The sequence below is a fragment of the Zootoca vivipara genome, chromosome 1, assembly GCF_963506605.1.
Source record: "Zootoca vivipara chromosome 1, rZooViv1.1, whole genome shotgun sequence".
Classification (NCBI taxonomy): Eukaryota; Metazoa; Chordata; class Lepidosauria; order Squamata; family Lacertidae; genus Zootoca; species Zootoca vivipara.
This window is the reverse complement of record NC_083276.1, coordinates 53,910,573-53,982,661: the sequence shown is the minus strand read 5'-3', so window position 1 is coordinate 53,982,661 and position 72,089 is coordinate 53,910,573.

Genomic DNA, 72,089 nt, shown 5'->3' with positions numbered 1-72,089 from the left:
CTGTTGGGTGCCCTTGGGCTAGTCACACTTCTCTGAAGTCTCTCAGCCTCACTCACCTCACAGAGTGTTTGTTGTGGGGGAGGAAGGGAAAGTAGAATGTTATCCGCTTTGAGACTCCTTCGGGTAGTGATAAAGCGGGATATCAAATCCAAACTCTTCTTCTTCTTCTTATAAAGTGACCTGAAACAAATGAACGAACAAAAATGCACATCAATGACAAATGTTGAAGATGCAATCAAGTTTCAGGCTAAATCACATAATTACAGGATGCCCAAAACTTTCCAAATCCATTTTGCCTCAGTAGACATAATAACATAAGGAAAAAAGTTACATCACCAAATTGGATCAAGTGGTAAATTTGTACATAATCCAATCTCGTATTCTAAATACATACCGGAAGCTGCTTCAGAAGATGATAGATGGACACTTCACTGAGATAAATCTATAATTACACAAAGAACTATTGGCTTTTAAGAGCTCAGGCATTGTTCTTCTTAAGAAAGCTAAATAACATGCTACAGACATATAGGAAGATTGTATTAAAAAGTTAAAAAGACACATTTATCAGTAGAAGACAAAAATCCAGAGGAGAAGCAGGAGGAGTCTTGTTGTGCAAGTGAATGTTCCTGTGTTGGCTTCTTCTAATGGGACTGGATAGTTGAATCCCACTCTTTGTGATTCCGATCATTGTAGATGTACATCAACAATAATACATTCCCAGATGTGCAATCAACTGTGAGTTTGGACCCACCATAGGACATCTTCTTTGAGAACTCTTGTATATCTAATATCATGTCTGATGGATTCAGCAATTGATCTGAATCTAAAATCTCTGATGTGGGAACTTGAATCTTGTGAGAGTATGGACTAGATTGTATTAATTTCTATGATAAGTATATCATAAGAATTCAATTACACAAAGTAAGGCTTTGCCTTCTGGAACCTTACTATCCATTCTTATTATTATTTTATTTCTTTAGGGTTGGGAATTTAAAATGAATTCAGTAATTGAATTGAAGAAGAAAGGTACTTTTAGCATGAATACTGAAATATTTACCACTTTGGTAATTTATTTACTTCGCTTGGAAATTCTGCTCTCCTCTTGAGAATTATATTGGGATTTTATGCACATTTTGATTCGTTTACTTTACTTTTTGCACATTACTGATGTAGCAGCCACTTGAAAAGCCAAATACTGAAGTGGAATGGAAGAAACAGAATCCTGTGACATCTTAAAGTCTGATTCATTTGGCTTTCTTACACAAGTACATAATTCATAACTTGCATGAACATTTGGTGAAGGACCTTGATGATTGCATGTATATTATACCCTGCAGATACAAAGATGGGTGTCGATTGATTGTGTTTAGAAGATCAGTTTTACTAGTTAAAAGGTAAAGGGCGCCCCCGCACCCCCACCCCTACCCCACACACAATGGGAAAAGAGCAATGCAGTACCCTAACGAATCAAGGCTACATTCACACCATAAGTTTAAAGTATTATTATACCATTTTAAACAATACCATTTTAAACAATCACAGACTCCCCAAAGAATTCAGGGAGCTGTAGTTTGTTAAGAATGTTGAGAGCTGATAGGAAACCCTTATCCTCATCACAGAACCACAATTTCCAGAGACTGGCAACACTTCTCCAGGATTTCAGGCAAAGTTTTCTCCCAGGTTTTTTTGTTTTTTGAGGTGGGACCTTCTGTATGCATAGCAGATGCTCCACCACTGAGTTCTGTCCTCTTCTCCTATTTTTAGGAGAGAAGTTTCTACAGTCGTACCTTGGATCTCAAATGCCTTGGCTCCCGAACAAATTGGCTCTTGAACAATCAAAACCTGGAAGTGAGTGTTCTGGTTTTCGAATGATTTTCAGAAGCTGAATGTCTGGTGCGGCTTCCGCAGCTTCCAGTTGGCTGCAGGAGCTTCCTGTAGCCAATCAGAAGCCGTACTTTAGTTTCCAAACGTTTTGGAAGTCGAATGGACTTCCAGAACGGATTCCGTTTGGCTTCCAAGGTACGACTGTATAGGCTACCAAGTGAAGCTTCACTTCTAAGGCAAATAACAGCTTCTAAGTGTGTCACCTTCCCTCCCACATCCCCTCAACCTGAGCTTGAAATAACCCTAACCCTTCATACTGTATCTGTTATTTAAAAGAAGAGAAGTAGACTTGTTGAATGCAATTGTCCATTTAATGTCACATCTAGTTTGGCCCTGCAAAGGAAGACAAAGAATCACCCTGTAGAGTGGAGGAGAGTCTTATGTCTCTCAGATGTGATGCCTGCCAGGAAGTCACACTTTTTATCCTAATGGTTCAAAATAGGCCACTTTAACTACTGAAGAAATCCATTTCCCATGCTCCCGAGTATCACTGGCTTCATTTCCAGAATGAAAGTTTGCAGATAGAAAATATTCAATAGGGTTCATCCAGCTCCAGTCCATTTCCTACCACCCTCTGCTGTATATTATCTAAAAAGACTTAGCTGCCTTCCTTTGAAGCCCTGAAAGGGTCTGTCCCTTAGATTTCTACATGAGTCGGGTGGGGGGAACCTATTACTGTTCCTGCCCCAAAGAGAAGGCAGCACTTAGGGGAAGAGAGTTGGTTTCTTACCTTCATGTGCTGCAGGGTTTGTTAATAAAATATCCCATTTTTAATACCATGGCACCTTTTTTTTTTAAAAAAAGCATTAAATTCACACAATAGGTTTTCTTTAGCTCTGCCACCCAAGTATGGTTCATTATGTTTAACATCTGTTTTATGCACACTGTTGTTGTTTTTCTCATTGCAAGTAAATCAATAAATCAAACCTTGGATAGGGTACTTGGAGCCTTAAGACTGGAAAAAATGAGAAGATGAAAGAAACAGAAAATGAGAGCCCCCTTTAATGTGATATTAAAAACTTACACATAGAATGAATGCTGCTGGGATAAGGATTATCTGCTGCCCTGTTACTGTACAAAAAAATCCTTCTGACTCCCCAGCTACCTCTGCAATATATAGCCCTCCTCCCAACTCTGCACACACTCACCTCAGCCAGAATAATGGCAGGGCACTTTAGCAAGGGAGACAGCAAAATAGCTCAAACTGGCACAGCAATGAGATGACTCAATTTCTGCACTTTTATGCCATGCCTTCAAGATGGAGCTCGGTCTAATCTAACAAGGCAAATAATCTTACTTTCCGTTCAAATGCTTTTGATTGCACAAATCACCCAGCAAATATATGGATGTTTGAGAGATGTGCTTTGCTTAGCTCTCTGCAGAGAAGAAGAAGAAGAAGAAGAAGAAGAAGAAGAAGAAGAAGAAGAAGAAGAAGAAGAAGAAGAAGAAGAAGAAGAAGAAGTAGAAGAAGAAGAAGAAGAAGAAACATTGGGATCTGTGTCTGTGCCAGTGGTGGAGGAAGGGGTGTGGGGGTGGGGTGTGGACCGCCCTGGGTGTCATCACTGGGGTGTGTGTGACAAAATGACAAAAATATGAGTTTTTTAAAAAATGGGCTCACGAAACTTTTTAGTAATGAAACACGGCTGGCACTGGGCGCCACACCAAGGGGGTCGGCACTTACCACAGGACCTGCAGCATGCCCAAGCCATGCCTCTCTTCTGGGAGTGACGTGGTGGCAGCGTGGTAGTTGCATTTGCCCTCCACCTCTCCCCCATCCTCCCTACAGCTGAGGGAGAGGCTCCATGCAGTGTGCCCCACCCCCATGCCTGGCTCACCCCGCCCCCAGCTGCAGGATGTGCGCACCGCACCGGGCACCCGAATGGCTAGCTACGCCGCTGGTCTGTGCATATACATTTGTGCTGGTGAAAGCACAATTTTAGGGTTGTTTGCACATTTACACCAAACAGAGGTGCAAGCTGTTTCTACAGTTGCCTAAGTGTTTGTGTGTAAGAGTGAACACTTTTTCTCAAGTGCTCATTCAGATTATATAGGTTAAGCCACCACCTTTTGAAATTAAGATATACAGTCGTACCTTGGATCCTGAACGCCTTAGCAGTCGAACATTTTGGCTTCCAAACGCCGCAAACCCAGAAGTGAGTGTTCCAGTTTGTGAACGTTATTTGGAACCCGAACGTACAACACAGCTTCCGATTGGCCACAGGAACTTCCTGCAGCCAATCGGAAGCTGTGTCTTGGTTTCCAAATGTTTTGGAAGTTGAACAGACTTCTGGAATGGATTCCATTTGACTTCCAAAGTATCACTGTACTGGACTTGGATTCTGGATTTATGTTTACCCTTATTTAAGTTTGAAACTTTTAAACAGGTTATCCTGTGGTGTAGCCAGTGTGGTGTAGTGGTTAAGAGCGGTAGACTCGTAATCTGGGGAACCGGGTTCACGTCTCTGCTCCTCCACATGCAGCTGCTGGGTGACCTTGGGCTAGTCACACTTCTCTGAAGTCTCTCAGCCCCACTCACCTCACAGAGTGTTTGTTGTGGGGGAGGAAGGAAAAGGAGAATGTTAGCCGCTTTGAGACTCCTTCGGGTAGTGATAAAGCGGGATATCAAATCCAAACTCCTCCTCCTCCTCCTCCTCCTCCTCTTCTTCTTCTTCTTCTCTTCTTCTTCTTCTTCTTCTTCTTCTTCTTCTTCTTCTTCTTCTTCTTCTTCTTCTTCTTCTTCTTCTTCTCCTCCTCCTCCTCCTCCTCCTCCTCCTCCTCCTCCTCCTCCAGGAAGTTAGTATAATCTCATAAAAGGTTATACATGGAATGAAAAGCAATTCCATCTTGTTCTAGAAAGAATCTAAATTAAACATTCTAATATTCAGGGGAAATCCCTGACTGGCATTAGAAAGCTGATGTTGTTCCATATTTGCTGGCAAAAGTGACCTTCCAAAATTCACTAAATTTTTAGCTGTCCTGAAACACAAGTACTCCATATTCTTTATAGATTGTCCTCTGGACTCAGTGTTTATATCAGGCAAACTCTGTTTGACAACTTTACTTTCCCCACACATGCCCTCCCATAAACCCCTTTTTATGACAGCCTGTGTCAGAAATATTTTGTGTCAAAATGAAATTCACTCCATTTATAAAGTATCCTTTAGCACTGGCCTCTGTTTGTTGCAGTTAACCTTGCACCTCTGAGTACCAAATTCTGCTCAAGGCTGACTCTTCACTTTGCCCAGCTGATCCAAACTGAGGAAAATTAGAATGAGCATTGCTTCCTTTCTCTCTTGGTTTATCTAGTTTACAAGCAGCATATTTATATATGAAATACAAGAGAGCAACAAACAAAGCTTGGAATAAGTACTCTGCTCTTTTAAAAGTTAAATCAATATTAGTAATGCATAAAATTATTCACCAAACTGTAAGTTTGTAGTGTAGCCTAATATGAAAAAGGAAAGGGGTCCTCTACCTTTTTATCCAATAATTAAAGATGCAGGAATCTGTTCTTCTATTGCATCTGTTCACTCTTAAATGTACATACATATCTCTTTCTCTCACACACGTGTATTTCTTTTCATCACTAAACTTCAATTACACGTTCACTTACCTAGAAGTTTGTACTTATCATTTCTGCATTTAGCTGTGATTCCTGCATTACACTGGGTTGGTCAATATGACTGTCTGGGTACCATCCAACTCTACAATTTTATGATTCTACTAGTGGTATGCATCGACTGCAAGATTTGGATCCTTATTCAGTGCTTTGAAAAACAACCTTTCTTGATCCAAGGTGCCTTGTAGATTGTCTGATTCGATTTAAAGGAATCAGCTTTTATCTGCATGCCTTTTGTTGTGGGTATCAATTGAATGGCATGGTCCTAGTAGGGATTCATGCAGAGCAGCAAGCTAAGTGGTTTGATTTGAGGACTGAGTAGGCTTGAGCTTTGGGAACTTCCACCTTGTGGACCCTTATTTTTCCCCACCCCAAATCCTCCATATTTGCCTGCCTGAGCTGCTGTTGCATCTTGTCAGGGTAGGGATTGAGCCTGAAAATGAAAAGAGGACTTCTCACTTTTGCTGTCTCTGCCTTGTGCACCTCTTGAACGTCTTCCCTGACCCCCTCTTCCAAACCACAACTGCTTCAGGTCATAACTGTTCCTAACGGCAACAGTGAAGGTGAATTTGAGTTTGGTGGAGGGAGAATTCAAATTGTCAATGCTGCTGTCAACACTTCTACCATGGGGGTCACCGTGTGGTGGTGGTGGTGGTGGGAATGACTGCACACAAGATTTGACTTATATATGTATCTGTCATGAACTGGCTAGGTACAGAGGAATGGTAGGAGACAACAGCCAGGGGACCCTTGGGAACCCCTAGGGAAAGAAGACTCAGAGCCAGGGGATTGGTGGTGGGATGACAACGAGTGGTCAGAGGGAGAAGACTGAGGGGAGGTAGTGTCGAAAGCTAGAGGGGCAACAGGGTTTAGTGAGCAGGAAGAGTCTGTGGCAGAGTGCAGCTCAGAGTCTGCGGCTGAAGCAGAGTGGGGTCAAGAGGCGGCTGAAGAATCCAGGGAGTCTTCCCCTCCTGCTGCAACTAACTCACTCACCCCCCCCCCCCCCCAGTCTCTGAGAATGCACAGAGAAATGAAAAGAGCAGAAAAGAGATCAGTTTGTGCAGACACACTTTGAGGAAAAACCCGGGAGAGTAGAAGCTTTAAAGGGGGGTGGGAAGATGGAGACCTTCAGTCCTTGCAAATGTGTCTTCGTGGCAAGACCTCCTAGGAAGAGTTGCTGAAACTCCAGGCATGAGCTGTGGTTTGTTTCCTTGAATAAGAAATTGGGTGATTTATTGTTTTCGTTGTTGTTGTTGCTGACCTAGCTGCAACTTTCGGGAACAGCCTGATTTGTTTTGCAGCTGTTCTGGTTTTTCCTGTTCAGCGTGTTAACTGGGAATCAAATTTGATGTGTTAAAAACAACATTCAGTCCTTCCTCCATTCACTATAATGAGGAATCTAAAAAAAGCTATGACTCCCTCCCTTTTTCACAGAAGTGCATGACATTTTAAAGCAATCCCCTCCAAATTGGGTTGTAAGCATATCCATGTATCTCAGCTTCACATATCCCCCTAAACATTCATGGACAGAAGATATCCCCCTTTCTCGAGATACCTGCTTGGTTCATATCACAGTATTTGTACTTTCACAGTATAACATAAGAATGGTCTATAGATATATCCGTTTGTATGCTGGGCACAAACATCCAAGAATCTAATGATAGTCTTGCACGCCACTGTCAACTCCAAATATAAAATGGGCATTTATATTAATTTTTCTGGCAATAAAATTTTAAATGTAGGCGTTTCGACTAAGGTGACTCAGGATTTTTAGTATGGGAAATGGTCCTTGGTGAAGGCATCCCCATGAGATATTTAAAGAATAAATACCTAGGATTTAAATTTGTGGGTGGCTTCATTATCTATAATGAGATCCAAACAGCATCAGTAGCTTGTGCTTCATGTCTATCTTGAATTTATAACCAGAGCCCATAATGAATGCACATTATTGCAAATAGTTGCTGAGCTTTGAAAATGTATATAAATAATGCATATGTTTGCTCTTCATTAAAGCTCAAACAGGTAGACACATTGAAATCAATGGCTTAAGCAACTTAAACTAATTGTTTTTGATGTGTCTATTGTCAGTTGGAATTAGTTGGATATTGCCTATTTTATTTTGCTTAATATTGTGGTTTTATGATGGCATTGGTTTTAATTGTTGTAAGTCACTTTCAGAGATGTGTGTGGAAGGGGTGGAAATTCTCATCTAAATCAGTAAGACCCAATATTTTTAGAGATTTTTTTTTTAAAAAAAAATGTTGATAATGGGCAGAGAGTAGGCAGGAGTTTTGATAAGTTAAAGGGGAACCAAGCTGTTTTAGGGAGCAATACATATCCCACTGAATGGCAAATCTCCCATATATTTTAATGTCTGTATACTGCCCCCATTAACTTTAGTACTGCCTTCGTACTCAACTCTTAACCTTAGTACTCTACTAATGGTTGCCTTCATTAACCTTAGCCCTCAACTCAATTGTAATCTTTGGCTTGAGTAATCAGAAAAGTGAAAGTAGACATATCTCCTCTGGCACCTAAAATGCCCACACAATTTGTTAACCGAGACAACAGGAGTAATGGTATTAAAAATGATATTTGAATGGTTTGGATGTTTCTTTTCTTTTTACTTTTTAAAATATGAGCTAACTGCCTTGGGTAATAGTCATATATCTGGCAAAGAAAAGGAGACAAGTATTTGATGCTGAAATTCATTCAGCCTTCTGGATCTTGCTTAGCAGCCTATCTATTACAAGAACGGAGGAAGGAAAATGTGACTACTAATGCTGTGCTGACACTTATCCTCAGGGCCAGATTTAGGTTTGATGAGGCCCTAAGCTACTGAAGGTAATGGGGCCCTTTATATGTTCAGCTGTCCTTTGTCAACAACAAATTGTTGCTGTTTTTCGTATTGAATATATGCTATACAGTGGTGCCTCGACTTACAAAGGTGATCTGTTCCGCAGCGCTCTTCGTAGGGTGAGGTTTTCAGTTGTTGAAGTGCCCATTGTGCAAATGCGCGAAGTGCGATTTTCGGGGTTGTCGACTTCGTAAGTCGAAACCTTCAGAAGTCAAGGCATTCATATGTCAAGGTACCACTGTATGGTAATTTATGAACTGGTATCTAAAGCCATTTACACATAACAAAATATGTATTTTATCAAAGTAATTGTTGAACTGAAATACAATTAATTGCACAATTGTTTTTTATCTTATATTTTGGAAATGCACATCCAGGGGTTTTTCCTTTAATTTTTTTTGGGGGGGCCAAGAAAGTGGGGCCTTAAGCTATAGCTTGTTTAGCTTATACGTAAATCCGGCACTGCCTGTCCTCCATTTTCTCAAGCGTTTTCTTCTACTAAGAAGAAGCCTTCAGTTTTTCTTCCATTTGCAGTGCACTTAAGGTGCTCCACTCAGGTGAGGTCAGTCCAGCCTAGCAGCAGGTGATTTCATTGAGTGCAAGTCTTGCTGCCTTATAGAGCTTGCTCCATGCAGTCCTATAGTCTCCTGCAGTCAAGGGGAGTGCAATGAGACCAGGGGAGCCTTCTTAGATTGAGACTGGCCAGCTGCAGACTAGATAGGGTGGGAATAATGAGTCATAGCTACCCTGTATAGTTTGGGGATCCCCAATGGGAGCCAACCTCCCTGGAGTGAGAAAACTTGCACATCTGGGAAAGGGTTCTGAGCTCTCTGTTGTGTTTTTTTGTGACCAGCCTACAGGGCATCGTGTTTGTATGTGAGCTCTGACCTGCAGGCTGGGGTGAAGTGGGGAGATACAGGCAAGGGGCCACTCAGACAAATGGGGTCCTACTTCTGTTAGTACTAGGTGGTGTTATAGAACTTTACCCGGGGTTCTCTAAGTTCAAACACACTGTGAAATATGTGTGGGGCAGAGTGTGGCTTTGAGTGCTACAGGAAAACCTAAAAAAAAAAAGGCTTGACATTTCATTTGATAAAGCTAAGCCCTGGTTGTCTCCACTGACTTTAATGGGGCAGTAAATGAAGAGTGGAAGTTTTTTAATATATGGTGTTTCACTGTGTTTTTAAGTTCTGTTGGAAGCTGCCCAGAGTGGTTGGGGCAACCCAGTCAGATGGGTGGGGTATAAGTTGTTGTTGTTGTTGTTGTTGTTGTTGTTGTTGTTGTTGTTGTTGTTTATTCAAGGATTGTTATGTGAAATATGCAGATGACACAACTTTGATGGCAGAAAGTGAGGAGGAATTAAAGAACCTCTTAATGAGGGTGAAAGAGGAGAGCGCAAAATATGGTCTGAAGCTCAACATCAAAAAAACTAAGATCATGGCCACTGGTCCCATCACCTCCTGGCAAATAGAAGGGGAAGAAATGGAGGCAGTGAGAGATTTTACTTTCTTGGGCTCCGTGATCACTGCAGATGGTGACAGCAGTCACAAAATTAAAATACGCCTGCTTCTTTGGAGAAAAGCAATGACAAACCACAGCATCTTAAAAAGCAGAGACATCATCTTGCCGACAAAGGTCCGTATAGTTAAAGCTATGGTTTTCCCAGTAGTGATGTATGGAAGTGAGAGGTGGAGCATAAAGAAGGCTGATCGCCGAAGAATTGATGCTTTTGAATTATGGTGCTGGAGGAGACTCTTGAGAGCCCCGTGGACTGCAAGAAGATCAAACCTATCCATTCTTAAGGAAATCAGCCCTGAGTGCTCACTGGAAGGACAGATCCTGAAGCTGAGGCTCCAATACTTTGGTCACTTCATGAGAAGAGAAGACTCCCTGGAAAAGACCCTGATGTTGGGAAAGATCACATTGAGGGCACAAGGAGAAGGGGACGACAGAGGACGAGATGGTTGGACGATGTTCTCGAAGCTACCAATATGAGTTTGACCAAACTGCGAGAGGCAGTGCAAGACAGGAATGCCTGGCGTGCTCTGGTCCATGGGGTCACAAAGATTCGGACACGACTAAATGATTAAACAAACAACAAATGTATATGTTGCCTATCTGACTGGGTGGCTCCCAACAGAAATTAATCCTGTAGCCAAGTAAAAATATTTTATTTGCTAAAATAAGAGATTCAGATTTTGTATTTGCAATGGGAGTGGGGGTGGCACAAACCTGTTCAAAGAAAGAGAACCAGTTGCCAGGGTGGTGTTGTCACCTGAGCACACATATAACCTGATTTCCTAAAAGTAACAGCCTTTCATATCCAGTGCAAGATATTAACAGATGTATATCAGGGACTCTGCTGAGACTGTCTCTTTGAATATTTCCAGTATTTATCTATTGTTGACATTTTATACACATTTTTCTTGCGAAATCCATTAGCCTGCTGTGTTATCAGAAAAAAAAATTCTTTCTGTATTAAAAAAAATCACAATATTAAGATAGATATCATTGTAGTAAAGGAATAAAAAAAATGAAAAATATGACAGTGAAGGAGATTGCTGGCTGGGAACTGGCTTCTCATTGAGAGCATAAATGTTTAACTTGTTTCTGTGTTGTTGTTTTTAATGAAAAATATATTCCAATTTGTATGGAGGTTCTCCAGCAGGAGTGTTCAGCTTCCCATCCTGCTTGGAAATTAGAGAGGAATTAAAGAGTAGGTGATTGATTCTTCCATTGTTATACCTGATAACTGTTTGTGGACATTTGAAGCAAGCCCTTTCCAGCCCAAGAGCACAGGCAGCATAGCTTCCAAGAGGCCCATGATGATGTCATTGTGACAGCAGGTGATTGACAGGCGGGCAGACAAATTTGGCCTGTGAGTGGTAGGTCAGATACAGATCTGACCCACTAGGGAAATATATTTTCCCCTCCCTTCTGTGTTATATGAGTATGTACTTCCTTTTGTCTGCGCTGAGTTTTCCTTCCAAAGTTCAGCTTTCTTAGATAATGCCTGATTCTAGTATTAAAAACTCAGTGTCTCCATGCTATAGATAATTTTATACACGTCTGTCATGTCCTCTCTCTTCATTACCCATCACTGTTTTTCAGGGCTGGCTAGCAACATTAGAAAGACCCTTACTACAAGTTTGAAATTGTTTTGATTGGTATGCTATGCTTTTTTATCTTCTGTTCCCTTCTACTTTCCTCATCTCTTTCTCTAAATACAAGCTTGTTACTGAAATAGTAAATGCCCTGTTAAACTATCTATAGCAAGCACAGGATGATAATTAACATGTGTCAGTTCTGCATATTTCAATTTGTTAATTAGAACATCACTACTTGATTCAAATATAAAAAAGCTATGCACAACAATTATTTTGGTTCAGCAAGTGTTTTACTGACAGCTTGAAAATTTTCAGTAATAACACCGTTAAAAATAGGGACAGAGCATTGGAATTAAACTTCTTTGAGAGACTGTTGAGCTCTAGGTACTGTGGTTGACTATCACTGTGCTTTTAAAACAACTCTATAATTCTCATTCCCTTAAGAAATAGAACGCAGCTGGAATCTGAGACATTGGGCTAATTCACCCATTGATCATATTGGGGAGCTGCTTCCCACTGTGAAATGTGTGTGCCAATCTGAACTTATTTCCATGGTTTAACACTGTAGATCATGGCATTAATAATATGGTTGACATAACTCTAATATGACTTTGTCAACGGGGAACTCCTCACCAGAGTAGAAATCATATATCGAACAGATGGAAAGCTCTTCAATCTGAGCAGGCTGAAAGCAAAAAGTATGGTTACTGTAACTTCTGTCATAGAGCTTCAGTATGCTGATGACAACGTAGTGTGCACACGCTCAGAGGATGACCTCCAAACCATCCTAAATATCTTTGCAGAAGCTTATGAAAAGCTTGGCCTATCACTCAACATCCAAAAAACCAAAGTGCTGCACCAACAAGTACAAAATAACCCCTCTGCAGTGCCACAAATCCAACTCAGTGGTGTAACGTTGGAAAATGTTGATCACTTCTCCTACCTAGGCAGTTACCTTTCCACAAGGGCCAACACTGATGCCGAAATCCAGCATCGCCTGAGCTCTGCGAGTGTGGCTTTCTCCCGATTGAAGTGCAGAGTGTTTGAGGACTGGGACATTAGCAGGGAAACCAAAATGCTTGTTTACAAAGCTATTGTACTACCAACCTTACTATATGCTTGTGAAACATGGACCATTATAAACGCCATCTCCAACTCCTCGAAAGATTCCATCAACGGTGTCTCCGAAAAATTTTACACATCACTTGGGAAGACAGGCGAATTAATATCAGTGTACTGGAAGAAGCATAGATCACCATTGTTGAAGCAATGATTCTTCAACATCAGCTTCGTTGGACTGCTCATGTTGTGCAAATGTCTGATTATCGTCTTCCAAAGCAACTACTCTATTCCGAACTTAAAAATGGAAAGCGTAATGCTGGTGGTCAACAAAAGAGGTTTACAGACTGTCTCAAGGCAACTCTTTAAAAAATGTAGTATAAACACTGGCAACTGGGAAACACTGGCCTGTGAGTGCTCCAGTTGGAGAACAGCCTTTACCAAAGGTGTCATGGACTTTGGACGCAAGCGAGAAACGTGCCAAGAGGAAGGCACGCTTGGCAAATCCACACCGTGATCAACTCCTGCCTGGAAACCAATGGAAGGATGTTTGGATCCAGAACTGGCCTCCACAGTCACTTACGGACCCATTGTTAAAACTGTGTTTATGGAAGACAATCTTACTCGGCTACGAGTGATCGCCAAAGAAGAAGAAGAAGATGATGACAAGAGACCCTCCATGATGAACTTTGGTGACCCAGGTACAAGCCTGATTCCGGCCTCACCTCCTGAAAGGCATTCAGGCATATCCTGAGTTGCCCATGCAGTGTGGCACACCTGACCTAAAGATTAACATATGCAAATTGGGTTGCCAAATATGGAATACTCAACACCTCAATGGGACACATCCACAAAATGATTAGGTAATTTGAAGGCAGATAGCAGACAAAAAGATGGCCATATCCATTTGATTGCCTGATGGGTTTACTAGGATTACAGTCTTTCACCTTTTGTTAAGCAAGATGGGTGAGGTGAGAACGGGTGGGGTGGGGTGGGAATTCTTGGAAGAACTATGGAAATAGTAGAAATCACTCAGTTCATGGCCCACAGCCACCTATCCCAGCTACAACAAGGAACTCTCTTTCTTGGTGCTCTCAAGGAACAGCACATGCCCGTTTAGGTTTAAGGACAGGACCCAGGTGGCGCTGTGGGTTAAACCACTGAGCCTAGGGCTTGCTGATCAGAAGGTCAGCGGTTTGAATCCCTGCGACGGGGTGAGCTCCCGTTGCTTGGTCCCAGCTCCTGCCAACCTAGCAGTTCGAAAGCGCATCAAAATGCAAGTAGATAAATAGGAACCGCTATAGCGGGAAGGTAAACGGCATTTCCATGTGCTGCTCTGGTTTGCCAGAAGCGGCTTTGTCATGCTGGCCACATGACCTGGAAGCTGTACACCGGCTCCCTCAGCCAATAATGCAAGATGAGCGTGCAACCCCAGAGTCGGTCACGACTGGACCTAATGGTCAGGGGTCCCTTTACCAATAATAATAATAATAATAATAATAATAATAATAATAATAATAATAATAATATCCTGTCCATCTGGTTGGGTTTCCCCAGCCACTCTGGGCAGCTTATAGTCTTCCCTTCAATTTTTCTACTCTTAGTACAGTGGTACCTCGAGTTACAAACCCTTTGGGTTGCAAACCCTTCGGGTTACAAACTTTGCTAACCCGGAAGTAGTACCTTGGGTTGAGAAGTTTGCCCCAGGATGAGAACGGAAATCACGTGTTGACGGCCCGTCAGCAGTGGGAGGCCCCATTAGCGAAAACGCGCCTCAGGTTAAGAATGGTTTCGGGTTAAGAAATGACCTCTGGAACGAATAAAGTTCGTAACCTGAGGTACCACTGTACTGATCCTGCTGGCCAAATTGCCACACTCACATTTTTGCAGGCTTTTAAAAAATGGTTAGGAAATCTTTCACTCTTCTGATCAAGGGGCGTGCATGTGTGTGTTGTAGGAATTGCTGCCAGCTTAAACTGTAATTTTGCTGTCTGAAGCAGCATTTATGCACTGTCACATTTATTTCATGTAATAAACCAAGCTGTTTTTATTCCTCTTTGTGAGAGCTTCTCAACAGTATGTAGATGAACATACTTGACTGCTGGTTGCACACATGTGAGTCCAGATACACACTTGTAACACCAGCATCATCCAACCTTGCAGGCATCTGAAAGGTCAGAAGGGTGACTAATTCATACTCTTTTTGTACCCATTAAAGATGGGTACATGACCTACAGTCCGTGGGGTGCATCCAAAATGCTAAAAATTGCATAAGTAATACAGCACCACCATTAAACTGACAAGAGCAAATAGCACTTTCACAGAACAAATTTGGAACCTCAAGATGTTATTTTAGGCTCTGCTTTTCACCAGTGCTGGTAAGGCACATACTGATTCCTGTAACAGGGAGCAGAACCTGATATGAATATGTGCTGAGTGTAAGCATAAAATGTTTAGAATTTCAAAATGCAATGCTGGAAATCGTGGGTTTCAACTATGATAGTCATGCATAAATCAGAAGTTTCACCCTTAAATAGACTTAGTTGCACGTGAGTCATAACAAAATGGTGGGACTTAGTACTGAGTAAACGTCTATAGGTTCTGGCGTAACAATGTAAATGGAGCAAATATCAGTTAGTTTTAGGTGGATGAGTTCCTCAAACTATGTGCCCAAGGTTTGAATAAAGAGAAGCAACAACTTAGGGGGAAAAATTCTATCTGGATTTTCACTGTTTGAAATACAGCAACCCTAATGATGCTTAAAAGTCAAGGAGGGTAATAGTTGAGCTTACCCATTGAGGTTGTTTATCATGCAGGGTAACCCTGTAGAGATGCTACTAGCATGCAACAGTATCCCACAGACGATCTTGAATTTTTTTGGCCAAAGTTGTTGTCACTGTCAACATGGGTTGCCATACGTCTGGATTTTCCCAGACATTTTTGCCGATTTCCGCTCTGACACTGCCAACTGCAGTGTTCCAGATATGCCTGGGAAATTCTGGATGTATGGCAACCCTGGCAAAAAAAAGGGAGAGGTGGTCCTTTGAAAACTTGGACCCTAAACTGTTTTGAGTGTTATACATTAGTATTTGCATCTAGAATTGGGTAGTATACAGACACACCAGTGGAGTGGTTTGAGGATTGGTGTTATATGGTCTTACCACCAGGGCTGGCTTAAGACATTTTGGCACCTGAGGCAAACCACAAAATGCCCGCCTCCCTGCCAGAGAAGAAAGGGTGAGTGAGAATCTGCATCAGGAAGAAGGGGGCATTAATATCTACATTGGGAATAAGGGTGGAAGGAGACCAGCAACGCCTCCCATATGCCAAGAGACCACTTAGAGGTGGCATTGGTGGGGCCTGCCAAGGAGCAGGCTGATCTAACCTCTAAGGGGTGAGCCGCAGCCCTTGTTGACTGTAGGTAGTGCATTCCTTGGAACATGGATCTGCTGCCCCTTGGAATACAGCCACCCTGAGGTGGTCACTTCACCTTGCATGTGCCAGCCAGCACTGCTCACCACACTGCCTCACAATGCAGCTGATATATGGATTCAGAAGTAGCATACATGCTCACAATGGGTCCCAGGTTTCAGGAACTTTTGGTGGGTGGGGCCAGTGCTTTTCTTTCTGGGGGGTTTGCAGGGGTACGCATACCCCTAAACATTTTGTGAGTCTAAGTTTGGCCTCATTAAGGGGCAGTATTTCAATATGAGTAGGAAAATGAGCGTACCCCTAAACTTTTTTTGGGGGGGAGCACTGGGTGGGGCAGAACATATTGAGGGGAAGGGATGACAATACACTTGATGAATATATCCAATCAAGCACCACCTACAAAAGTCCATGGGAAACACTGAGATAGCTTTCTATTTTAGGGCTCCAAAAATCTATCATGTATGGGTGAAGGCACACAAACACACACCCGGAAAAAGTGGCCTACTTTTGCATGAATGGCCTACTGTGGTCATAGCTTTGGCCATGGCTCACCTAAATCTCATTCATTTCAGTTGACCCAGTCTGGATCCAATCCAGTATGTCCCAGAATATTTTCTGGTCATCATGACGTTTCCTCCAAACCTGGGAGCATTCACAGAATCAATAGATGGTAGCAGTTCTGAAAAGACAGTAATTGCCATGATGGATGAGGCTTCATAAGCATCCCACGGCTTCAAAAGAGCAGCGGATGATGAATACTGTTTCTATGACTATTCTTACCACTTAAACATTTTGACCTTCTTGTCTGGCTTCACTTCCCCATCACAGCTAGAAGAGGGTAAGAAGTAACATTGTATGTTAAAATGAAAAAGAAGGACAGCTAACTGGATCCCATCACCGCATGGCCCCCTGATTCATATTGTTCCTGATTGCTGCAGAACATCTACATTCTGGAGCCTGAGGAAAACATATTCAACCAACCAGTCCCACTAGTGGAAGCCCATGCAAAGACTTATGGTAGAGGAGCAGGGCTTTCCCCATTGTTTACCCCTCAAAAATGAGCTGAGAACCCCCAGAACAGGATGCAGGGGGAGAAGAGAGAAGATTATTCGATCAGGAAGGAGAAAAGCTTTTGCTGACAAAGCAATCTGCTTAGTGCCATGTTGAATTCCTTCCTCCGGGTTTAATTGATAGCTACATGTTTAGTTAGGAAGAGCTTTCCCCTTATTGATTGACAGCAATCACGTCTTCCATGCAGCATGATGCTCCATAAAATGTATTTTTCTTTTCTTTTCTGGTCCCTTTGGTTTTAACTGATCACTTTTGCTCTCTGCTTGAGGTAGACTATAATCAAAACTTTGCAAAGGGACTTTCAAGAACAGAAGTCAGGGGTATAAGACGCCTGAGCATTTCTAAATCTCTCTCTCTCCCTCCCTCTCTCCTTTCCCTCCTGTTTTTGCTTCTGCCACCCACCAGCCCCATACTTTTTCACCCTTCATATATAATATAAAAATGACAGACAAGCTTCCCAGAAAGACAACTTGTCCACTTCTGCCATCCCCTGAAATGTGTGACCACAGGGACCTGTTCACTGTAAGATAGGATGTAAACCATCCCCATTATGGTCAGTGTCATGTTCAAACTGATGGTGTGTCATTGCACAGTCCCCCTAATCATCTGCAACTTGCAGGTATCCCTTGATAGACAAGTTGAAGTAAACAGGATTCCATGAGAAAAGAATGTTTAAAATAAACTAGTGTAAGGGGCTACATAATCTTCAGATGCCTCCATTCCCCACCTCTGTGAGGTTGGATCCAAACTTAGACATGGTTAGAGCAGACCCAATGAAATCAATGGGACTTTAGTCACATATGACAAACTTAAGTCTCATTTATTTCAATGAGTTTATTCAAAGCATGAATAAGTCTGGATCCTACCCATGAGAACTGTGGTTTTAGATGCATTTATTTAAACCATCTTTAGAAAGCTGTAACAATTTGTAGCATCAATTAAGTAAATTAAAGTATTTGTCATTCATATTGGCCTCTATGCCGATGAGCCCTTTAAGAAACAAACATGCAGCTATTTGATGTAGTAATAGAAGATGCTTAGTTCAATCTGTCACACGGATCTTAGTGGCTTCCAGGATGAAACAGTGTTTGTGAGAGAATCCAAAATAGTTTTTCCTGAAACGGAGCATTTGTGTGATTTGATCCATCTGTTTTATCATTTGATCTGTGATTTTCTGCAGACAACAATATTGCCACATGCCGAGTCTTTAAAAGAACTTTAGAATCATTGCTAATAAAACTTGCCTTTGCAACAGGGTGACAGGAAATTAAAATGATGCTGCCATTTATTTAGCTGCGTATATTTGCCAAATAAGGCTTCGTTTCTTAATAGACGCTGGTTCTGATTTTATAAACAACTAAGCTGCTGTCATCAAGACTATTCTCTCATATCAAGCACTAGGTGATAGAAGAAAATCTCCCTCAAATGCTGTCAGTTTCTGGTCAACAAGCTATTCCCAAGGGCTTTTCTAAACAATGCATACAGATGTTGTATGTGAATCAGTTCTTTGATACCAGTTGATGTTCATTGTGCTGTCTAAATGGGCCTTTCATCACAAGAACATTCAATCCAGCTAATGGTAAGCAACTAAAAATTATATAGATTTTTGGAATTAAAACAAAATACTGTAATAAAAGGCTCCTTATTTAACTCACAGGCTAATAGATCTGTCTGGAGTAAATAGCATAACATATAAATAAATAAAAAATGATAATTCCTTAGCAGCAAATAAAATAAAAGACTACAGTATGTAGGCAAACACATGAAGACAATGTTTCATTAAGCAGAAGGATATATCTTTAGGGGCTTGCGTTATTCCAGTCATTCTTTCAGTAGTATGCCAATGCAAGCAGAAGTCCTTCTGTGAATGGAATAGCTTAGGAAGCTGCCTTATAATGAGTTCAGAGCATTGATCCATCTGGTATTGTATACACTGCCTGGAAGCAGCTCTGCAGGGTTTCAGGCAGGTGACATTTCCACCCCTACTTGGAGATGACAGGGATTGAACCTGCATGCAAGGCAGATCCTTTACTACTGTACTATGCTCCTTCCCCAACCCATAGTTGCTCCATGCGCTGTGTCTGAATGCAGTAACTAAGGCTGGTATCAAGGTCTCACCTTGGCACTCTCACAAACATAACTAAAAGTAGTCACTTTTTTAAAAAAAATTTCTGCCAGCATGCAACTATCACAGCAGCTTGATGTTGCTAAAAGAAAACAATGCCTTAATTATTGATTTCTTTTCCCCAAAAAAAGTATTCAGAAAAGTACAGGATTATGGTATCCTAGAGTGCTTTTCATAATGATTCTTAAACCACTTAACAAAGCATGGGGATTTTTTTATTGTATTATATCTATCTATCTGCTGGAACTATGCTGTCAGTGTAGGCAAGCAAAGCCTCTATTATGCCTGCAACAATAGTGTTCCCAGACCATTGGACATTAGAGCAGAAAATTTTGCTGCTCACTTGGCAAGGCAGACACAGGGGCCCTCCTTCCTGAGACTTTGTGGCTTTCTTTTTTCTTCCTGTGTAATATTCAAAGCTAATTGGGTATTGAAAATTCCAGCTTAGATTTCATAATAGAGCACTTCAGTGAAACCCCTAGATAAACCTATTAAGAAGAATAGGGAAACCTATGATTTTCTTCTTCTTCTGAGCCCTGGGTTTTAGCTCCTGTAGTCCAACGTATAAAGCTGCCTTCAGAGAATCTTTATGCACCTTATTCTTGTGTGCACACAATATGATCTTGGCAGGCTAATCTACTTAAAGTGTGTCAAGTTTATTCCCCCAACCACCTTCTATCCATTCTTTGTCATGGGAGTGACATCGGCAGTACCTTTTAGCACAGTTTGTGAAGTCTTTTATTAAGTTTGAAAAGGTAAGGGGGATAAAGATGCATGAAATATGAGGGTTGCCCCACCCCCTGTGAACTAGAAATCTAGTCCTGTTGAAAACTTTTCTCTTGGAAAGACATCGAGCTGGGAAGGATGCTAGTAATTTTATGAGTCTATGAGCTGATTCTGCAGACAAGCAAAATGATGATAGTGATGATTGGGGATCAGAGGGGAAAAGTTGAGGCTATCACAGGGATTCTTTGGGAGGTGCACCCATCTATGGGTGTTCTATTTGCATCTTGTCCTATTGACCACAAAAGAAAAAGTAAAAAGATAAAGGACCCCTAAACGGTTAAGTCCAATCAAATGTGACTATGGGGTCGCAGTACTCATCTTGCTTCAGGCCAAGGGAGCTGGCATTTGTCCACAGACAGCTTTCTGGGTCATGTGGCCAGCATGACTAAACCACTTCTAGTGCAACGGAACACCATGACGGAAGCCAGAGCGCACAGAAACACCATTTACCTTCCTGCCACAGCAGTACCTATTTATCTACTTGCACTGGTGGGCTTTCGAACTGCTAGGTAGGCAGGAGCCAGGACAGAGCAACAGGAGCTCACCCCGTTGTGCGGATTGGAACCAACGACTTTTTGATTGGCAAGCCCAAGAAACTCAGTGGTTTAGACCACAGAGCCACCCGCCGACCACAGGCTTGTTCGCTCTCCAATAGCAAAAGCTGCTGCTTATTTTAATCCCGTAGCAGTGGAAGGCTGCCATTGTTGGGAACGGGAAGAACAGAATGGGAAGAAGGAAGACATCCTATCAGAATTGTCTTTCATGTAGGTTGATTTAGCCACTATTCTGCACAGCCCATAGCAATGCTAACCTCAGAGTCAGGAAGTTACAGGGTCAGACAGGGAAGCTGAGTTGGACAATGGTTAGAAGCCCCCTATTCCCATGACTTATCCTTTCACTTTACCACCACAGTGAAGGGAAATATCCCCTTGACTCTTTCATTTGTCTCCAGCTGTGGCATCTCTTTTCATTTTTCAGCCTCAGAAGCAGAAGCAGCCCTCAATTATAACAGTCCTGCTGCTGAAGAAAGAGAAACAAGGCACACACACACACACACACACACTTATTGGTTTTTTCACAATTTTATACATTTTAAATTTAACCATTTCAAACATTAAGATAAAAAGTTATTTTGAACCTTCGGACCCCCTTCTCTCCCTCCATGGGTTCTATATTTAAGATTAAAGTTTTATGCATCTATCCATTGTATATCTATAGATACCACAATAAATTCCACATTACAAGTGTCAATTACATCCCTGTCAATGGGCTTTATATAATCAATGACTGCCAAAGTTCACAGAAAGAGGGACTCATTTCTAGTACACATGCAGCATAACCGTTGCCCAAAAAGTGTATGTGTGTGTGATTTGAATTATAGTGATGAAAGTTAACTTGAAATAAGCACATCTATTCACAAAGCATATTCGTCCTCAAAGGAAGGGAGGATAAATTAGTCCTTGGTGAAAGTTTATATAAGTAATTGAAAGAAAATATAGCAAGAAATGGGATACAGCAAGAAATTGAATTCTTTCATTTAATACAGAAAGTGGAAAAAACTCAGAGACACATAATGTACACACTACAATAGGTATCCAACAGTGAAAAGAAAAAAGTGTTGTACCTTATTGTTACAGAGTTTAGCAGGCAGTATTTTCCTTTCTCCCCTTGTAACGTAATGGAAAACCATGCGAGGAGCGATGTCCTATGGTTTCAAGGTTATTGTGAGAAAACTTGGATTATGCTGTTGCTTGACAAAATTGAGCAAAGACATCTGAGAATACAGAATTAAGGCTGTGGATGGTATATTTGACCTGTATACCAGACAAACAATCCACTGAGGCATTCTTTCAGTATTGTTGTATCAATTCTGTTCTTTTCAATGAGACTCACATAGGTGATATACCCCATGGATTGTTCCTTCCGTTATTATTTGCCAGCAATAAATGAAGTGGCAATTTCTTGGAACCTCTGCAGAATTAAATAGTATATACTAGAACCTAAACTCTATGCTGCATTGTAAATTACCTGTGCTCCAAAGCCTATAGGTAACAGGACTCTGGTAAGCTGCATGGGTTACTTCTGCATGGTCCTAAAGATTCTGCTTTTTATGCCAGTCCCCTCAAAAAGAAAATAAAAAAGGGGGAGATGCATAGCAGAAAAAAAGAGTGCAGATATGGAAACACAGTTAAGCAAAATGGTAGCATTAACTATAAGAAATGTACCCAAATATGAATTGTACAAATTGAAGGAATAAACAGTCCTGACTTTGTTGAAATTAATGCTACATAGGAAATCAATATGGGATAAAGGATATTAAAAAGTATTAGAGCCAACATTTTTAATTAAAGAGAGTTAGAAAATGAAACAAAACCCACAAATAATGTAAACTGCAATGTTAATTTCAAAGTGGATTGTTTAACCACTAGAGGCAGCACTAGTATTCTAACATGAAATTTGAACACAAGCACTATTATTATAAATATTCAGGATGTGTCTCAGGGGGGAAATATTAGAGGAAGGGGTCATTTGATGACACACAAATATATTCACTCTTCAGTCCTGCGTTATTCTGCTGCCAGATATTTAAAACTTTGTTATCACACCCAAAGAAGAGACACAAGACAAAATAAGCATGGTGAAAACAGGTTATATTTATTAAAAAATAACAGATTATAGGATCTGCAAAAGCAATTAATCAGATTAGCCAAGCCAAATTATTCAGGGCAGGAGAATTCTGCAATAAGTGTTGGAGGGGAGCAGATTAGATCTTCCTGCCAAAAGCAAAGAGTTAAACTATGGAGTTCACTATTAGATAATGTTGTGACGGCTGCCAACTTGGACAGCTTTAAAAAAGGAAACAGACAAACTCAGGGCAGATAAAGTTATCAATGGTTACAAGTCATGATGGTGTTATATACTATTGATAGTATCTGAAGTCATATCCCTCTAAAATATCAATTGCTGGGAGAGAGAGAAATGCCTGAGGGGCAGGGACTGTGTTATTGTTAGATACATTATTTTTATTTTTTACATCTGAGTACTGGGAGGTAAATGTTTTGAATGAATGAATGAGCAAAGTCCCATCTCACCACTTAAGACAAAATGGGAAGGTGCCACCCCACAGCTGCCTTACCTAGTCTCTCTTACCTAGGTCACATGGTGGCGCCCGTGGAGCAAAAGTGGGTTCCAGTGAGTTATTGTGGCACTCTCGCAGGAGCTCATGGAGCTCTTTGAAATCTCATGGAGTACATGAGATATCCTGAGATTTAAGTGAGATCTTGTGATATTCCAGCAATATCTCATGAGAGCTTGCTGGAAGCTGCCACTGCCATTCCTGCTTCTCTGTCAATGGCAGGGGCAGCAAGGTGAGTGGGATGGCTGTGTGGCACCACCTCCTGGCTTTCCGCCACCTGAAGTGGCTGCCTCATCTCATCTCATAGGCGGGCCGGCCCTGGAGAGGGAAACATCACACTCATGTCCTGATTGTGGGCTTCCTGTAGGCATCTGATGGCCACTGGTGTTGAACTAGATAGACATTTTGTCTCATCCAACATGGTTATTTTTATGTGTCGTTCTATCACTAAAACATTACTCAGGTTACCAGTGTTTGGTACCTGCTGACTTAAAATCTTCATTCCTCTACCTTCTTTACATGTTTATCCTACCTACTTTGTTTGTCCTATTCTTGAGCTCTTATTCCTCAGAAGCTTAGCAGCACTTTGTTCCTTCATTATTTATTTGTCTCACAAAAATGCCGCATGCTGTCTTTGTCTCCCTACTGAACTTTCATCATCCTCACAGAGGCCGCACATATTTTCCAATGTTATATCATATTTCCCATCAGCAATCTGAATGCTTTTGGACATGCCACAACATTGCAGAACCTCAAGCAGTGTTTGGGCTAGTCACACTTCTCTGAAGTCTCTCAGCCCCACCTACCTCACAGGGTGTCTGTTGTGGGGGAGGAAGGGAAAGGAGAATGTTAGCTGCTTTGAGACTCCTTCGGGTAGTGATAAAGTGGGATATCAAATCCAAAATCATCATCATCCTCTTCTTCTTCTTCTTCTTCTTCTTCTTCTTCTTCTTCTTCTTCTTCTTCTTCTTCTTCTTCTTCTTCTTCTAGATATTTCTGCACAAATCACAGATGAAAGCTATCAAAAATCAAGAGTGATATAGAAGGGTCCATTGAAATTCTTTTTTAAAAAACCTTTTAAATTATTGAAGACAGATCAAGAAAATAAGGAAGGTTTGTTTGTTTGTTATCAACCAAATGTCTAGACCAGTCTTCATCATATGGCGATCACAGAGCTGTTTTCAAACATAATACACAAAACAACATATTGTACAGTGCACTAAATAGCCACCAAAAAAATCAGTTAAAACCAATTAAGCCATAAGAAATAACAGAACTGTAACATATCAAAATAATCTCAATTAATTTTCTCGAAAGGCATGAAAGAAAGAAACCTGATGTCAGAATTCCAAACAGGTTGTGTCCAGCCACACCTTCACTGGAAGAAGGTTCCACAATTTGTGTGCCATCAGGGCCAGCCCATGCAGGAGACAAGGTGATGTGGCCACCTCAGGTGGCAATATCCACAGAGACAGCAGATCCCAATGCAGATCTTTATTTCCCCAGCCTGTTCTGGTTGTAAATCTTCATTTACTCCTTCCCTGGTGGGAAGGGGAACGCCATTTTGTAGTTCACCTCAGGTGCCAAAATGTGTTGGGCCGGCCTTGGGTGCCACTCCAGAGAAGGCTGTATCCTAGAAACTCTTTTTCCACCCATCCCCTCAAACTTAGAGCCCTTGTCAGTTGATATGGGGAGAAGCACTCTAAAAAGTATCAGGATCCCCGATTTTATAAGTCTTGTAAGTCAGTATTAACACCATAAACTGAGCTTGGTAAAATATAAGCAGCCAGTGCAGACCTTATGAAATAGGATATGCAGACATATCCCTCAGTATGCCATCAACATTAGCTGGTGCATTATAGGTTGCATTATAGTAATCTAAAGGCATGGTTACTAAAGCTTTCATCACTGTGCCAATGCTATCCCGGTCTAAAAGTGGCTATAGTCATCAGGAACTGGAAACAGACACATGCTCATCCAGGGCTACACACCTGTTCTTTCAAAGTGAATGTGATACCATCTAGCTATGTACTGTACCAAATTCCCAGAAACAAGAAACACCCGTCAACAGTGCCTCCATCTCGTCATGATTCAGCTGAAGTTCATTGACCCTCATCCAACCCTTTGCTGCCTCCACCAAGTCAATACCATAACTGCTTCATCTGGTTCAGATGGTATTGAGAGGTCGAGATGGATGTCATCCAAATACTGGTGACCTTGAGCGCCAAAACCCCTGATGACCACACCCAAAGTTTTCATTCATATAGACAGAGAGCAGAGCTGTCAAGGGCCAATGCAGAAGTCTCCCAACATCTGTTTCTATGGAAGCAGTCTTGCAGGTAGGACCACAACAAACCATATAACTCCCATATTGTAGGATACCATAGCTGATGGTACCAAAAAGCTGCTGAGAGATCCAGAAGGAGCAATGTGGTTGCAGTTCCCATCTCTTCTCCAATACAATTCAACCAGGATGAACCAAGACATCTTAGTACAGACCTTGGCCTGAAACCAGATTGAAATGCATGTTTCCCTTAGACATCTCTGGCCACTGTGAGAACAGGATGCTGAACTAGATGAGCCATTGACTTGATCCAGCAGGCTCTTCTTATTGTCAAATGATATGGGTCAAGAGAAAATGCAAGAATGTCTGGAGTTGCGTGGCCACAGCTCTTTTGAGAGCCTTGCCAAAGAAGGAGATATTAGCAATTGGGTGGCAGGTATTGCAAATCTAAGGGCCCAGAGAGGACAATTAAAAAGTACAATACTATTTCAATGAAGAACCCCCTCCATAGTGAGACACCCACTCAATCCTTCCAGTTAGCTATTAAAAACCAATATGAGCAAGTATCAAGAGAGCAAGTTCCCATGAACAGACCTCTATTAACAGGCTGTTCGACCTGTGGAATTTTTTTTGCTGATTCTCCCCCCCCCCCCCGTCCCATTCGACTCTCCACCCCCACCCCCCAAAAATTGTTCCAGTGGGTTTCAGAAATCTGCTGAAACAACATGAGCTCATATGATAGATGAGATGGAAAAGAGAAAATGTCCAAAAAACCCACAACCACTCTGCAACTGTGTTTACCAGCAGAAGTTTTGGCTGGGTAAGAGTCCCTTCTGTGAATGCAGGGTCAAATCACTGTATTTGCATGTAGGTATGAACATTCTTTCATATCAATCTAAATAAATAGCAGTTAACTTAATCCATGAAAAATTCAGTTCTGATAAGAATCCAAAGATTAATTAAGTACACTTGCCCCAGAGATAACTTATGTACCTGATGATTTTAATATACTGTATTTTCTTCTTTGGAAATCACTCATAGCCAAGTAAGATTGTCTTCCATGAACACGGTTTTAACAATGAGTCTATATGTGACTGTGGAGGCCAATTCTGGATCTACACATAAGAAGCCTGTGAGTGAATTTATGTGTGTAGATCAGTGCACGCTACCAACACAGTCTTCACAGTAGAGCTCTGTTCTGATGGCATGAAATAGTCTCGACAAACTGGCAGATTCCTGTCTGCTGCAGCCTTCATTCACATACCGCTTGTTATCATCTGCCTGTTCTGTCATTGAGGACTCCTTGGATCATTCTTTGTCTAGATATTTCCCTTTGACCTTACCGCATTGGGTGACCCTGCTGGGAGTACAAGATTCCTGATGGCTTTGCTCACAGGGGTCATAGGAACCCCCTTACCATGACAAGGTGATGATCCAGCGAGTGGGATACTGTATTTATACAGTATTTATACTGTATTTTATATACTATTTATTTATAAAGCTGCTCCTGTGAGGACACATTCATAGCATTTAAACCAATGACCCATTCACTATGATCCTATACCTGTTTCCTTGAAAGCAAATGTCAACTTCAGTAAGTCTCTATGGGTCAGTTCTCAGCAATTAGAGCCTTTTAGTTTTCCTTGTGGACTTTTTAATACTGCTGCTTATGGTTCTGAATCTGTGTGCTTTAGTTGTCCTGGAGGGACTTGGAAGCAAGACTCAGAACAATCCTATACATGTCTACATAAAAGAACATTCCATAGAGTTGTATTGAATTCCTCACTTACTTACCATCATCAGATGCTTTCCCCACGGTCCAACAAGATATATTTAAACAATAGGCACTGAAATGTCTGGAGAAGAACCTGTAGTTTATGTAAACTACATAAGCTTAATGCCTGTTTGCTTATTTTAGGAAATAGAGCTAATTTGAGGGACTACAAAAAGTCTATTGGGAACGTGTGTGTGTGTTTAATGAACTGGGCAGTGATGTAAGATGAGTAAAAATAGCATAAAGTACTCTGTGGAACTCAGCTGAATGCCACAAAACAGGTGTGGGGGACTTTGGTGCTCCAGATACCATTGAATTCCAGCTCTCATCAACCCATTCAACATGGCCAGCCAGAGATGATGGAAGTTTTAGTCCCAGCAGCATCTAGTGGACCACAAATTCATCAGCCCTGCCATAAAACTACTGATATCATGACAACATGCACCCATAGCTGCCAAGTTTTCCCTTTTCTCGCGAGGAAGCCTATTCAGCATAAGGGAAAATCCCTTTAAAAAAGGGATAACTTGGCAGCTATGCATGCACCAAAAGTTTATATTCTCTACTTGTAAGGAAGAATCATCCTCAAAAGGAACATGCTTGAACCAGATTAAAGTATGAAAGTATTGACACAAATCTTTAAAATGTGCTGAATGCTGACTTTACCTTCACATGTGAATGTTGATGATCCAAATGAATTTTGTGAATGTCCAAAAGCTCAGAGATACACCAGTGATGGTTAACATTCACCTAAATAAAATTGTGAGTGTTCTCCTTGTTGCCGGACAAGCAACAATGTACTCCCAAAAAACCTATTTCAGTGAAATACCCAAATTTGTTTAGGATTCTCTACATTCTCATATGAAAGTTTTGATTTACTAGATTTTGAACTTTTACCAAAGAACAATAGGAGTTGTTATATTTTGCTCAGAATATTTCTTGTTTGCAGCTTGCACACTATCTTTTCTGCAACACATTCACAACCATTTATGTAAAAATAACTTTTTAAAACTGAAGGTCAACATTTTATATAGAAAGATGTTTGCAGCACTGCGGAGAGAACATAACTGAGTGAAACTATCACTCAGCTGATGAACAGCATGCCTGGAAGGCCAGTTGGAGGTGTGGGTGGGTGGGTGGGTAGGTGGGGGAGACACACCAATTCCTCAGGACCTGCCAAACAGTTTGCAATTTAGAGATATTGCACACAGCTCCAATGGGTGGGAGTTTCAAGCTGTGGGTACACCACAAAGCAGGACCTCATCCTTATTGTCTTAGTGGATAGGCACACCAGGAGACCCTACGAAGCAGATCTTAAGCTGGGGACAGGATTGTATGGGTGTAGGCAGTTGAAAAAACAACTGATGTCCACAGCATCCCACTCCCAGTTTATAGAGTGCAAAAAAATAACTTCAAGTGTTGTGCCATGTTTTAGTGTTGTGCCGTGTAATTGAAATCAACGTTGAAACCATCATTCTAGATTCATGTAAATGCCACCCAGAGAATGGATGTGAAATTGTATTTGGAAGTTAATGCTAAAAATATACCTATGTGTAACTAAGTAAAACTATGTAACAGAAAGCAAATTCCCCTGCACCAAGCAGTCAAAATTCTATAAATAATTCACCTTTTAAATATGTAATGGAGACTTTAAAGGCACATAACTCTAGCACTCTTGTATGTGAAAGCTCTTCATTCTCTGCCACTTTAGATATTTATAACTTTCAGAAACAGAATTTATTAATATTTCATTGTAACCCAAACACTAGTTAAACAAAAGAAGCTGGGGGAAGTAGTTAACCTCTTAGCTGAGAACCAAGGAAAACCTGCCTATTATTATGTTCAAGTACACTGTTGTCTGTTGTTGGCCTCTTATCATGTGTCAGTTCATACATCACCTCCATTTCTTCTTTGTAAGCTTAAAAACATCCCTAGTCCAGCTGGGGTCATGGCATAGATCTTGGAGTCTTGGGGTATTTCTTGAATAGGAAATAAAATCCAAAACAGAGTGAGAAAAACCTAAAAGTTGTTCAATGAAGCATTTCATTAAAAAATGTTATGGTGATAGCCTAATTAGGGCCATTGGTTTCTTATAATCTTTGAGATCCACCTCCCATTGTTGAAACAAAATTTAAAAAATTGCGTCCAGTAGCACCTTAGAGACCAAGTAAGTTTGTCATTGGTATGAGCTTTCGTGTGCATGCACACTTCTTCAGATGCACACAAAAGCTCATACCAATGACAAACTTACTTGGTCTCTAAGGTGCTACTGGAAGGAATTTTTTAAAATTTTGTTTTGACTACAGCAGACCAACATGGCTACCTCCCTGTAACTCCCATTATTGCTAATCCATGTCCATTTTGTGAAGAAAAATCTTAAAATGCATTTTTTGTCCCCTGGAGCAGGGAACCTAACCACTACGAGCATCTGTCGCTTTGTAACTGCAAAGCGGAATTATTGCAATGCTCTCTACATGAAGGGTAAATGATTGCAATGTGTTCTACATAAAGCTGCCCTTGAAGGCTGTTGGAAAAATATAACTACTGCAGAATGTGCCAAAGCTCATTTCCTTAGTGGCGCTGGTAGATACAAGTGTATTCAGCTGATTTTTGTGACTGTTGCGTTGGCAGCTACTATGCTCTGGGCACTATTCAAGGTGCTAGTTTTGACCCATAAAGTAAAATATAACCCATACCCTAAAGTCTTTCTGGTGGTCTCTTACAGAGAAATACAGAAACAGTGTTATTGCATTGCCTGTCTTCTCCAGCTGTTGCAGCATCTTGAGGGATAGGCGCTAAAATACACAAGGACAATGTAAGATCCCTACAGGATCAGACCACAAGCCATCTGATGTAGACTTCTGTTCTCATAGTAACCAAGCAGATGCTTAGGGTAGGACCACAAGCAGAACTCGAGCACAACAGCACACTCCTCTCCTGTGATTCCAGCAACTGGAATCCCAAAGCATATTGTCCCCAACGGTGGAAGTAGAACATGAACATCAGGGTTAATAGCTGTTGATAACCCCTTTCTCCATTTAAAACCACCACTGCATCTTGTGGGAACATACCCCATTGATTAACTATGTGCTGTGTGAAAAAATACATTGGGGGCGGGGGGCTTGAGTCTTCCAACATTCAGCTTCATTGGATGTCCTCGAGTTCGACTGTTAGGAGAGAGCGAGAAAAACCTTTCTCTATCCACTCTCTTCATACCATGCACAAAAGGTTGCTGGAGATTTCTCTCACTAGGGCTTAAAAGAAAGTCCTTATTTTAGTTGCTTGTTACAAAGAACTAGCTTACTTTTTTAGTATGTACATTGTGTGTGGGGGGGAACCACTGGTTTAATCTACATAAAAATTAACTTCTGGTCAGAGTGCAAAAACATCTCTTTTTTGGCCCACATGAATGAATATGCACTTGCCTTTCTTAAGACACAGCTTGACATGCCTTATTTGCTGAGTCACAAAACAAGTGCTTGGAGTTTGCTAAGATCACATCCAAAGCCACCCACAGATAAATATTCATTAATATCAATACAGTAACACTCAGTTAAATGCACTAGTCCAGTAAATTCCCGTGAGACATGTGTGCACAAGCGGTGATATGAAAGGCAACAACGCTATCCATCTGCTTATTAAGGATCTGCAGCTATTGCAAGAATAAATTATTTTACTGCTTGGAGGCATAACCAATTCACAAAGACAAAAGTGGAGATGTAATGTTCCTCTGTTGCCTCAGTTGGGGGAAACCATCCTGTCTTGAGGCTCAGTACCTGTAATTTGACTGGAACAAGTTTCCCGTAGCCAGAAAGGTGAGTGAAGGGAGGAGGAGATCCTATGCACCCACTCCAACTTTTGATAGTCAGCTTTCAGAAAGCTAATTCCTCCAGGGCTCAAGAGTCTCTAATCAACACAATCCCCATAAGCCAGTCACCAACAGAAAGGGGTTGATCAAGTGCTCTTCATCCAATGGTGCCTCTGAACATCCTAAGCTTCCCTACTCATTGCTATACACCACCAGAAGGAGCCAGATTGATTTTGGCAAATGCAGGTCACTTCCTGGCCAACAGGTTGAATTAGACTCACTGAAGATCCTTTTTGAATGTGTCATGTCCTGAAGAAGAATGAAGAACAGATGAAGAAGGTGCTGAATATGTGGGTGAGGGATGTTATGTTCTGCCATCAGTCAACATCCTTCTTAATATGCAAATTAACCATCTATCTGACTCTTTCCACTTAATTAGAGTTCAACACCCTCCACTGGAATTCTTTCAAACTTTTCAAATCGTACCAGAAAGAGATGCAATATTCTTCAGTTCCAGGGTGACGTCATTCTCACCAAGATGGTTCAACAATTGGTCTCATGGAAAACTGAAGAGATACACATACAGTTTTGCACGTTAATACAAAACTACCTAATTTGCTCTTTCCAAGACAATGCACAAACCAAAACACAGCTATCCTTCAAAATCACACTTTTCCAAATATTGTGATGCAGTTTGTCAACCAATTAATGTGCTTAAGAATGCATTTATGAGTGAAAAGTAACATACAAAGAAACTTTATATTATAGGAAATTGTGTAAGGCTTCTAAGTCCATTACACTTGGCATGAGCTCAGGAGACATTATAGCATGGCAGAAGTTCAACACCTATGCCACACTAGATGAAAGGGGAATACAGGGGGTGTCTGCCCATTCCTGGTTGGTGAAAGCTCACCAATCAAATTGCTCTCGCCGCTCATTCTAACTGGAATAAAGTTTCTCAGGGCTCCTTCTGCTATGGGGTTGGACAAACTCAGCCCTATTTAAGAGAGAGAGGTGCACCAGTGAATATATTTCCCCCCTCTCCATTTATTATTGCACTGATGGTCTGTTATTGTGAGAGCACCAAGGAAATGTATTCATTTATTTATCTGGTTCCATTTTTTTAGACATTTGGTATTTAAACAGAGGAACTTAATAAAATATAATGAGAGAATGGAAATACTCTGATGAAAATACTATTGCTGACTTGACAATCACTGTGTTATTCAAAATACTATTTGGAAAGTTTGAGCTTTTTGATTATGGCTGCTATTTATAACTTATATTCATAATCTGTCTAGAACAAAATGTATCATTTAGGCTGATAAAAGGGAAATAGGAAATGTCAGGAGGTTTTTCTCCATAAACCAAAACTGATAATGGGCCTTATTCTTCAACTTGCTATGTAGATACAAATCAGTGTATAGCTGCATATACAAATGAAACCATACCGAGGCAGAATAATGCAGGGATATTAGTTTTAAATTTAGCTGTTCAAATGAATGTGCGAGCGAGCTTTTGAAATGTTTTAACTCTTGTTTTAACTTTGTACTCTATTGGAATTATGTGTGAACTTATTTTTCATAAATTATATTGGTTATCTTTTGTCCTAAGAAGCAGTCGGGAAACCTCTAGAATGATTTGGAGTCAGCATGTTCCTATACATAGAGATTATACACATTATAGCACGCATAGGCAAACTCGGCCCTCCAAATGTTCTGGGACTACAACTCCCATGATCCCTAGCTAACAGGACCAGTGGTCAGGAATGATTTGAGTTGTAGTCCCAAAACATCTGGAGGGCTGAGTTTGCCTATGCCTGCATTATAGGGATGACATACTCAGGGTAATGCATAAAGAAATATAAAAACCTTAAAATACAGTCTCAAGTCACATATTTGTAACACTCTCATGACCATTAAAGTTTTTACATGAAAAAAATGTCAAGTGCTATTGGCAATGGATTTCTGTGATAATGAGGGTTTATTCTCTCTTCTCCCATTCCGTGGAGAAATATTGATTATTAATTAAAAGTGCAGCCTTTCATCATATTGAAATTGGTTCTCTCTCTCTTGCTTTTTCACAATCAAAACAGGAATCACAGAGGAATTCCTTGGGCGTCTTGATGAAACCAATTCAGTTGATCCCTAAAGGAAGTGGGTTAGCTGACATGCATTGGGCCCAATGAACAGTTTCAATGATACCTTTTGAGGCTGCAAAATAAAATAATTCCTTCAGTAGCACCTTAAAGACCAACTAAGTTTTTATTTTGGTATGAGCTTTCGTGTGCATGCACACTTCTTCAGATACAGTGAAATAGTCCCCAGGCACTTATGTAGAGAAGGGGTGGGGATGGGGAGGGGAGGGGGGATCACTCAGAAGGGTGGTGGAAGTGGGTGATTGACTGACTGATAGCTGTTGATGACCGAAAACGACTGCATACGATGGATTGTTTGGTATGTTTGTTTGTATGTTTGTTTGTATGTTTGTTTGGTATACCAAACAATCCATCGTATACAGCCAGGCCCTACGTTACAACCGCATCTGTTCCAACTCTACAGACAGAGAATCTCACCTAAGAGATCTACAGCAAACCTTTTTAGAACTAAAATATCCACCTGATGAAGTTAAACAACAGATCAACAGAGCCAGACTGATACCTAGAGAGAACCTGCTGCAAGACAGACCCAAAAAAGAAAATAACAGAACACCACTAGTCATCACATACAGCTCCCAAGTTAAAACAGTACAACGCATCATCAGAGATCTACAGCCTCTCCTGGACAATGACAGCTCCCTTTCTCAAGCTCTGGGAGGAAGACCTTTCATTGCCTACAGACAGCCACCCAATCTTAAACAACTCCTCACCCACAATAATACAACCACCAGACTTAACATGGACACTGGTACCAGAGCCTGCAATAAACCCAGATGCCAACTTTGCTGCCACATACACCCGGACAACATCATTACTGGCCCCAACAACATCCAACATACCATCTCAGGACTATTTAATTGCTCATCTTCTAACATTGTGTATGCCATCAAATGCCAACAGTGCCCTTCAGCTCTCTATATTGGACAAACAGGCCAAACCCTATGCCAAAGGATAAATGGACATAAATCTGACATCAGGAACCAGAAGACAGAAAAACCAGTAGGAGAACACTTCAATCTCCCAGGACATTCTATACAAGATCTCAAAGTAGCTGTCTTACTACAAAAGAATTTCAGAAATAGACTGGAAAGAGAAGTTGCTGAATTACAACTTATCACCAAGCTCAAAACCATGGAGGGACCTGGTTTGAACAGAGATATCGGATTCTTATCTCATTATACATGATAAGCGATCTTCAGCCATCTCAACCCTTGCTTTTTCATGCAAAACCATTTGCAGTCGTTTTCGGTCATCAACAGCTATCAGTCAGTCAATCACCCACTTCCACCACCCTTCTGAGTGATCCCCCCTCCCCTCCCCATCCCCACCCCTCCCCACCCCTTCTCTACATAAGTGCCTGGGGACTTCTATTTCACTGTATCTGAAGAAGTGTGCATGCACACGAAAGCTCATACCAAAATAAAAACTTAGTTGGTCTTTAAGGTGCTACTGAAGGAATTATTTTATTTTACTTCGACCCAGACCAACACGGCTACCTACCTGTAACCAGAACTTTTGAGGCTGCCTCTTCCTTTCCTTCCTTCCTGCTACCTCTCCTTCTTTCTTCTGCCTTCACTCTCAGACTCTGATTAAAATGGACCTCACTTATGAATTAATTTTAGTTTCCTACTTAGTTTAAATTGGTAGTTTTGGGACAGCTACAAAAAGAGGGGCCAGGGAATCTGTCAGGCTCAGATTATCATTTTTTCAATCATTAAATCTTTGCCACATTTCCACATTAGTTTGCAATTTTTTAAAATAAATGTCCTAATGAAAATTCATCAGCACTTTAATACAATTTCTCCTGAGTTCCATATTTATATGCAATTTTGCCTAATTAATAAGCATATTTTTGCAAAGCAATTTCCCACATATAAGGCCCTTTTGCATGGTATTTTCACTAATGCATGCATTTTCTTACCCTTATATGTGCATTTTTATACATGTTACATGGCAGGAGGACTTCATTGCATAATTTGGAGAAGTGTGAATTCTGAAGGATGAATGTGTTTTGGTTTGTATATTGTTTCAGAAAGTGTGATTCCCTCCTTCGCCCTTCCACAGAAGCAAATGAATCTCACTTCAGTCAATCAAAGGCAAACAACCACAGCCTGGGTCCCCATCAACCTTCTCTCACAGAGAGAGAGAGAGAGAGAGAGAGAGAGAGAGAGAGAGAGAGAGAGAGAGAGAGATATCACACGTTCTTTTGTAATTCATGAAAATATTTTAGAAAAAATATTTTAAAAAAGAAAGTGTGAATTGGGTAAGTCTGTATTTAAATACAAACTGAATTAAATCTCTCCCCATCTCTAGTTTGGAGGCACAGGGTGTTTGTGGTCATAGGGAAAATTAAGAAAAAATAATGGAACTACAGTGGTACCTCTGGTTAAGAACTCATTTTGTTCCGGAGGTCCGTTCTTAACCTGAAACTGTTCTTAACCTGAAGCACCACTTTAGTTAATGGGGCCTCCTGCTGCCGTCACACTGCCAGAGCACAATTTCTGTTCTCATCCTGAAGCAAAGTTCTTAACCCAAGGTACTATTTCTGGGTTAGCAGAGTCTGTAACCTGAAGCGTTTGTAACCTGAGGTACCAGTGTAACAGCTACACACATAGCCCACCCACACCAAAATGTGCTACAATTGTGGCACACACTGCAGATAGGATTTCTGCCAAGAGTGGGTGGAATAAAAGCAGTAATTGACTTCAGTTGCAGCAGGGCCCACTTGATCTTAGGAATGCATGCACACCTATTGAATATCTAATGCCAGTAGCATTTCCATTCAGAATGTGGCTTGTTTCTCCTTCTGCTCTTTCCGGGGGGGGGGGACACTATACAGGCCACTATCAAATACTGTATTCTGATGAATGTGGAGAGACTTGAACCATGACAATTAAGCAAGCTTTGCCGCACTGCCACTTACTATTTTGTTTCCATTTTTTTAAAAAAAATCATACCCTCCGCGTGTTCTACCAATGGAAACTGGAAGGCATGATCTTTCCAGCAACCAGAAGAAAATAAATTAATTACTGGGACAGCCTATTAATTTACAGCCCATTTATCAGAAAGACCTAATGACCCTTACATCACTCTATCACTCATTCAGCAACCTGTTTTACCACCCCTGTTCCCTACATCTGTTCATTGTTGTTCTGCAGATTTTTGAGAGGCTAGGAAATGAGCTGCTAGCGGCCAGTTCTCCACAGTGAACAGAGACTCTGGGGCAAAGGGTTGGCAGAGACCTAGTCCAGCTGAGGCAGCCCGACTGCCAGCCTTGCTTTAGTACTTTTGGCCTGTTTACATGATCGTAACAGATGGGTTCTTATTCTCTAATGTTTTGCTACTTGCAAGAATAAAATGTTGCCTGCTTGTCATTCCATTTTTCATGCTGAACAAAGGTGAGCTCTATGGCTGGAAAATGAGCCAGGGATGTGGGAAAAAGAGAGGAAATTATGGAAGCATCACACCTAGTTTATTCATAATGAAATGAGATTATTAGACCAGGCATCCCCAAACTTCGACCCTCCGGGTGTTTTGGACTACAGTTCCCATCACCCCTGACCACTGGTCCTGTTAGCTAGGGATCATGGGAGTTGTAGGCCAAAACATCTGGGGGACCGCAGTTTGGGGATGCCTGTATTAGACTAACATGCTTTATGTTAATGGCATACCTGTATAAGTATATGAAACAGTCTAACACTAAGTTAGATCAGTGGTCCATCTAGAGTAGTATGGTCAACTGTGAAAAAACAGGAAAAAAAACATAATTGTGATTAACAGCAGCTCCCAATTATCCCCACCCACTGTGAAGTGTCTTTCTGAGTAGGCCTGCAGAAAATTGCACTGTTGGTTGATTTATTTGGCATTGCCAGTGGAACTCTTTACAAGCCTTGCCTTGTATGTATATTGACAACTTGTTCAATATATAGATCAAGGTTTGCAGGTGGTGGGACATTACTTTCTAAGTATTTTGGGCTGAGGCTTTTTGAAGCATTTACTTTTAAAAAATAAATAAACCACAACCCAAAATAGTTTAGTTAACAAAGGACCCGGCCTGTGCTCCCGTCTACGAGGCTTGCTAGAATTTTGAGTACTTGGGTGTGCCTGTGTGTAAAATGTTGTAATTTCTAATGTGGCTATTGTGGTAAACTGATTTTTTTTCTAGGGAGGGGGAGCTCTTTGCCAAGGGTGCAAGTGACCATAGGTATGCCTTTGGGCGGAATCTTCCTCCATGTAATTTGAATCCATTTACAGTGGTACCTCGGTTTAAGTACACAATTGGTTCCGGAAGTCCGTACTTAACCTGAAGCGTACTTAACCTGAAGCGAACTTTCCCATTGAAAGTAATGGAAAGTGGATTAATCCGCTCCAGATGGGTCCATAGAGTACTCAACCTGAAGCGTACTTAACCCAAAGTATGAGTGTAATTGGTTCCAGAAGTCCTTACTTAACCTGAAGCGTACTTAACCTGAAGTGAACTTTCCCATTGAAAGTAATGAAAAGTGGATTAATCCGTTCCAAGTGGGTCCGCGGAGTATTTAAACTGAAAGTACTCAAACTGAAGCGTACTTAAACCGAGGTATGACTATATTTGGGTCCTAGCCTCCGGAGCAGCAGTTTTCCCTTCGCGAAAAAGCATAAAATATAGTTTTAGATGGAAGTTTTTGTTGGTCCTTCACTTCTGTCTGACATGACATAACTTGAAGCTTTCTACAAAAGACAGCAGAAAAGTGCTCTCCCCAAGGATTAGAGTCACAAAACTGTAACAGAAAAAACTCTTACTGCAAGTTCTATGCCTGAATATAGCTTTTTTTGTTTTTGAATGTTGAACCATATTTGCCAAGTCCCCATACCTAAGCCAAGTGAATCAATTTGCTATGTACAATATGCTATGTCCAACACAAATGGTTGATCATGTGAAGTAAAAGCCTTGCCTTTATGTAGGTTCACTACCCAGGAGTTTAATTATCCTATATACGTAGAGAGTTCCTTCCCTGGTGCTCCGTTCCTACAGTGAAGAGATTCAATTGCAGGTCAGGATAGACAGAAACATGCCAGAAACTCAGATACAGATATCAAGTAAGCTGTAGTAGTCATCATTTAATACACACTAGTCAGTATTCAACAGGCACAACCATTTTTACACATGTATTGAGAAGACAGGTATTGTTAGAGAATATGCTGCATGGAGTATGTGATTATACGGTTGCAGCTCACTCTAGTGTGGAGCTTGACATCTGCTTCAACTACACCATTAAACAAAATGCAGCTGCTCAGCTAGAAACTATAGCATGTTGTAAGTAGGCCAGGGTATAATTAATCTCAGATGACATTTGGGCAGGTTGTTGCAATTACTATAACGCCACAGTTCTAATGCTTTTTAATAATCACTGTACTGTAGTTATTCTATACCAGTCATCCTTCCCTAAATAATGTTATTTAGCATCTGCATGGTGCTTGTAGTTTCAGGAGGGGGGAAATCCTCACTTTCCCTAACTTTAGAAACAATAAATCCAAGGTTCTAAGTAGTAATACTCATTTTTTAAGAAATGCTGTAAGTCAGTGGCAAAAAAATCCTGAGCTGTAAAACGAAAATCATATTCCCTAGAGTAGTCTCACTGAAAATGATGTATTTGATCTCACAGTTTTTTCATTGAAACAATAGCTGTTTCTTCAAATCTTACCTGTGATTAACCTGAGGTTATTGAAACATTCTGGTGTGCTGTGGAAGCTAAACGTTAGTCACTGCAAAACGGCTGTGCACAATGGTCTTTCGGAACCCGTTAGTCCTAGATGTTAGGCAAGTCAATGGGGAAAAGCTTAACAACTTTCGGGGTTTCCCAAAGAGAGCTCAACAATTTTATATGTGTGTAGAGCTCTGGATTGGTGTTGGCAGGCTGAACAATGGAAAGACTTAGGAGACTGGATAAGGCCTGGAGGTCAATGGTTCACTGGTCTGACCTTCTTTATCTGCCTCTCCCAACATAAGTAATATTGGCCTCTGTTTTCCACATTAAATAGGCACAGTAGCATAATTTGCTGGTGGTCTTACCATAGTGAAACCAAACCAAATAAAACATGAGAATCTTACATAGTAGCAGAGTGTTTATTCAGCAGGAACTCGGGGCAAGTGAGCTCTGCACCTCTCAGGTGGGTGCCATTGCCATTCAAAGAGAATGAGGGAGGTGTTCATAGTGAGTTCTGGCACCTCTTTTTCTAGAAAAAATGGCCCTGCATACTAGCTATCAGGGAATGAACCTGTACATCTGTGGGAGTATGTAAATTCTAAGATGAAACAAACAAGCTCTTTTGGCTTAGCATTGTTAGTGATGCTTTGTAAATCTTAGCTTGAACGAAGTGGCTGCTTCCAACGAAATGGAAGTTTTAGCAAGTTCCAACTATTTTAATTTATTCAGCCTTCCTGACATGGCAATCTGCATAGTATTACCCATAATAATGGGATTTTACTTTTCTTAATTTATCTTCCAAGAGTTACTCTATCCTTAGTCTAAAGCTTTTACCATGGCGATTATCTGCTTCTGTAGTGTGAGGAGTGACACACAAATGTACAACGAAAGAGATTTTGAGGTGATGCTATTTCTGTTTTGTCAGCCAATTGGGTGAGCTGTATTACAATTACCCCACTTCCATAGCCCGAGTGTCGTCCAACTGCTTGTCAGAACACACACTATGATTGATAGATACACAAGCCCTCCCACCGTGTTGGGTGATTGGCATAAGAAGGCAAAAATTAAATGTCACTCAGCACAAGTTTAAGCAAATGAGGCTGAGAAAAGTTTCTTTCAGATATTCATTGAATGGAAGGAAGTGGGGATTTCACGAGCTGTCTGCACCTCTGACTTCCATGTCTTTATTTGAAGACTGGAACACATTCTGCCATCACTCAGCCATACAGGTGTACCTATCTCCACACTTGTCATGGACTGGCTGGATGCAGAGGAATGGTGGGAGGCACCAGCTGAGGAACCCCCAAGGGAATCCCCATGGAAAAAAGGCTCAGAGCCAGGGCATTAGTGGTGGGATGCCAATGAGTGGTCAGAGGGAGAAGAGGGATCAGACTGGGAGGAGGAGGTGTCAGAAGCAGGAAGAGGCTGTGGCAAAGGGCAGTCCAGAATCAGAAGCCAAAGCAGAGCCTGGATAGAAGTGGGGGCAGTTTGCTGAAGAAGCCAGGGAGTCTGCCCCTCCTGCTGTGACCAGCTTCCCCCACCCTGGTCTCCCAGAACACAGGGAGGATTGAAAAGGGCAGAGCAAAGAAAGACAAGATGAAGGGAATAACCCAGGGGACAAGTATTGGAGGTGGGAAGGCTGAGAACTTCAGTCCTTGCAACCACCTCGTTGCAGAAAGACCTACTGAGAAGAGATGCTGTGATCAGTAGGCCTGCACTGTTTTGGTTTCTTTTGGGTGTTTGGGTGTTTAATTGGTGATCTGCTTCTCCAGCTCCTGACAAAACTTTTGGAGGAACCATTACAAAGTAGGGTTTCCTACACACAGCTGCATATACGTAGGTTCTGTCCTGTCATGGAGAAGAACAGGTACAGTGTGGGCAATCCTGATCACCCTCATACCTCTATTTATCCCCCATCCAGACAAACAAGAGGCATCATTAGTGCTTATGAATGCATTCCAGAAGATTCTAGCACATTCAGGGGAAGGGCCAAAGCTCTGCTTTGTGTGCAGAAGGCCCCCGTTTCAATCCCTGGCATCTCCTGTTGGGGCTTGGAGAGAACCTTGTTTGAAACCCTGGAGAGCTATTACCAGCCAGTATGGACAGTACTGGTGCACTAGGCAGCTTCCTATGTTCCATATCAAAAACACAGGGTGTGAAGCAGGGAAAGTGGCATGTGTTGTCTGGGGACAGTTCTGAGGGCCACTAAGAGAGGCATGCATTGACTGCATTCAGGCCCTGAGCCTGAGGTCCCCTACTTTGGTTCTAAAACCCCATGGAGCAGGGTTTGCCCCAATTGTTGCCGCAACAATGGAATTTTCAACAGCCCCTGTTCTGGCTTTTCATGATAGTTCCCACCCCAGCCCCCCAAAGCTGCATAATTCCATATTGGCTGTCAACCTCTCATCACAGCATAGTCCGTATCCTACCTGATGCACAACACTTCTTCACAAGAAGAAATATTCAACAGAAATCTTTGCTTCTGATCTTTAAAAGCATCTAACCAGCAGTGTCAACACAGTTGCTCTGTGCCAAAACCTGTGCTTTCCATCTTTCCCACTTAAGTCAGCAGAAGTGTTGGGATGAAATATTCTCTATCAATCCCAGCAGCCTCTGTTTTCTCCACATCAACAGACTGATTTATCTGCATCCATCCATCCAAATATTTATGCAATTCAGTGTGAATTTCTCCACACCCATGTACTCTAGACATGATTGATTTTAATTCAATAATTGAATAAGGGAACATGCCGGTGCACAAATCAAAGATAAGAATTTACAACTGCATGATTCTCCCTCCTTACATTATAGAGGACAGTCACTTTCTACCGGGTGATGGGTGGAGAGAGAAGATATATGCTAACAAGAATCTGAGAAAAAGAGTGCATTAGATAAACTGATCTTGGAAGATTGACAACATATCCATCTTATATCTGCAAGAAGTACGGCAGGAGGAGTTGATTGGTTCTAATTTGAATATCATGAGCTTGCGGGTATTAATGCAGTGTGTGACATTTCTTACATCAGCTATCCCAGAACTTGGCAACCAATTGTCTACAGATGTGTGGATTTATTATAGGCATTTTTGACATTCACTGCTGAGTGTAACACCAGCATACCATACATGGCATTTGGTCTTCAGAGCTCAATGAATCACAGATGGTAGTAGACCTACAGAATGAGCTGGAGCTACACAAAGCAAAGGAAGCACAAAGACCCTTTTGCAGACATGCACTTGGGGATTTAGAGAAAGAGAGACATTTAATGGTACAACATTGTCACTGATCAGACATTGCTGGAAGCAGCTTCTGCCACCAGATATATGAATATTTTACTCATGGGGATGGTAACACTGTTTTGAACTGGAATCAAGGCTCCCCACAATGCACAGCTGTCAGTAGAGCCCCAATGTGTGTGAGTTCCTGCTCGTGTGTAGGGTTTCCATGAGACTGGAACCCCATCAGGTCAAGTTTTGTTTTGTTTTACAGCCTTGTCCAACATGCAGTTGTTGGAGAACACAGATGTAGGATTGACTCTGGGGCTATAAGCATGGTCCTGCTTCTCATTTAACTCAACATTACCCTACATGCAAGGAATGTTTGCAAAGGGTTGCTATATACTTAGTATGGTTGTCAGTGCAAGACAGTGTCAAGGTGGTTCATTAATTCAGAAAACTTATTCTGATTTTCTTCCAAAGGTCCATAGTAGCAGTGTATAGGAGAAGGAAGTGGGGGGGGGTACCAGTGCATTTTTTCTGGAAAAGGGGGTTCTGGAACTCACCATGGACACCTCCCTTGTTCTCTTATAATGACAATGGCGCCCACCTAAAAGGTGCCGAGTTCTGATGAGTTCCAACTAAAAAAAAGTGTTGGGGATGGGATACCTCGTTATTAAAATAATAATCAGCTTCTTTTTATTGAAAAAGAAAACTGTTCAATGAGACTTACAAAAATTCCTCCCAGTAGCACCTGAGACCAACTAAGTTTTCATTGGTATGAGTTTTCGTGTGCATGCACACATCTTCAGATGAAAGCTCATACCAATGACAAACTTAGTTGGTCTCTAAGGTGCTACTGGAAGGATTTTTATTTATTTATTCATTACTACGGCAGACCAACACGGCTACCTACCTGTAACTAACAGTATAAATGACATATCATCAACATATTTTTAAAAAGGGAAAGAATCCAAAAGGAAATAAGAATCTAATAAACTAGAACAGCTACTTGCATTTTTAAACACACACGTACACACAATCTTTATAAAAATAAATTACAATTCTTAAAATTAGATAAACTATTGATGTAGTAAACTATTTCCTACCTCATCCATCAAGAAAACTAAAAAAGGTTGGGATGCTAAATATATATACAATCGCCAAACCCAAAGGTAACAATATTTTTATAGTAGTCAGAAACCCTCTTTCTCAAATCCTGAAAAATGTAGTCAGCTACATTTCTAATGAGTTCCTGTTCTACAGACTCCCACTTCAGCTGTCACTTAAACTGCCTTTCCCTTCTTTTTATTTAAGTAAAGTAACTATTGTTTCACAAGGAGACGTGAATGTCCCTGGCTGTTTTTTACATACCTTCCACTGCTACCAGAGGCACAGTTGATGGGCAGGAGGGAGAAGAACTTCATTGTAACAAAGAGGCTATGAAATTCTTTGCATGGGGAAATCCAGTGCCTTGGTTGCATTTAGAAGCCAAGTAAAGACTATTTCATTTCAGCTCTTTTATTTGGCTTGATCAGCTCTCAAAGGAATCTTTCTTTTAACAAAAGGGTGGGTGGGAATCCCTTGCTTTTTTATATAAAAAAGTGTGTTCTATCTGCTGTTTTATCTTTTAGTATTTTGAAACTGTAATATTGCTGCTTCTGATTAAAAATATTATTGGATACCCTCATCATAGCTGCCAAGTTTTCCCTTTTCTCGCGAGGAAGCCTATTCAGCATAAGAGAAAATCCCTTAAAAAACTGTCTTTAAGAGTTTTATTATGCATACTATTTACAGTGCGGGGTTAACAGAAAACATGACCACCTAGCATGGCTGCCGCTTGCTTTTTGGCCAGCATAAAAGCCTGGGCACCCCCAAACGCCACCCCTTCGTCCTACGTGTGGGCGCATGCCTCAATTTGGGCACTGGAATGAGAGGTCTCCCCTCTTGCTGGCTGGAGCAGCGCCTGGGCTCCAACGTCTCACTGAGCCCCTCATCCGCTGACCCTCAACCAGAGCCAAGGCTCTGACGCGTCTCTGAGCCCCTCCTGCACGCTCTGTTCCCCATAGCGTTGCCAAGGCTCAGACACGTCACTGAGCCCTCTCTCCATTCCGCTCCATTCCTCATTCCCTCCTCCTGACTCGCTGCCTGTGCTGTCACTGGGCAAAGTGCTGGTCAGGATGACGGGGGGGGGAGGCTCCCTGTATGGAGTCCCCCTGACACTGTCTATAAAATCCTTACAACACATGCAATATTCTACAATAGAACACAGTGTATAGACTTTTCTTTCCTGTAGAATTTTGAATTTCTTGTTTCATGCTCCAGCTAAAATAAAATGCAGCTGCAGATGTGCAGCGCTCCAATCATTTGTGATAGCTTGTTAAAGTGAGAAATGCAAAAGGTTAATTTTCTAATTACATACTCCCTAAGTTAAATTATGCATGTTATCACACCCATTGACACTCTATAATAGAACTTTTTATAGCAAAGTGATTTACTCCAGAGTTATGGTAACTAATAGTGTGGTGTATTTTTAGAGTATTTGTAGATACTGAGGTTGGGGGACCAGCCCATTTCTAAAGAGTCTAAACTTTTTACGTTGCAGTTTCTATTTAAGAGCTGGGTAATATGCTCACCCCTAATTTTGCAGTCCAAAACTGCAAAATGCCTATAGTATGTGTGAAACTCTGAATGTTGAGTAATTCAGGACAGACAAAAGAAAGCTCTTTTTCACAAGCACACAGTTAAATTCTGAAGTTCACTTCCATGTGATATAATGGCCACCAACTTGGGTGGCTTTAAAGGGACCTCAGGCAAAATCATGGAGGATTACTCATTTTGCTTCCCAAATCAGAGGCAGTATACATCTGAATACTAGTTGCTCATATTTGTCTGTATGCTCTACGGACAGTGACTGAATATAGGATTACAGTTTAAGAGAAAATTGGCCAATGTGGAAGCAATGAAGTTGATGTAGAAAGATTAATTGAATATTCAAGTTTGAAAACCACTCTGCAACTTAAAAAAGAAAGAATTCTTTTTTTAAAATAAAAGCACTGAGATAGCCCCTTAGCAAAAGGCATTTTTAAAAACCATTTATGTCCATGTGGAATAAATAGTATTGCTGCTTTCATCTGATTCTTTAAAACACGTAATTGTTTACATACTGTCCCAAATCTGATCACCTGTTGTGTTTTGACCATTACATTGAACAGGGTCTGATGCAACTAATGTCTCCTCATGTGAGATATATCAGTTTTCTTACTGTCATCAAGCCCATATGGTGTCTACTCTTAAGTAGTTTTCCTCTTTTGGGGGAACACTTAGGACTTTTCTCAGTGCAGGCCTCTGAACAGGCCTACATACATTTAATTTTGTGTGTGTGTGTGTGTGTGTGTGTGTGTGTGTGTGTGTGTGTGTGTGTATGGTACCCCTGACCATTAGGTCCAGTCATGGATGACTCTGGGGTTGCACGCTCATCTCGCTCTATAGGCCGAGGGAGCCGGCGTTTGTCCGCAGACAGCTTCCGGGTCATGTGGCCAGAATGACTAAGCCGCTTCTGGCAAAACCAGAGCAGCGCACGGAAATGCCATTTACCTTCCTGTCAGAGTGGTACCTATTTATCTACTTGCACTTTACGTGCTTTTGAACTGCTAGGTGGACAGGAGCTGGGACCGAACAATGGGAGCTCACCCCATCACGGGGATTCGAACTGCTGACCTTCCGATTGGCAAGCCCACCATCATGCATACAATTTGTCCATTAGGTGCATACAACTCATACATTGTTCATGTGCAGGCTCTATTCCAAACATTGGTGGAGCCGGCAAGCATGTGAAACTTTGGTATGTGGGTCAGGAAATGCAATCCCCAGGTTTCTCTATCATAATCAAGACCTACACTGTCTTTCTAGTACTGTCAAATAGCAGTCTGGGTAAAGCAGCAAATCAGATATAAATGATTAGCAATGATCTAGTGCACTAACCTTATGTCAGCATAGAAACAGATGCTTTGCACTCTGAAAACTTATCACTTATTAAAGATAACAAGATGAATGGGCTTATCATTTACTCCATAGTAGATGCAGGCTTGCAAACCACCAGTGAGAAAATTTGTGGAAAGCTTCTGAGATAGAATGGCCAAGTGGCAGCAAAGCAGGTGGGGCAGGAAGTGGAAGGGGTGAATAAAAAGAGAATCAGCAGGTTCACCAGAGAGGACTAAATATCTTGTCACAATCTTTTCACTGAAAAATGCTCCCCCCTCTGATGATTTCTGCAGAGTTTGCTTCCATCCTGACACATGGAGGACAGGAATATAGCTTAGGGAGGTTAGGTATTGGGAAATGGCTGGGGTATTTTCTTTTCCTTTTATATTTGCCCTTTCCCCATTTCATATTAAAGCAGAGTTCTTCCCATCCTGGTTTGACTCATGCCTATAATGAGTAGGGTCTTTATCATACAAGGTCCATTGCACCAGCTTAAGTTCAGCAGCAAAAACAACTGGTGTGCTGGTTCAAAAGACAGCTAGATTCCAAATGGTTGAAATGATCACTTTTAATAAACACTGTTTATTTTTATCATAAATATAGCTACCACCAAGTTTATGCAGGCAATTAAGAAAATTTATTTCTGTAATAGGTGATCTCTAGTTTTAATTTTTTACATGGTTTTTATTGTATATTTGCATGGTTTCTGTAAACCATTTTGAAAAACCATTTTTATTTTATTATAATTTATTACCCAACCTTCATCCTAAGGTCCATGGATGGGTTACAACAATTAAAACACCATATTAAATATAGCTTAATACAACTTACAATCACAGAAATAAGATGGGCCCTAGAAATATACATCTCAAGTATCAAGTGAACAACAGTGTACAAACATTTTTTGAATAAATAAAATAAAACATTATATGTACTAAATTTTAATTGGTGATAGTCAGCTGTTTATTGTAGTATACTCTCTTATAAGCCTCAGGGGATTACAGCATTACAGTGTTAGCATACTTGAAAAGCTGGCATTTCTTTTGGAATGTTAGGGCAGTGGGATGAATATCTATTCCTGCTTTGCATGAGTCACTCACTTGATTTGCTTAACAAAGTTATAATTTAACTTTGAAAATTTCATTTATAGTGGAACTCTGTGAAATGAAATAAAAATGACTTGTGTCAAGCTGAACTTTTTTCAGTGTTGCAAATTGGGAGCTGAATGATGCTCGCTGAAAGAAATTGGCACGTTAATCTCATGGATCTGCTCAAATAGAGCACCTCACTGTCTTTTTGTGAGTGTGACTGTTAGATGAACGGATATGTGTTATATGGCTATGTGTCTACACAACAAATTGAAAACCATTTCAAAACTGTTTTACTGAGGGCCCCTTTCAGATTGTTGTTTTGTATTACTTTTTACAAGTGTATCCCGCAACATGTCACTAGTACACTATTGGTGGATTTCCACTGGATCATCACATCATTCCAGTCATCAGTCCTTCTGCAACACTTCCCCAGTATCATCCCAACATGCAACAAAGCAGGACCAAACAAACAACTGAAACAGGATTTCAGAAGTAAGCCATGGGAGATACATGTATTGGAAAGAACAAAGGTAACTACTCAGTGGTCAGCTTGATACCTAAAACAGATAACAACAACAACATTATTAGTATTAAATTAAATAATAAATGGTTATTTATTATAATACATGATAATTTAATTGTTAGTCTGTGAGCACAGTGTGCATAGCTGTCAAGTTCTTTTTTTAAAAGGGAAATTCCCTTATGCTGAATAGGCTTCCTCGCGAGAAAAGGGGAAACATTTCAGCTACTCAGTGAGATAACTAAGAACCAGCATGAATTTCTTAAAAGCAAGTTATGCTGGACAAATCTCATTTCTTTCTCTCTTTTTGAAAGAATTACAAAATTGGTGGAGCAGGGGAATGCTTTGGATGTAGTGTACCTTAATTTCAGTAAGGCTTTTGACAAAGTCCCTCCCTGATATTCCTGTGGATAAGCTGGTAAAATTTGGGCTAGCCGAGGTTACTATTAGGTGATGGTAGTAGTCCTGTGCTGCCAGCCAGGGCAGAGCTCAGTGGAGGGAGAAGCCAGCCAACCAGCAGAGTCTCAGGGGGATGCTTGCCTGGTGGCAGAGTCCATATGCAAGGTTCAGTCCAGGCCTAAGGTCAGGAGTATCTCAGTTCACATAGTCAGACAATCCAGGGGTCAAGAAAGCTGAGGGTCGAAGGTCATAAGAAGCAAGAAGCAGCAAGATCTGGCCAGGAAGGATGAATGTTGTTTCCAGCAAATGACTGAGCCGGGAAACCAGCTGGAGCCAGCTGGTTCTCACCAGGAGCAAGAAGGCTGATCAGCAGCAGGTGGAGTCACTTTGCCTTCTGCTCCTTCAGACTGCTGCTCAGCAGGTGAAGCCAACTCCTGGCTCATGGCAGGTGACTGTGTAGCTGGTTGACTGACCGAACCAAACGAGTGCTCATTAATGGTTCCTCATCAATTCAGTTCACATTTAAAGGCCAATCTACCTAATTTGCAGTTTTTGAAACAATATGAGAACTGAAACACAGCCATTCTTTGATAGGGTTGCCAGACTCAATAGAGGACAGGACTTCTGTGCCTTTAATTGCCCTGCTCTCTTTTGAGTCTGGAAACCTTAAAGAGAAACCAGCAGACCCTTTGCTTGGAAATTAAACAAAGGGTCTGCTGGGTTCTCTTTAAGGTTTCCAGACTCAAAAGAGAGCAGGGCAATTAAAGGCACAGAAGTCCTGTCCTCTATTGAGTCTGGCAACCCTATTCTTTGAAATTCACCTTCTTTCGAATTTTGCAAGGCAGTTCTCCAGCCATGTAATGTGTTCAGAAATGCATACAATGGGATAAATTGTAAATAAAAATGTCTTATATTATGGGAAATTGCTTTGCAAGCATGTGTAAATTAGGGGGAAATCCATGCAAACATGTATATTAGGAGAAATGTGTAACAAAATGCGGATGAATTTGGAAGAGAATTCTTTTAAAAAATAAAAATATCAAACTGTGGACCAGATCATTCCCCGGGACCCTTCCAACTCCACAATTCTGTGATTCTATATGTAAGAGACATGTTGAAAACTGAATTTAGGATTGAAATAATGAGCAACTACGATTGAAAGACCTGCCTATCCCTAGCTGGCATAGCATCCCATTCCTAGATGCCTCCTAGACCAGGAGTCGGCAAACTTTTTCAGCAGGGGGCCGGTCCACTGTCCCTCAGACCTTGTGGGGAGCTGGACTATATTTTGAAAATAATATATGAACGAATTCCTATGCCCCACAAATAACCCAGAGATGCATTTTAAATAAAAGGACACGTTCTACTCATGTAAAAACACCAGGCAGGCCCCACAAATAACCCAGAGATGCATTTTAAATAAAAGGACACATTCTACTCATGTAAAAACATGCTGATTCTTGGACCGTCCGCGGACTGGATTTAGAAGGCGATTGGGCAGGATCCGGCCCCCGGGCCTTAGTTTAGGGACCCTGTCCTAGACCCACAAATGCAGCTGGTAGGCTGCAGAGGAACTGTGGACAGCAATGCCCCCCCCCAAGCTAGTAATAATAATAAACCCTGTGGCTGCCTCATAACTAAGTCAATTCTGCTCCCCTTTGAAACTTTCTATGAAGATTCCTTGCTCTCAGTCAAGGGGAATTCACGTGCATTGCTGTACAATGCTCAAAAAGATTGCCACAAACATATTTTGTTCATGATTAGCTTTCACCATGATTAAGAAAACCAGGCTCATTTAATTTTGATGGAAAGAAAAAAGAAAGAAAAACATTTGGTGGAAACATAAGTTGGCATTGCACATATGCTTTATGAATTATCATCTTGTGTCTTGTGTTTACTTGAAACAATCTATTTTACAGTAACAGAATAATTTATTTTTTCCCACTTTTGCTGTTGTGGCATATGAAAATCAAACTGTCTCCTCTCTCTGTCCTATGCTGCAACGCCAGCAGAATAGTCAACGAGTGAGAAAACATGTGCAGATTTTAAACTGGTAATGAATGATGGATGAGCTAAAAGGACACAAGGACAAAAGTGATTTTTTAAAGCTACAGTAGTCTAGCAACTGAAGAAGGGAACAGGGAGGGGATGAAGCTGAGGGGTTTCTGTGTGTAATAAATTGAGCCTATATGATGTGGGAGCAGCAAATACATTTCTAAAGTAGAAATTCCAGGAGATTGCTATGTCAATAGTTGATGAAGTCCAGATATTCTAATACTCAGGCCCGGCTCTAGGGGTAGTCTCGGTGGCGCGGGGCGCTGGGGCGCCAGGCTGGCAGGAGGGCGCTGCGCGGCAAAGCTGGGACCTCCACGCCACGGCGTCAGGACACCCGACCGGCTTGAGACAGCCCTGCTAATAGTTATTGTAAAGTGTCATCTGCATCTTGTGGAGGCTGCAGTTGGCATCATTTCCTGGTAACTGCAACAGGTCAGCAATAAAGTGAGACAGTGGAGCATAGATAAATGCTATACAATACACCTGCACCTCAGGGACTAACGTGTGGATCGGAATTTAACAATCTGCTAGGGTTTCACACTTCCCAAATATTCCAACATAAATCTCATCTCAAATCATTATATACTTACATTTTTTAAAGAGAGAATGCCATTCCCAATCTTTACCTGGGGCCAATTTACGCCCACCATTTGAAGGAGGAAGGCTCACAAAAGGAGGGGTGACGAATATCCCACGTGGCGTCTTCTGACCAACTGGTATTGGGGAAGCAGACGTCTTATAAAATGAGGCCCCTCACTTTAGCACTACATCTTTGTCTCTTTCCAGCATCCTACTCTTCCACCCTCTTTTGCCAGTCACCTTGTGGGGCTGATTAGATTTTGGGGGGATGTTCTCTCATTGGCCTTTTGTGGGGTTCCTTTTTTTATCTACTGTACCCTGCTCTTAATTTCATTGGCTTTGGGAAGCTTAGTTTTAATCTGGCCGTTGTCTGCTGGCATGTAGAGGAGGCAGAAAGTGGATTTTAACATGGGACAGCAACATGTGACATGTTTAGTGATTGATATATCACAACCCTCCTCTTAATGTTGACTGGCTTGGGGGGCAGCCTGGTTTTGTGCTTTCAGGACCTGGCACATGCTTCCTGTTGGATACTGAACAGCAGTTGTGACTAACACAGGTCATGCTGCACCCCCATGACTTCCCTTTCGGGAAAAATACCTATTGACCTACCATCACCATGCTTATGTTACTCTATTCTGAATTTTAAAATGGAAAGCATAATGCTGGTGGTCAACAAAAGAGGTTTAAAGACTGTCTCAAGGCAAATCTATAAATAAATAAATTGTAGTATAAACACCAACAATTGGGAAACAATTGTGAGCGCTCCAATTAGAGAACAGCCTTTACCAAAGGTGTTGTGGGCTTTGAAGATACTCGAACACAGGAACCAAGGGAGAAACGTGCTAAGATGAAGGCACACTTGGCAAATCCACAGCGTGATCAACTCCCGCCCGGAAACCAATGTCCCCACTGTGGAAGGACGTGTGGATCCAGAATTGGCCTCCACAGTCACTTATGGACTCATTGTTAAAACCGTGTTTATGGAAGACAATCTTACTCGGCTATGAGTGATCACCAAAGAAGAAGAAGGTGATAGAGTTCATCTGGCATAGCTTGGCTCACAGAAGCATGTTCCTGCAAGTTCTCATTATATATATATATATAAAATTCTTTCACTAAATACTTGATTCGTCAAGTCCAGGTGTGGGGAAAATGCATATTTCCGGTGTGTGTGTGTGTGTGTGTGTGTGTGTGTGTGTGTAGGCTTTCCCTAATGTATCGTGGGATAGAGAAGCTCCCTCTCTCTTCCCATGGAGGAAGAGGAGGTCCACCTTTGCAAAGCTCCCTGTTGTTTGCATGAAAACTTATGCCACCTTTGCCACTCTGCTGTTGGCATTCTAACGCTAGCAGCATTAAAAGGGGGGCTTTTCCATTTACCTGACATGCCCCCAAAACAGCAGACCTAGAACTGGTGTACTTATTTCCCCATTCTTCTGGGTGGAAAATGAGCACGCTCACAGCAGAGTTGAAAAGAGTTGCTTTCTATTTCTTTTTCTACCCTGGCCAGTGTGAGACAGACATGGCTTTGGATTCTGTGTTTCCTCCATCTTGGATTCTTCCTCCACCATGTGCATCCCTCTGCCCATGTGAATTTTCATACAGATTTTTAAAGTTAGAAATAATGCAGAAATGAGACTGTTTAAGATGGAGGGCACCACATTGACCAAACCTACTATTTCCACTTACCCTCGAGAAAATCCCATTAAACTCATTGATAATTACTTTTTTCTTTGGGGGGGGGGGCAGGCTGTAGGATTTCATGATAAGTATGCCAAAGTATGCATTTACAGAAACTTGACTTTCCTTTTAGGAAACATTTATTCACCCATTTATTTATTTTTAAAGCTATTTTCACAGGCTTACTTCTGTTCAGAATTAAATTACATGTTGAATCTGAGCCAGGATACAGGAACATTTTATAGGATATTAATTGTGCAATTGTAGAAATGGGTTGGTTGCCTTTAGTTTATCTACTTTTAGCTTTCTACTTTTTGTTATATTGTTATTATCTTACCATCCACCACTTTGGTAGCTTTTGTGTGTGAAACAGTTTATAAAATTGAAAATAAAGGAATAAAACAAGATAAAAAGATGACAAAGCCTCTCTACCCCTCTATAGAATTCCACTTCAGATTGCAAACTTGGCAGCTGATTCGTATTTTAAAAGGCAGAAGAAGAAAAATCCCAGAATGACCCATAATATGTACTTCTGCCTTTTAATGTTCAGTCTGTGTATTGAGACATTTCTGCCAAAAGACAAATTGCTGGCAGCAGAACGTGGGCATCTAGTTTATATAAACAGCACTTCAGAATTATTCAGTTGCATGATGATAATCTTCTGCCTTTATAATCTTCTCCCTTTTTAATACCATCAAAGAAAAGATTTTTCTTCTTAAGATGCAGTAATCTTTGGTTGTGTAAATAGACTTTTCAGATTCTTGCACAGTTACCTATAAGGTCCTTCAGCATAATGCTTATGAGAATCTATTCAGTGTGATTTAAGAAGTCAGATAATCTTATTTATTTCTCTTTTCTTTCCTGTTCCTTTTGTGTGTTTCCTTCATTCCTCTTTTCTCTCCTTTCCTCTTCTGAGGTCTTTTCCTCCATTCATCCTTGGAAATTTTGCTTGTATATTTTCATGGCTGGTTGGAATGTTGTGCCACTTCATTAAAAAGTGTGTGGGAGATAACTTTTTCCCATTATTTTATAGAAGAAGAAGAAGAAGAAGAAGAAGAAGAAGAAGAAGAAGAAGAAGAAGAAGAAGAAGAAGAAGAAGAAGAAAGTTTATGTGCACCAGGTGTAAGCAACCTTTGCTTGCCCACAGATGTTGCAGAATTACAACTCCCATCATCCATGACCAGTGACTATTCGTGGTGGGAGTTGTAGTTCAGCAACACCCATAAAGCCAAAGGTTTCTCAGTCCTGGTTCATACTGTATTGTATTTTATTTGATTCCTGAGTGATTGCTGGATCTGTCATCATTTAAGGCTACCGGACAGATAATCATGTAAAAAAGAGGGGGGGGATTGCCATGCAACAGCTGATGATGGACATGTCCCACAAACTCTGGAATGCTTTTAAACAATATGGGTACTTCTGACAAAGAATTACTACTACTACTACTACTACTACTACTACTACATATTTATTACGACCATAGGCCAGCATAAGGTAAAAACACCTACATACACAAGTAGAACATGCTAAATAGGCAATAGGGCAACTGTAGAAATAGGGGTTGAAGCAGGAGTATTACTGAAGAAGTAATACTCAATGATAATATTGTGAAATGGTTCTGAAAAAAGTCATTCATCTGAGGCATGAGAGCAAATACCATGAGAAAAAATCTCAGGAGGGAAAAATCAATGGCTTGTTGAGCCAAAACACATGGTCCACTTTTGGGTGCCTGTCTTGAAAGTCAGAAGATAGTTTTGTCCATCCTGAATCTTCCAACATTCTAGTATTATGTGAAAAGGAGGGGGGGGATCCTGTCCCCCATGCATAATTTCATACAGCTGTCCCATGTCTCCTCTTACTAGCCTTTCCTATAATTTAAAGAGCCCCAAAGGTTGTAACATTTCCTGATAGGGAAGTTGCTCATCTCCTTGATCATTTTGGTTGTTCTTTTCCGAACCATTTCCAGCTCTACAGTAGGAGGGCACCCAGTGCCAAGGACACCTCCAGAACTGAAACCAGCCTTCCTTCTATCATATCACATTTGTCTTCAAGGGGGGAAATATTCCCAGGGGACAACAGCAAAGATGTGGGTGTTTCTTGATTAGTGACAGGGCTTCATTTCCACTCTTTTGCCAGACAAGATTTGGTTTTCGTCATGCTTTGCCTCCAGACCTTTGCTAGAACAACTTCTTCCCTCTACTACCTTAATTTTATTTTTGTTTCAGAAGTGTTGTTGTTGGGTTTTTTTGCCTCATAAGGAAATGCATTCTGACAGAGAGAAGAAAATAAAATAAAAGCTTCTCCTTGAGAACATAGCGCAAAGAAGCAGCTACCTTGTAAAACAAGAAGTCTGTGAGGATTTTTCAATCTCTCTTGTTATCACTGAAAGTGTAGAACGAGAGTGGGGAGTGATCGCTCAACAAGAGCCATTGATGACATGAAAAGTCAAGAGGAACAAGGACATAACACTGAACTACAGAGAGTTACTTTCTCTTATCAGTCTCAGTCTTTTGGCACCCTCAATGTGATCCAGAAAAAACACTTGGACAAATGCATTTGCCATTAATACGCACAAGTCCCACATACAGGCCCAAGCCCCACTGCTGGTAAGGTAGTGGTGCTGACAGTATATCTCCCCTTCATTTCACACCCCTCCCCATCTCCCATAATGATTTAAATAGAAGACTCTCAATGTGACACTAATACAATTGTTCTGACAGAGTGCAAGTATGTCTGCTTTCCAGACAGAATGATTTTTCCTCCTCCTCCTCCACCAGCAGCAGCTGTTATGGGGCTTCTCCCAATCCCACAGAGCTGATGGTGAGGGAAGTTAGGGCATGCAGGGGAGCAAGGAGGAAACAAGATGGATTTTAACAGGGAGAAGTGTAAAGTACTACACTTGGGCAAAAATAAATAAATAAATGAAAGGCACAAATACAGGGTGACACCTGGCTTGAGAGCAGTACATGTGAAAAGGATCTAGGAGTCTTGGTAGACCACAAACTTGACATGAGTCAGCAGTGTGATGCAGCAGCTAAAAAAGCCAATGCAATTCTGGGCTGCATCAATAGGAGTATAGCATCTAGATCAAGGGAAGTAATAGTACCACTGTATTGTGCTCTGGTCAGACCTCACCTGGAGTACTGTGTCCAGTTCTGGGCACCACAGTTCAAGAAGGATACTGACAAGCTGGAACGTGTCCAGAAGAGGGCAACCCAAATGGTCAAAGGCCTGGAAACATAGCTGCCAAGTTATCCCTTTTTTTAAGGGATTTTCCCTTATACTGAATAGGCTTCCTCGCGAGAAAAGGGAAAACTTGGCAGCTATGCCTGGAAACGATGCCTTATGAGGAACGGCTTAGGAAGCTGGGTATGGTTAGCCTGGAGAAGAGAAGGTTAAGGGGTGATATGATAGCCATGTTCAAATATATTAAAGGATGTCATATAGAGGAGGGAGAGAGATTGTTTTCTGCTGCTCCAGAGAAGCAGACACGGAGCAATGGATTCAAACTACAAGAAAGAAGATTCTACCTAAACATTAGGAAGAACTTCCTGACAGTAAGAGCTGTTTGACAGTGGGATTTGCTGCCAAGGAGTGTGGTGGAGTCTTCTTCTTTGGAGGTCTTTAAGTGGAGGCTTAAGTGGAGCCACTTGTCAGGAATGCTTTGATTGTGTTTCCTGCTTGGCAGGGGGTTGGACTGGATGGCCCTTGTGGTCTCTTCCAACTCTATGATTCTATGAAAACTCAACGCAGTGGCTCCCACTATTTAGTTGAATCCAGCCCTTAGTCTCCTTGACACCCAGTAGCAAGAACACTTGCTGGTGGTATGCCAGGGACATTTGCATGACCAGCTTTAACACAAGGGGAAGTGAGACAGGCCACCTCAGCAGGCAAATTCAGGAGTATCATTGAAGGGCATACTTGGTTAGAAAATAAAAACAAATACTAACAGGAAGAGACCTGTTCAAATATTTATGGCAGGAATAGGATACCTTAGGCTCCGGGTGGGGATGAATGCATTCCTCCAGGCCTCTCTGCCTAGCCCCTGGAACTCTCCCCAGGCCACCATCACCCACCAGACCTGCTTCACACACCCTTTATGTTTCGTTTGACTAGAATGTGCCCTTGAACTTTATTAATGCATCTTCCTTGCCAGGATGGAAGGTAGAGGGAGGTGTGTGATTAAATTAATACCTGTTGCTCCACACACATTCGCTTCTGGCCCCAAACACTACTAGCATGTGCCCCTTAGAAAGTTGTCTAGAAGGGAATGTAGCCCTCAGGCTGGGCAAAAAGCCCCCTCCCCCCATTAATGGTGCCAAAACATTGTGCGCGCCCCCATGTATTCAGAATTTAGATTGCAACATCTGCTCTTCCTTCTCCTGTGGGAGCCCTACTTCAGTTGCACTGGCCTGGGGGTGGCAGTACAGAAGAAGCCTCTTCTGAAATACACTGTAGAAGAAAGGCACCCACCAGAGTTTCTTCACAGAGCTGGGCTTTCAAACCTGTCTCCACATCACACACAGTGCCTGGGGAAACAGATTTTAGCAAAGTGATAGCTCAGGTTGGTATTTCCCCTTTCTAGGAAGCAATTAGACAAGAACTGGAGCACAAAATTGGCACTGGATAAAATACTTGCAATTGTGCCACAGAATGAATTATGGAACACTAAAGTGTGGGGGGGGGAGACCTGTCAGGATTTTTTTCTTTAAATCATTGTTGTTTCTCACATACTTTCCCCCCCCCAAAAAAAGAGGACCTTCTGGGGGAAGATCTAGAAACCTCCAGAAACTTCTATACAGTGCTATAAGCAGGGCTGGCCCTATGGCCAGGCTGGGTGGCGCAGGTCGCCACGGCGCTGGGCCCGCCGTGCTGAGAAACGGGGTGGGGGGCGCTGGAGGGATCCATCGCACCATGGCACCAGGTATGCTTAAGACGGTCCTGCCTATAAGTTAAAACAAGGTGTTACTTAATGACAAGCTTCAAAGATTCATTTGAAGAGTGGGGTAGAAGACTATCATCATCACCATCCTCATCACATGATGGAATCCAGGAAATACTAGTGGCAAACCTTCAAGATACAGTTGCTTCAAGAGACAAGAAGTGCCCCGCTGCCTCTGACAAACAGAATTATATATTGGGAGCATTTTCGCGTTCTGCCTGCCTGATGCAGGAAGCTTCTTTGTTTCCATCCCAAGAGAGTGGGAACACAAGGATGCATTGACTGTTCTGCCACATGTGGTGATGGGAAGACCAAACAAGCTTAAGGCAGCCACACACTTTCCTGGGTATCTTTCCTGTGGTGACAATGAGCTGCCTTAAGCAGTTTAGAAGAGGGCAAGGCTACCAATCAATTATTAAGGTCAAAATAGAATACAATGGTACCTTGGTTCTCAAACGCCTTGGTACTCAAATGCCAAAAACCCAGAAGTAAGTGTTCCAGTTTTTGAATGTTTTTCAGAAGTCGAACATCCGATGCGGCTGCCTGCTATTGTTTCCGGGGCTTCTGGAATGGATTAAGTTTGGTGCTTCTGTTTTAGCTATTTATTTTGCGTTTTTGTTTTTGAGGCTTTTTCGGTTAATTTGTTTTTGTGACTGTGTGGAACCCAGTTCAACTACTGATTGATTGATTGATTGATTGATTGATGACTATCATCAGTGCAGGTAAGAAAAAATAATAATGTTAATTTTTATCATCTACAATACTGTCTTATTTTATAGACAGTACATTGATTATTGCTTTCATTTTATGGATCAATGGTCTCGCTAGATAGTAAAATTATGTTACATTGCTGTTTTAGGGGTTGTTTTTAAAAGTCTGGAACGGATTGATCAGTGCACCTTGGTTTTGGAATGGATTTTCAGAATGGATTAAGTTTGAGAACCAAGGTACCGCTTGATTGATTGATTTCCCTCTAACGTGGTAAGATGAAGGATGACTTTTGTGGGTATGGTGCAAGCTGTACTCCCTCTCTTAATGTCTATGTCTCTCCATTTCTTTTCTCACTAGCACCCCTAAAAAAGAACCCAGACCACAAACAAGTGGCTGTCGTGTGAGTGATCCACATTAGGTCAAAGCATAATCTACCCCAGGGCCCCAAGTTGTCAACTGAGGTCCAATGCATTACATTACACTTGGTCTCAGTAATATTTGAGCTTTGTCATTTGATGTAGCAAATATTTCTGTTATACAAGGCATGGAGACAGAGCAGTCTATGGGTTGATTTTGTTTGCAGGGAAGCAGAGATTTTACTTTTCAACTTGTTTTGTACAGAGGCATAGGTAACTGCAGAGACTGGCATCATGATTTCATAGAAATAAGTCAAATGAAATAGATTTTCTTAGACAGATGGAAATTAGTGCTAGGTAGAAAATGAAGATGTGAAATTGGAATTTGACATTTAAATGAGAAGGAATTGTGTCTGTGATGATTTGACAGTATCTTGGATAAAATGACAAGTCATCTGTCTTCATAATACAAGGTGGAAATTGGCCATCAATTTGGATCAGGAATATGCTTCTCTTTCCTACCCCTTGCTGGGGAATTGTACAATGAGGTGTGTTGGGATTTTACATTCCTCTCAAGCATCTGCGCCAGAGGCAGGAGGACAGATTAGTTGACATCCCACTGAGCTCCTTTGGTACGATTGTCCCATGTAAGAGACACAAATATTTCAATCCTAATTTATCAACATTATGTTGGCACAACAGAATCTACTTAAAAGATTATGTAGCTGACAATGGCACATGGAAGGCTAGGTGTGACTCAACCACTTTTTGACCTCAAATATAGCAAAAGACAAATTGAGCAGAGGAACTTTGTAAATCTATAGTTTAATTCAAGAGATTCTTTCTTTCCTTCTTTCTTTTGAAGTGTAGAGGAGGAGGATATATCTGAACGTGGGTTGTCCTTGGATAACCTTGACAATTAAGTGTAATGCAATTCTAGATAAAAGAGGGGTGAACTGCTTGGGATACCAAACAAACAAAACCCTATAAGTAAATGCAATGAATATAGTTACTGGTAGATAAGAATGTAGGGAGATGCCTTATACTGAGTCAAGCCATTGGTACTTCCAGCTCACTATTGCCTATGCCATGGGTAGGTAAACTAAGGCCCGGGGGCCGGATCTGTCCAAATCGCGTTCTAAATCTGGCCCGTAGACGGTCCGGGAATCAGCGTGTTTTTACATGAAAGGAATGTGTCCTTTTATTTAAAATGCATCTCTGGGTTATTTGTGGGGCATAGGAATTCATTCATATATTATTATTATTTTCAAAATATAGTCCGGCCCCCCACAAGGTCTGAGGGACAGTGGACCGACCCCCTGCTGAAAAAAGTTAGCTGATCCCTGGCCTATGCTGACTGGCAGTAGTTTTCCCAGGTTTCGGCCAGGAGTCTCTCTCAGACCTGCCTAAAAATATTGGGGATTAACCCTTTGTATGCAATGTGTGTGCTTTCCCCTTAAGCCACAACCCTTCCCCTAGTAAATTGATTAACTTTAGAGTCAGGGTTCATGTCACTGTCTCCTGGTACTTACCAAATCTGGTGATGCATGGACATTCCCTCACCTAGGAATGGAGGAGGAGATAATTTAAACAGATCATTTGGTTGCTCCAAGGGTTTTGCTGGCAGCAGACCACCTTCTGTGTCCAAACTGAGCACCTGCTTATGTCCAAACTGTGCATGGCTGCACAACTAATTACTGTATATTCAAAATTAAACAGTAAAACACGTACGGTATATGTATACACAGAAATATGGATATGCATCATCCATATAAAAAAGTCAAGTGCCATGTGGTACCTAAATTTCTGCATGACGGTTTTTATAAATGAGAAATACGTTTAAACAGATAAAGGATTTTTTTATTTATTTTTTTATTAAATTTATATACCACCCTTCATCATAAGATCTCAGGGTGGTTCACAGCATAAAATACAATATAAAAAGACAAATAAATAATTAAAACAGTGAAACAATAACAGTGAAACAATAACTGCTCTCTTCCCACAGGCACATATTAAAAGGCTGTAGAATACTAATCAGGCTAGTTGAAGGGGAATTGTTGTTTGTATCTGTTTTTGTGCAGATATACATAGAGGTCATAGGCTTATTTTCAGCAGAACTGGTAGAAAATAACTCACTTCTTATCCACATGAAGGAGCAAGATTGGAATGGGGAGGAATCTGCAGATAAATTCAACATTGATGTTATCAGAAAACTCCACCCCTATCATTGTTTTCCATAGTGCTGACCATTCTCTCATGCTTTGATAGTGCAAAAGAGTTGCCGTTTATACTGTTACAACCTGACTCCTCATTCTCAGCTGGAAAACACTATCTGGAGTGAGTAATTTGCAAGTGAGACATGACAGTAGGGAGTGGGAAAGTGTTCAGTTTAGTTTACAGTTAAATGTGAACTTACCAAATTTGAAGTTTCTGAAATAATACAATAAATTCCTTTGAAATTTGCCACTTTTACGAATTTTTGCAATGCAGTTCTCTAGACGAGTAATGTGTGCGAAAATTGCATATAAAGTGTGCATATATTAGTGAAAATAGCATACAAAAATGTATTCTACTGGTTTGCAAACATGACTCTGGCAAAATTTCAACGTGTATACTTTAGGAGAAATTTGCAGTAAAATGCTGGTGAATTGTCATGAAAACATTTTTTTCTTTTTAATTGCAAACGGATGTGGAAACATGGAGACTTGAACCTAAGATCTGAAAATGAGGAGAGACCAAAATGGACCATTTTCCCATTCCTACAAGGACAGCAAGCAAAAAAAGTGGGTGAACCCTCCCCTCTGTGACCACTTTCTCCTTCCAACTATCTCCGTCATTTCCTCTTTCAAGAAAGGATTCACGGCACCTTATCCCACCCACAACTTTTTATCTCAAAATTGTCTCCTAGAGTCTAGTGACAAAGGTTGTGGGCAAGCAACATAGTTCCACCTTTAGATGCTGGAGAACCTAGCCGGTGGAGAATGAACCATTTTTATGTAGACACAAACTAGGAGAATCATTTAAAATTTAAAATCCAAATGAACTCCATGCTCTAGGTTGCACTATTTAATGGAGGTGGAGAGCTCTGTAGGAGTTGTGTAGACACAATGCTACTTGAATACAACACATAGGTGAGTGATAGTCTTTTGTTTCTTTTTTAATTGGACCAGTTCTGAAATTGAAGCTTTTCTTGTCTATGCAAAAATGGTGGGAGCATTTGATGGAGTTCAAATATTTGGCACAACACCAACAGGTATAAAAGAAGGCCTTGCTTGGACTAATATGGAATATTTTCTCATCGTGCCAATTTAAATTAGTCTGTGCAAGTCTCCCATGCATTTACCATGTGCTCACACTCCTGCTAAGTGAGTGCTAACTGAGTGGTAGATGTGCCATGGAAAGAATGCAGAGTTCATTTCCTAATGGTCTGTCTGATAAATGTCATTCAGGCTTTATTGACTTGTACAAGGGAATTAATTTGCTTGAAGGAAGACGACGGTCTTACATCACAAGTAAGGCGATCACAATCTTAGGCCATCACGATTGCCTATAAACAATGGACAAATGTCATGACAAATTCAGTCTGCAGGCCTGTTTGCAGTAATTAACAGGTGTGAATTTCTGTTTGCTAGTACAAACCTCCCACTGTGAAGGCTTCTGCTGGGTTTCAGCTGCTTCCTGACTGCATTTTGGCTTCTAAAAAAGTAGCTGTCACCGCACTGTTGTTCCTTAAATATGTTAACTCAAAGGCTTATTTTTAAATCAGTTGTGACGTGTTGTATTAAGGACTATGTATTAATGGTACTGTGTATTAATGCAATGATGAGCTTATAGGGGCTGTAAATGAATAAGTTAATATGCATTTTAAAAACATAGTAGCCTGGACATGTGGCTATAAAATCTGTTTGACAGACTATTTTACATGTTCTACCCCAATCACCTCCGCATAGAACATTTGCTTGGGTTACCAAATGGAGTATTATCAGGTATATTCAATGATACCATTTATACTTGTCCCTCTCCTTTCTTCCCACTTCCATTCCTTTCCTAATTCCCTGGTGGACAAAACATGATGAATCAGCCAAAGGAGCAAGAGTAATGGTACTGGAGTAGACCTGGTGAGTTTCTTCGAAGCGTTCAATCACAGAATAGAAATATGTGTGGGGTTGCTGCTTCAAAGGAGAAAAGTGGACAGTAGAACAGTTTACATACTGCCATGGGGAAAGAAATTACAGCCACTTTGCTGCTCACAAGGCTTTTTAGGGTAGATGGCAATTAAATTGAGGTTTGGCTTAGCATATCATCTGAATTTGGGATTGTGGTTAAGGCCTCGCCTCCTTAACCACAATATGTAGACCTTAACCATGAACGAAAGTTTTGGATAGCATACTCTGAGCTTGCTGTGCTCACATATGCACCATACTTTTAAGGCAGTATTATACCACTTTAACATTCATCACTTCATTCAAAGAATCATAGGAACTGTAGTTTGTTAAGAGTCCTTAGAGTCAGTGCTTTAACTCTGGCAGTATACAACAGCACACAGTACTGGCACCATTCTTCTTCTTCTTTTTTCAAATCTTGCGATGCCGGTGCCCATGGCAGATGCACCTTGCTGTCATGCACACACACTGCCTTCCCACCCTTCAGCTCCCTCTGGGTGGGGCCCAAAGCTTTCAGTCGACGCGGAGGGAGGGAAAAGAAGAAGCCTGGGGTTTGGGGTGGGTTTGGGGTGGATGTGGCCTACACATGTGTGACTGGGCGATGGGGCAGGTGTAGTGCAACCCAGCTAACCCACCTGCTGTGAGGGGATGAGACAGGGTGAGCTGGCAGCTGTCTGTCTGGCTCAATGGGCAGCAGACATTTTGGGGGGTCCCGTGATGCATCCCCCTGTTAAAAGGGTGGTGATGGAAGACAGATCCCATGAACTTGGTGAGTACTGGTACTTTTTCTAGGAAAAATAGGCACTGGTTAGAGTTATTAAGAGACACCTATTTCCTACACAGACCTACAATGACCAGAGTTCCCCAGGACTCCTTCACATATACTAAGGTTGAGCTACGTGTTCTATCAAAGTAGTTTCTGAAACTTCCCTGGATCAAATTCACTCTACCCTACTGACTGAAAAAATAAATTAATAGGTTAAGCTACTCAGGATGATTAAATTTCAAAAACAGCTAACTAATTAAAATTTCAGGGCAGGTTTATGTGAACTTGCTGCCACACAATGCACCATCCATGCTTTTACTCATTCATTGCAAATCAAAATGATCAGACATACCAGGTTGAAACTGTAGAGGTGAATCTCCTCCTGGTGTGTGTGGTCAGCCCCCCGCCAAAGCAACCAAAAGAATATCTGCTGGCTCAATGTACCTTGGTGAAGGAGGTGAGAGATGATATGGTCACTTCAGACTGCTTTTAATAAAGGAGTGAGGCAAAATAATAATAACCCTGACCTTTTACATGTGATGCGTTTTGCTAATGAGTTTTCTTTCTTCCTTACTAAAAAGGATTAGATACAGATGCATCCCTTTGGTGTCAAGATTATCTGTAATCTGTGGTGCTGGAAAGTTTGATGTTTTCACAGCATGCCTTCTGACATGCCTTTAATGCAAATGCTCATTTCATTGTAGGGTTGCCAGACTCAATAGTGGACAGGACTTCTGTGCTTTTAATTGCCCTGCCTGCTCTCTTTTGAGTCTGGAAACCTTAAAGAGAAACCAGCAGACCCTTTGCTTGGAAATTAAACAAAGGGCCTGCTGGTTTCTCTTTAAGGTTTCCAGACTCATAAGAGAGCAGAGCAATTAAAGGCACAGACTCATAAGAGAGCAGAGCAATTAAAGGTCCTGTCCACTATTGAGTCTGGCAACCCTATTTCCTTGCCTTGGTGTTACTAGGGTTGGCCCTATACATGCAATAAAATAAGGGGCTAGAATGGACTATACCATTTTGAAATGCATGGTTGGGATACCAATGTTGAATTTTCCCCATGAGCTTAAAAGAGAGAGAAAGAAATGTGTTTTTACCTGTGTATAAAACTAGCAGACTAGGAGAGCGTAAACTAGAATCTCCCTCCCCAATGTGCTTCTTTTTTTTAGCTGCAGGAGGTTTGGAAACTTTCCACAATCAGGGCCAGAAGTCTGAAATGGAACAATTTGCTCTACCACCTCAGGACCTATTCTGTTGTATGTGTGGATCAAAGCTTAATCTACTGGTGTGTGTGGCTGCATGTTTTCCTTGGTTATTCCCAGTAGAGGATAAAGAACACATAAATAGCCAAGCCGAGAGATTCATTTGCTCAACAATAGTGGAAGAAATGCCACACTGAAGTGCATCAAGCCCATTAGTCTATGTCATATATTAGGTATTTTGCATCAAACCCCATTATTTGTGAAGCAGTGCTGGAGAATAAAGAGCATGACTTCTTATAATTGCAGGAGAATGAGCAGCAGGCTGCTCTCAGTTTTCTAGGTTTCCTTTTCTTGAAAGAAAAAGGGATATTTATGACATGCCATCTCCTTTCTCCATTTAAAGCACTACCAATTATCAGTGGACATTGTGCAGTTTAGTTATAAATTAGCAGAAGAGAGTAACCCAGACAAAGCACTTAAAGCTCCTTAGCAAAACAGAGTAAAAATGTTGATCTAAATGAGGCCAGAGATATTCAATTAGAGAGCTTAAATCCTCTTAAAGGAGAAAATCTTGTTGCCTTCAAAGAGGCTTTGGGCTTTGTTTGGGCACATTTGAGTGTAATTGTGTTACTGGATCTTTTATATATTTATTAGTATAGAAGATATGGAAGACTTGTATAAGGTTTTCTTTTTAAAGCTCCATTATGCCTTCCCTTCCTCCTTCCGACCGTGAACGAAAGTTTAAAATATGTAGATGGTTTCACTTCTTTTCCTCTTTTTTTATTGTCCATTAGTTCAAAAGCTGCAAAAATACACGGGCTTAACAATTCTGTACAACTATGCACACACTATGCTCACAAGGTCAATATGATACTCATTAACTCACTCACTTCACATCAAGAAATGTGTTCCTTGTTATTTTTCTTTTTTCTCATTTTTCCACTTGTAGGTTCGGCTCTCCACATTTTCACATCAGTTTACTCTTAAAAAAAAAGAAAATCCATCAGCATTTTTATGTTTCTTCTAATATACTTACTTCTTCTTTTCTTTTCTTTTTTGGAAAAACGGCTACCTTTAATACAATATATGTCTGTGATATTTTCATTAATAGATGCACTTTACCCTAATATATGCATTTTTGTACATATTATGTGGCTGCAGAACTCCACTGCAAAACACAGAGAAATGTGAATCTTGAAGGATTACTGTTTCATGTACTGTTGTAGAAAGAGAACTGAACGTGAACTGAATTGAATTTCTCTCTCATTCTTACTGACCGTGAACTTCTGCAAAAATAGAGCATAGCCACAGTTCTCCATGCTCTGGTAACTTTCCATTTAGATAACATATGGCATATATTTCAGTTGGTGCAAAATGTGACATTCATAGTTTTGATTGGGACTGCTGTGTCTGACCATATATTGCCAATTCAGAGATAACACCACTGTCTTCCTGTCATGATCTAGTTGGCTCCTTGGCTAAATTAGGCAGCAAGCAAACTCCATCAGTTTCAAGCAGTTTTATTATATTCCGTATTGGCCTGAATATAAGCCTCACCCCCCAAAAAAAATTCTGACCGTGAAAAGTTAAAGTGCAGCTTATATTCATGACCTTACGGTATGCAGCCAAGAGCACGGGGCAAACAGTGCCAGGAGGACGGCAAAGCAGCGCCCGCCCCTGTCCTCTCCCTCAAGGCTGGGAAGGGAGAAAGCAAGGAAGGGGAAAGGCTGCCGGCAATGCAGTGTGGCTCCACCCCACTCCCAGTATGCAGCCAGCAGCAGCGAGGAAAGGAGTGGTTTATACAGTGGTACCTCTACTTACGAATAACTCTACTTACGAATGTTTCTACTAGCTCCGTCCGCCATCTTGGATGTGGTTTAGATAGGATTTTTTTCTACTTACGAATTTTTAGATAGGGTTGTTCCGACTTACAATTTTTTTCGACTTACGAATGTGTGTTCGGAACGCATTAAATTCGTAAGTAGAGGTACCACTGTATTCAGGTTTTTTTTTTTTCTTCCCCCCCCCCTTTGATTTTAGAGGTGTGTGTTACAGTCATACCTCGGTTTAAGTACGCCTCAGTTTGAGTATTTTCAGTTTAAGTACTCCGCGGACCTGTCTGGAATGGATTAATCCACTTTCCATTACTTTCAATGGGAAAGTTCGCTTCAGGTTAAGTATGCTTCAGGTTAAGTACGGACTTCCGGAAACAATTACACTCATACCTCGGGTTAAGTACACTTCAGGTTGAGTACTCCGCAGACCTGTCTGGAACGGATTAATCCACTTTCAATGGGAAAGTTCACTTCAGGTTAAGTACACTTCAAGTTAAGTACAGACTTCCGGAACCAATTGTGTTTGTAAACCGAGGTACCACTGTATATTCGGGTGTAGCTTATATACAGGCCAATACAGTACAGTAATTACACTCAGAGCAGCTCCCACAGCTACTGACTCCATTCAAGACATTGAGGCATCTGGGCTCCAATTTCACCACTAACAGGATGTCCTCCAGAAGCCCCCCTTTCGTTTCTTTGATGGACGGCTTTCCCTGGCCCTCGTTAACCTACAAACACAGGGGGATTCTGGCTGGCGTTCTACTCCTTCCTCTGACGAATCATCCCCCTCTTGTGTTGTTGCTAGAGACCACTCATCAGTGCCTTGGCCTTTCTCCAGCCCTCTCTCTCTTCCCTGAGAACTTATCTCCTCTTCTTCGGCAGAGAAGGGGGGGTTGCAGGGAGCTGTCTTCAAGCGGCTGAGAAGGAAGGAGAACTACTCCTTCCTCCTCTAACTCTCTGGAGAGCCCTGTCTCTGAAATCCTCTTGGTCTCTATCCCCATCAACATCCTCGTTGCTGCTCTGGAGAGCCCTGTCTCTGACATTTCCTTATTTGCTTTTGTAGGCTCAATTCAAAGTGCTGGTGCTTACATTGCAAGCCCTAAAAAGTTTTGGATCCAAGTAGTTGAGGGACCAACACTTCACATGCCAACCTGCCCGCATGATAAGCTCAAGGTACAATGCCCTGCTCCAATGACCATCCCTGTGTGAGGTGTACTCGGTCTCAGTATGGGCTTCTCCATGTGCCCTGCCCAATTTGTGGATTGTCCTGGTGCCAACTATGGCCACATTCGCACCATACATTTAAAGCACTATGATACTTCTTTGAACAATCATGGCTTCCCCCAAACAATCCTGGGGAATGTAGTTTGTAATTTTTGCATTTCTGTAGGTTTGTTTTGCTGTTGTGGCTGTTCAGTTTGAAATCAATTGTTTGTATTTTACGCATTGTGACCAATTGTGACAGCTTATAGCTTTTAGCAATAAATATTTCATTCATTCAGTTTGTTAAGACTGCTGAAAGTTCTTAGGCGGCCCCTATTGACCCTCACAGGATGCGGGTAGCGCTGTGGGTTAAACCACAGAGTCTAGGGCTTGCTGATCAGAAGGTTGGTGGTTCAAACCCCCGCGACAGGGTGAGCTCCCGTTGCTCGGTCCCAGCTCCTGCCAACCTAGCAGTTCGAAAGCACGTCAAAGTGCAAGTAGATAAATAGTACCGCTACAGAGGCATTTCCGTGTGCTGCTCTGGTTTGCCAGAAGCGGCTTTGTCATGCTGGCCACATGACCTGGAAGCTGTTCGGCCAATAATGCGAGATGAGCACTGCAACCCCAGAGTCAGTCACGACTGGACCTAATGGTCAGGGGTCCCTTTACCTTTATTACCCTCACAGGCAAGATGAGGGGAATAGGGAGCTGCTATCAACTCTCAGCAGCCACAACATACAGCTCCCAGAATTCTTTGGGGGAAGCCATGACTGTTTAAAATGGAATCATAGCATTTTAAATATATGGTATGAATGAGACCCAAGTTATGTTTCAGGCGCCAGTAAGATGCTATTTTATTCATCCTTGCAACAAGCCGCTGGGCATGACTGAAGAATACCCAGTGAATGAAGAAGGATCAGGACAGAAGCAGTGCAGAAAGAAAACATGGAAACCCAGCTCCCAATACTGAGAGTTTTGTATACAAAACCTGAATTAACATTGCATGGCACTCTGACAATTGGCTGGAAGGAGCAGCCATCTATAACAGTGACTGTCAGTAGCAGAATAATGCAGTGGTCAGGCCTGGCAGAGACTGCATGCTAGGAGACTGGTACATAATCTGTACATTATCAGTAAAGGCCCGGATCTTGGTTCTTTGTGTACAATGTGTTGCAGCTTAACATTGCCTTAGGATCAAGCAGTTAGGAAGAAATAGAAAGCCTTTGGATTTTAAATGGAGAGCATTATCCTAATATTTATTTCCTATATGACCTGGGAATATACAAGACTGGATAAATGTGTCAACAAGCGTTTAATAGCTGGATCCAGCTTCAAGCCTGAAATGGGGTGGGGGTGGGGGGAGAGAAGAAGCATTCTGATTGGACTGCATATCTGGGAAAAGTCTTTGGAGAGTCTGTATAAGTTGCCAGCTTGTTGTCATATTTGCAAATAAAGAGAATCATTTTTATAATAATTCAGCAGCATGTGACATTTATTCCAGCCGTAGATCTCAAATGAGCTCAAAGAACAGCTTTAGGGCTGAGCAACAACTGTATAAATATAAAACCAAGACAAACAGGCGGATTTCTTCACTATATCACAGGAGCACAGATTCTGCGCCTGCACATACAAAGAAAGCTTTATATATGCCAGCAGAATGTACTTTTAAAATGGTGACCTTATGAGTCTCTGGCATTCTCGATTCATTTGATGAAGAGATGGTCTCACTCTTTATTGTAGAGAAAGTCTGCATGAATAATCACTCGACACACCCATTCTTTACAGCTGCCATTTTGCACTACAGGAAGAATCAAGTGTTTCATGCTAATCTGGTTGGTTTTAATGCATTGATAGAAAGCATCCATTATTTCTTGGATCTTAGGCACAAGCGAGTAAGTCCTGTTGATTGCAAATTGAATTTACTTTTGCATAATTGCTGTGATTCAGAGGACACCAGGTTCGGATTATATAACCAGCAGAGTTCAAGTATAGAGCTGGAAATAAAGAGGTGAGGCGTTTGTGCGAGGTTAACTAGGGCCTCAGCTTTATTCAACCTAGCATGAAGATCTGCATTATTTAAAATTGTGTGGGTGCTGTCTTATGTCAGGAAATGCCTTTCTTCAGTTACAGGCAAGCCTGCCCTGCTGTGCTGCGTCCAGAACCAGAGAACCTGCCCACACCAAAACCTCTGCCTGGGTGTTGCAAGTGGCCTACATCATTCACTAGCATCCCTGGTCACTGTGAACTTACATGCCCAAATTTTTTTGAACTGAAGCCAATGGCCACGATTTAGCAAAAAGTTAGGCATATTTAAAATTAATAAGTGTTTAAGATTGCCAAAACTGTATACTGAATTGTTGCTTATGTGTTTTGATAGAGCACTTGGGCTCTATTGAAATCAGAACAAGGTAGATGTGGTTATCCAACTGAGGTGAGCCAATAGTTTCAAAAACATTTTTTCTGGGAGTGCATTTGTGGGAAATGTGAGGAAAAGAAATGCCCCCAAAGATTGGATGTTTGTGGAATTTCTCCAAAGTATTTTTTTTTAAGGGTGAGTTTACTACAGTTCCTATTATATGGAAAAAGAGATAATTGTCCTCATGGGTACATGGGGACAGCCATCTTTTCCCTCTATATAAATACCCAGGAAAGGACTCTCACTTTCAGTGTCCTTAGACCTCTACAGATGTTCACATAATTGGTTAAGCAAATATTCTGGGGGGAGCATGTGCGTGATCATCACTGTTCCTGTCCATCACGACCAATTTGGAGGGATTAGTTACAGGTAGGTAGCTGTGTTGGTCTGGTGTAGTCAAAACAAAATAAAAAATTCCTTCCAGTAGCACCTTAGAGACCAACGAAGTTTGTCATTGGTATGAGCTTTCCTGTGCATGCACACTTCTTCAGATACACTGAAACAGAAGTCACCAGATTCCTACATATAGTGAGGGGGGGGCACAACTCAGAAGGGTGGTGGGAAACCAGACTGTTTATGACTGCATTTGGTCTTACAGGAAGAATTTTCAGGAAGAATTTAGGAGGGATAACTGTGTTAAACAGAGAGCTTGTGGAGGCATTCTGCATGATATAGAACCCAGTCTTCCAGAATTCTAAATCACTTGGTGAGTAGCCACGAGTACAAGATGCTGTCAGTTCAGATGCTTGCCCATTGCTCCCAAATTTTGGGTCATGACTGGGAATGACAACGGGAGAGAGAGATTGCACATTCATCATTGCATCCACTCATATACTGAATGCTTAATGTGATTATTATCTTGATGCCTTCCCCACCTACATGGTGGGAGAGGAATAGTGGGAGTGAAATTTTAAGTTGCATATAAGTTAAACTATGACAAATGGGATTGAAAAGAGAAACCATTACGATCGCCTCCTGATGTTGGTGCAGGAATCTAGTCTGAGTGCAAGGCAGATTAATTTCTTTTCAGTTAGGAAAATTCCTAACATGTCCTGGTGAAAATGCATGGGGGGAGTTTTGCCGAATTGGCAAAATGTCAGGGAAAACTCGGATGTATGGCAATGTGATGGAAACAGCTCCAAAAAGCTTTTTTGAGGGGAGCTCAACACTTTGCATGTGTCAGGAATTTTACCTTTTGAAATATGGCAACCCTATTTTAAGTTCACATTCTGTTCAGATTTATTTGAGGGGCAGGAACAACTTTCTGAACTGATCTTTGAAGTGGGGGTCAATTTCAGCTTGATCCCCTACCCCTAATTAATAAACCCATATTTAATTTATTTTCAGTTGTCTTCTGCTCAGCTGAAATATTAAAATACACAAACATTAAAATTCTCTTTTTGACTTGGTGCAATTTAATTAGTGCCCCCTTGGACTTGCCACTGTTGTAGTGAAGTTTCAGGAATTATCCAAGCATTAGATACATCTAATAGAGCTTTGGCAGGTATAAGATCTGCATAGTAGCCTAGGGCGAAATGATAATATGTACACTGCTTTCCTCATAGTATCTTAGCACAGCAATCCGCAACATACACAGAGTTAAAATTCCCTATTCTGCAATGATTGTAGATAATGAAGTCCTTGGACATCACTTGCATGCTTCATAATATATGTTCAGGTGATAGCGGACTACTTAATTGAGGTGAGTGAGGTTGAAAAAGCTTTTGATCCAGTCTCTTATCCACTTTGATCCCTGAATGGTGCTAGCATACTTGGTAGGCTGTTTATGTTTGTACTGCTAAATGCCTCTCTCTCTCTCTCTCTCTCTCTCTCTCTCTCTCTCTCTCTCACACACACACACACACACACACACACACATATCATGTCATATCACTGCACTCATCCTTACAGAGGGCTGTGTGCACATTGCACAATTGAGCTAGTAGCATTGAAAGATTATCTGTCCTAGAAGTGATAACTCTTCAAAGAAAAGGGGGAAAAAGAGAGGGGAAAAAGGTTTGTGCAGCAGCCTTGCTCACTGCAGAGGACATAAATTCCTTCATATTTATTGAAAACAATCTGAGAGGAAGGTTGATTCTAGTCATATATCAGTTAAATTGGTATTTTTGTGATTGTAGCATTGGTCATGGGCACAGGAGTTTCTTTGCCACGCAATACCATTT